This window comes from Oncorhynchus kisutch, linkage group LG1, assembly GCF_002021735.2.
Source record: "Oncorhynchus kisutch isolate 150728-3 linkage group LG1, Okis_V2, whole genome shotgun sequence".
In the NCBI taxonomy this organism is placed as follows: Eukaryota; Metazoa; Chordata; class Actinopteri; order Salmoniformes; family Salmonidae; genus Oncorhynchus; species Oncorhynchus kisutch.
In genome coordinates this window covers 42,631,995-42,703,499 of record NC_034174.2, presented here as the reverse complement: position 1 = coordinate 42,703,499, position 71,505 = coordinate 42,631,995, and the positions used below count along the sequence as shown (strand labels likewise).

At 43.5% G+C, this 71,505-nt stretch overlaps 4 protein-coding genes across 9 annotated transcripts in view; 2 read left to right on the top strand and 2 right to left on the bottom strand.

The window, feature by feature from the left end:
• Positions 1-3,196, bottom strand: part of camk1a (calcium/calmodulin-dependent protein kinase Ia) — a 62,521-nt gene extending 59,325 nt beyond the window's left edge. The window contains exon 1 of the mRNA XM_020486573.2: positions 3,006-3,196. The gene's annotated coding sequence lies outside the window, so the exon portion shown is untranslated. The remainder of the gene's footprint in view (positions 1-3,005) is intronic.
• Positions 3,197-14,770: 11,574 nt separating this feature from the next.
• LOC109893375 (protein polybromo-1-like) lies at positions 14,771-50,172 on the top strand. Of its 4 annotated transcripts, none has more exons than XM_020486587.2 (31): positions 14,771-15,062; positions 15,779-15,931; positions 18,710-18,807; positions 18,940-19,087; positions 22,410-22,559; positions 22,844-23,029; positions 23,360-23,458; positions 23,656-23,833; positions 23,994-24,210; positions 24,486-24,627; positions 26,774-26,871; positions 27,376-27,514; positions 27,836-27,973; positions 28,490-28,601; positions 30,276-30,483; positions 33,809-34,112; positions 34,386-34,522; positions 34,620-34,831; positions 34,999-35,181; positions 35,294-35,451; positions 37,278-37,520; positions 41,770-41,915; positions 42,232-42,389; positions 42,609-42,792; positions 42,999-43,209; positions 45,785-45,983; positions 46,296-46,436; positions 47,017-47,178; positions 48,544-48,608; positions 48,739-48,946; positions 49,175-50,172. In XM_020486587.2, exons 2-31 carry the CDS (start codon positions 15,797-15,799, stop codon positions 49,336-49,338), a joined length of 4,923 nt encoding a protein of 1,640 aa, XP_020342176.1. In that variant the 5' UTR covers positions 14,771-15,062; positions 15,779-15,796; the 3' UTR covers positions 49,339-50,172. The 4 variants fall into 4 exon arrangements, with proteins under 4 accessions (XP_020342176.1, XP_020342185.1, XP_020342191.1 ...); XM_020486596.2 differs by having other exon boundaries at positions 46,296-46,367; positions 49,175-49,344; XM_020486602.2 differs by lacking the exon at positions 47,017-47,178.
• A 7,266-nt stretch (positions 50,173-57,438) lies between these two features.
• LOC109893396 (double-stranded RNA-binding protein Staufen homolog 1-like) lies at positions 57,439-65,246 on the top strand. Of its 3 annotated transcripts, none has more exons than XM_020486621.2 (16): positions 57,439-57,649; positions 58,626-58,942; positions 59,036-59,157; positions 59,467-59,617; positions 59,845-60,001; positions 60,081-60,255; positions 60,763-60,855; positions 61,011-61,229; positions 61,507-61,650; positions 61,885-62,031; positions 62,207-62,285; positions 62,563-62,720; positions 63,239-63,406; positions 63,517-63,639; positions 63,867-63,961; positions 64,157-65,246. In XM_020486621.2, the coding sequence occupies exons 2-16, from the start codon at positions 58,747-58,749 to the stop codon at positions 64,251-64,253; spliced, it is 2,124 nt and encodes a 707-aa protein (XP_020342210.1). In that variant the 5' UTR covers positions 57,439-57,649; positions 58,626-58,746; the 3' UTR covers positions 64,254-65,246. The 3 variants fall into 3 exon arrangements, with proteins under 3 accessions (XP_020342210.1, XP_020342215.1, XP_031680905.1); XM_020486626.2 differs by having other exon boundaries at positions 57,451-57,649; positions 59,848-60,001; XM_031825045.1 differs by having other exon boundaries at positions 57,475-57,649; positions 58,626-59,157.
• Positions 65,247-66,562: 1,316 nt separating this feature from the next.
• Positions 66,563-69,679, bottom strand: LOC109870809 (retinol dehydrogenase 10-B; the record flags this gene model as incomplete). The annotated part of the gene is given in 4 exon segments (XM_074933828.1): positions 66,563-66,822; positions 67,044-67,170; positions 67,530-67,628; positions 69,281-69,679. Coding segments are annotated over 4 exon segments (780 nt in total), but the record flags the coding sequence as incomplete, so codon positions are not given.
• Between the last annotated feature and the right edge of the window lie 1,826 nt (positions 69,680-71,505).

Sequence of the window (71,505 nt, the reverse complement as noted above, 5' to 3'; positions counted from 1 at the left end):
AAAATGGTCCTCCTCAATCTACGTACAATACCCCATAATGACAATGTGAAAACAGGTTTTTAGACATTTTAGCAAATATACCAGGAATTAAAAACAGAAATACCTTATTTATATAAGTATTCAGAACCTTTGCAATGAGACTCGAAATTGAGCTCAGGTGCATCCTGTTTACATTGATCATCCTTGAGATGTTTCTACAACTTGATTGGAGTCCACCTGTGGTAAGTTCAATTGATTGTACATGATTTGGAAAGGCACACAGCTGTCGATATAAGGTCCCACAGTTGACAGTGCATGTTAGAGCAAAAACCAAGCCATGAGGTTGAAGGAATTAGCCGCAGGGCTCCATGACAGGATTATGTCGAGGCACAGATCTTGGGAAGGGTAGCAAACATTTCTGCAGCAATGAAGGTCCCCAAGAACAAAGCGGCCTCCATCATTTTTCAATGGAAGAAGTTTGGAACCACCAAGACTCTTCCTAGAGCTGGCCAAAATGAGCAATCAGGGGAGAAGGGCCTTGGTCAGGGAGGTGACCAAGAACCTGATGGTCACTGACAGAGCTCCTCTGTGGAGATGGGGGAAACTTCCAGAAGGACAACCATCTCTGCAGCATTCCACCAATCAGGCCTTTATGGTAAAGTGGCTAGACGGAAGCCACTCCTCAGTAAAAGGCACATGACAGCCAGCTTGGAGTTTGCTAAATGGCACCTGAAGGACTCAGACCATGAGAAACAAGATTCTCTGGTCTGATGAAACCTGAATGCCAAGCGTCACATCTGTAGGAAACCTGGCACCATCCCTACAGTGAAGCATGGTGGTGGCAGCATCATGCTGTGGGGATGGTTTTCAGCAGCATGGACTGGGAGACTAGTCAGGATAGAGGGAAAGATGAATGGAGAAAAGTATAGAGATCCTTGATGAAAACCTGCTCCAGAGCGTCAAGGACCTCAGACTGGGGCAAACGACCCTAAGCACACAGCCAAGACAAAGCAGTAGTGGCTTTGGGTCAAGTCTCTGAATGTCCTTGAGTGGCCCAGCCAGAGCCCACACTTGAACCCGATCTCATCTCTGGAGAAACCTGAAAAAAGCTGTGCAGTGAAGCTCCCCATCCAACCTGACAGAGCTTGAGAGGATCTGCAGAGAAGAATGGGAGAAACTCCCCAAATACAGGTGTGTCACGCTTGTAGTGTCATACCCAAGAACACTTGAGGCTGTAATCGCTGCCAAAGGTGCTTCAACAAAGTACTGATAAAGGGTCTGAATACTTATGTAAATTAGATATGTATTTTATTTTTAATACCTTTGCAACAAAAAAAAAACTGTTTTTGCTTTGTCATTATGGGGTATTGTGTGTCGATTGATGAGGGAAAAAAACATTCATACATTTTAGAATAAGGCTGTAACGTAACAGTCAAGGGGTCTGAATATTTTGAATGCACTGTATATGAACTGAACAAAAATATAAAACACAACATGCAACAATTTCACTTATCTTCAGATAATATTGTTCAACATCCAAGAGTCAACACTGGAATCTTTTGTTTTATTTATTTTACCTTTATTTAACCAGGCAAGTCAGTTAAGAACAAATTCTTATTTTCAATGACGGCCTAGGAACAGTGGGTTAACTGCCTGTTCAAGGGCAGAACGACAGATTTTGTACCTTGTCAGCTCGGGGATTTGAACTTGCAACCTTTCGGTTACTAGTCCAATGCTCTAACCACTAGGCTACACTGCTGATGGATGAAATCATTTTTTAAGTGCAGGAGACATTGGCAGGCAGTAGGCTCAAGTAGTCCCATCCACCATAATTAGGATGGGATGTTTAATTTCGTGAAGTGTATAACTAGGAGATTTAGCAGTACAGTTTTTATTAATTTCACACACTTTGACTGTAGATTGTAATGAGGTGAAAAGAAGTTGAATAAGGCAAAGGTCAAACATACTTGTTTAGGGAGATTTCTCTGGACCCTAACATCTGTTGTACACCTGCAACCTCTCCATAACTGTCTTTCATGCCAACCTATCGAGAACTGATGATGACCATTACCCTATTGGCAAAGTCCTAGCGTGTAGCACAGTGCAGTAGTCACATGGAAACGTGTGGCAGTCCTGGACATTATTGCTTTATGCATGAATAGTAGTATAGTATTGCATCTTTCAAAGAGTAGGGAAAGCCATAGGATTACAGCAGAATGTCACCATTAACACAGGAAATATGCAATATCTTGTTCCATAGCCTCAGTTCTTCTAGCTTTATTCGATTTCCAACAGTACAAGACTTGAAATGTAAGAAGAAATAGATCTGATATAGAAAATAATAGAATGGGGCTGCATTTACACAGGCAGACCAATTCTGCCCTTTTTTTCACTAATTGGTCTTTTGACCAACCTGATCAGCTCTGAAGAATATTGGATGTGAAAAAAATCGCATGTAAAAAAAAGCTCTGAAAAATAACTGATATGAAAGATCTGATGTAAATTAGTGAAACAAAGATCAGAATTGGACTTCCTGTGTAAACGCAGCCAAGTACTTACTTCAGTGTCAATTATGTGAGAAACTGGCAGGTTTTCATAGGCACGATTAGGCTATCAATGACAACGGTAGGCCTACAATAGCGAACAGGTTAAGAAATGTAAAATATTATCATATAGACTAATCTGTCAAACACAGGTAGCCTACAAGTATAGCGCACATCAATAGGCGATGGTTGGAATCAAAATACAAGGTGTATGGGTGTACATAAACATTCTGAATGTTCAAGGGTAGGCTATAGTCCAGCGAGAGTATAAAACGGCTATAGTCATAGATGGATATGCTTTGTAGGCTAAGGTAGTACGTAGAAGACATTGCAAAATCGAACATGCGCCAGTTGGATAGACAGGCTATAGAATAGTCTACTGCGACATTATTAGCCTACCCGAGGACACACAAAAAAAACGCTATGTGTAAAATGTGGTTAGCCTATGTTTTATTTTGCGTCCAAATTCAATGCAAATCTTACCTGAATGCGCAAAGCTCAAGAATCCCTTCTCCCTCTCAATGGGCTGTTTGGCTCTATGCGCAGCGCTATATCAGTTGAGGCTGCTGGTCTCGCGCCTGACGTCAAAGAAGGGTATTGGCTTCACAGCTCAGGAAATCAAACAGCCCTAAATCAACCACAGCTAAAAAGTAGCCTACTGGACTTACTTAACCATTGTGTGGTGTTCATGTTTTTGTTATCCACCCAATGTTCGCGGGTCTGTTTAACCCACAGCATTATTGGGTTTTTAAAACAATACAGCCATAACAATTTATGTAAAAATACTTAATACTTATATGTTGACTTATATCAATTACAAGCAATATAGACAGCATACATGGTTATTATTTTCCAGATCACATTTATCAATAAAATCACTATTCGTTTTTTAAAATATAAATAATAATTAAGACATGGGTGGAATAAATCATGTTAATATTGAACAAATATAAATGAAACAAGGTTTTCATCACTATTGATGTTTATTGCTTTGAACTGAACAAATTGGAAGGACACATTTTACATACAGTATTTTATGGAAACGATAAATGAGCCCTATTGAACACAAATTAATGCGGGTCTACACACCACATGAGGGACAGAGATTTACTATGTGTGTTGCAAATGTATTTCTTAGACTTTATGCATGTGCACTGTGTCTTCCTGTCCTTCTTGGGCCCACACACATCGCAGTGTGTCACGCCCTGGTCTTAGTATTTTGTGTTTTCTATATTTATTTGGTCTGGCCAGGGTGTGACATGGGTTTATTTTGTGTTGTGTTTATGGATGGGGGTTTTTCGTAGGTTTTGGGATTGTGGCTTAGTGGGGCGTTCTAGCAAAGTCTATGGTTGCCTGAGGCGGTTCTCAATCAGAGGCAGGTGATTCTCGTTGTCTCTGATTGGGAACCATATTTAGGCAGCCATATTCTTTGAGTGTTTTGTGGGTGATTGTTCCTGTCTTTGTGTTAGTTGTCACAAGAGAGGCTGTATAGGTTTTCACGTTCCGTTTGTTGTTTTTGTATTGTCGTGTTTATTTCGTCATTAAACATGTATCGTATTAATCACGCTGCATTTTGGTCCGACTCTCTTTTGAGGAGGAAAACCGTAACACGGTGCTTCTTCTTGTTGCTACAGGCTGCAATCTAGAATGATGAAAACACTTAGTTCAGGAATTTTACTAACATCTCACTCACATATATAGTTACAGCAGGCCAAGGTAGGAGAGTCAGACACACACACATGCAACAACATCACTCACACTTCCGGAGTTGTTGGTTCTGTGGGTCGGATGGATGGGCGGATGGGGCACCAGCATCCTCCTCCTGAATCCTCCTCACAATGGCTGCAGAAGCTGGTGTCCTTGGGATATGTTGCCTCCTCTGGATTTTAGGTCCTACCAATGCCTTGCCCAGATCCTTGAGAAAGAGCCGTCTCCTCTGGAGCTTCCTTCTGTTCCAATCTGGGTTCAACACCATCCAGATGACAAACGCGTTGCAGGGCGAGATGTCCAAGATGTTGAAGAATATTACAAGTGGCCAGCGTACGGTTCTTCTTTTGCAGCTGTAGCCAGTCACCAGCGTGTCTAAATTGTCCACCCCTCCTATTGTGACATTGTAATCCATTATGATTTCTGTTTTGTGATGTTCCTGGCCACAAATTTCCCCATCCCTATGCAGCGTACTCATGAGTACCACATTTTTGCCTTTCTTTGGCACATAGGACACTAGGGACGTGTCGGCCGTGAACATAAACTTAGAGGAATTGATAGGCCTGTTCCGTGTATTCAACAGCTGAGGTTGGAGCTCTGGCTTGTTTTTTTGTACTGTTCCTACCATCGTCAGCTTCCTGTTGAGGAGCTTCTGTCCCAGCTTCTGCAAAGTAAAAAAGTTATCGCATGTGATGTTGTGGCCACGTAGTCCCTCTGTCACGTCCAGGACAAACCGCATCCCTTGGTTCTTCTCTGGGGCTCCTATCTGGCTTCCCAGTATCCACTTGTAAGTTCCACACATATGATGAAGCAGCATCACAGGCAGCCCATATCTTGATTCCATATTTTGCGGGTTTAGATGCTATGTACTGCCTGAAGGGGCAGCAGCCCCTAAATGGCATAAGTTGCTCATCAACAGTAATGTTGGGCCCAGGGTTGTAAAACAGGGGAAGACGGTCCACCCACTGACCTGACTGCAGCTAGCTTGTCTCTCTGCCGCCGAGCTGGTCTGGTGTCTCGGTTATTGAAGAGGATAATCCTGGAAATAATGTGGAAGTTTTCCAAAGACATTGTTGCACAGAAAAGTTATCTGACCGTTTCTGCATCCCACAGGGATTCTGTGGATTCCCCATTGGATCTGAAAACACCAGCAAGAATAAGAACCCCAAAGTATGCATGTAAATGAGTTTGGTCCATCTCCTTCCAAAAACACACCTTTCCTCCAAATTAGTGCAGTCCAGAGTGTTTTTGTGAATGGTGTCTGGGATGAACAGTTCAAAAGAAGACTTTATGTCCTGTACGTGAGTATCAGCATCGGACATGGTATCATTCTTATCACATTGACAGCCATGCGGGGTGGCTCATTCCGTGGGCAATAAGACCATTCAATTTCACAATATTTTGACATTCATATTTCTCCTCCTTCAGGCTGCTGACGGGCTGTTCCTGGGGCTGGCTGCTGACTGGCTGGTCCTTGGTCTGGCTGAGGGTCAATCTCATCCTCTTCTTCCAACTCACTGCCGGACTCAGAATTGACGGAGACATGATCCTCATATTCTGAATATTCTTCATCTTCCAAAGTGGAAGATGCTCCTACCACACCTTTTCTCTCTGCAAACATTATTTCTAAGGACCTCTGAGCAGAGATTATTTTGACCATACTGATAATGTATTGTAATAACTCTGTGCAGGTTCCTGCAATACATTGTGTAGTTACACACTCTACAAAGGGTAAAGAGTGTGATAAAAGCAGGAGACAGCACCAAAAACCTGTCTGTATCCCTGCCTATTTTGAAACAGCAGGCCCAGGGAGGAGGAAGACAGAGTGAAGGCACACAGCAAACTTTTTTCATTTTTACTTGTTTTCACCTACACACACACACTTTTCCACACTTTTATTACCCCCAGGTCCAGTGGACCCAAACACCACATATGCAATATAAATGTGTATGTGTTCTTTTACATGTTCTTCACAGAAAATGAGCTAAGGCCAATGAGTCTCAGGTTGAAAAAAATATTCATTATATAATTTTTCTTTCAATATATATTGAAAATGGGTCCCAAAGACACAAACACCTCACAAGGGTTGAATCAATATAGCCTGGCACCAAGAGCCTGGCATGCAGGTTTTAAAGCTACCGGTAGTTTACCAAAAGTAGCGGAATCTTCTGTCATTTCATAATTAACAGGTATCTATGGTAACTTCGGTGATATACACTTGAATAACATTTATTTTATTATATAACAGGCCTGATATATAGGCTAGTATTACTTTTTTATATCCGTGTCCATGAGTTTCTAGTAGATATACCATATGGTTCAAAAGAAAATATCCTAACTAATGAAAAAAGCTCATCTAATCAACAGCAATGACATTTTTTTTCACAATTGCCACCAATAGTGGCACCAAAACATTTACAAAAGACATATAGACATAGTAAAAAAAAATGTATAAAAAAGATTTATAAAGGATATTTCATGATGAAACCCTCATTATACAGTGGGGAGAACAACTATTTGATGACCTGCAAAATCGGCAGTGTTTCCTACTTACAAAGCATGTAGAGGTCTGGAATTTTTATCATAGGTACACTTCAACTGTGAGAGACGGAATCTAAAAAAAAATCCAGAAAATCACATTGTATGATTTGTAAGTAATTTATTTGCATTTTATTGCATGACATAAGTATTTGATACATCAGAAAAGCATAACTTAATATTTGGTACAGAAACCTTTGTTTGCAATTACAGAGATCATACATTTCCTGTAGTTCTTGACCAGGTTTGCACACACTGCAGCAGGGATTTTGGCCCACTCCTCCATACAGACCTTCTCCAGATCCCTCAGGTTTCGGGGCTGTCGCTGGGAAATACTGACTTTCAGCTCCCTCCAAAGATGTTCTATTGGGTTCAGGTCTGGAGACTGGCTAGGCCACTCCAGGACCTTGAGGTACTTCTTACGGAGCCACTCCTTAGTTGCCCTGGCTGTGTGTTTCGGGTTGTTGTCATGCTGGAAAACCCAGCCACGACCCATCTTCAATGCTCTTACCGAGGGATGGAGGTTGTTGGCCAAGATCTCGCGATACATGGCCCCATCCATCCTCCCCTCAATACGGTGCAGTCATCCTGTCCCCTTTGCAGAAAAGCATCCCCAAAGAATTGTTTCCACCTCCATGCTTCACGGTTGGGATGGTGTTCTTGGGGTTGTACTCATCCTTCTTCTTCCTCCAAACACGGCGAATGGAGTTTAGACCAAAAAGCTATATTTTTGTCTCATCAGACCACATGACCTTCTCCCATTCCTCCTCTGGATCATCCAGATGGTCATTGGCAAACTTCAGATGGGCCTGGACATGCGCTGGCTTGAGCAGGGGGACCTTGCGTGCGCTGCAGGATTTTAATCCATGACGGCATAGTGTGTTACTAATGGTTTTCTTTGACGCTGTGGTCACAGCTCTCTTCAGGTCATTGACCAGGTCCTGCCGTGTAGTTCTGGGCTGATCCATCACCTTCCTCATGATCATTGATGCCCCATGAGGTGAGATCTTGCATGGAGCCCCAGACCGAGGGTGATTGACCGTCATCTTGAACTTCTTCCATTTTCTAATAATTGCGCCAACAGTTGTTGCCTTCTCACCAAGCTGCTTGCCTATTGTCCTGTAGCCCATCCCAGCCTTGTGCAGGTCTACAATTGTATCCCTGATGCCCTTACACCCTCTCTGGTCTTGGCCATTGTGGAGAGGTTGGAGTCTGTTTGATTGAGTGTGTGGACAGGTGTCTTTTATACAGGTAACAAGTTCAAACAGGTGCAGTTAATACAGGTAATGAGTGGAGAACAGGAGGGCTTCTTAAAGAAAAACTAACAGGTCTGTGAGAGCCGGAATTCTTACTGGTTGGTAGGTGATCAAATACTTATGTCATGCAATAAAATGCAAATGAATTACTTAAAAATCATAATATGTAATTTTCTGGATTTTTGTTTTAGATTCCGTCTCTCACAGTTGAAGTGTACCTATGATAAAAAATTACAGACCTTTACATGCTTTGTAAGTAGGAAAACCTGCAAAACCGGCAGTGTATCAAATACTTGTTCTCCCCACTGTATATATAAAGGATATTTAATTATGAAACCCTCATATTAAAAACAAATGGCCTTCACTAGGTTGATTGTTTATTTTTAAGAGAATGTTTTTACAGATTTGTCATTCTTATTTTTATTTTAAAAAATCATCTTATCTTACATGTGATAAGGCCACACAGAAGGCCATAGTAATTACAGACCCATGTGATAATCGGAAGTACCCAAAAAGGCCACTAGATATCATCTTATTAAATTCCCCAAAGAACTTGAATGCTACCAAAATTCTAGTAGTTTCCTGGTAAACATAGAATGTTTCCAGTAATGTGCCCTCTCTTTGCAACCCTACTGGAAAGAATTGTAGCCTAATTCTTAATGATAATAGCTTAACACACACCATGACGCTGTTATTATAAATTATTATTGAGGGTGCAATTCCAGAATCCACACAATTCCATTCCAATGAATGAAATACAATCATAATTGCATGAGATTTAATTTCAGAATGTTAAAACAAATTCATTTTGATTCTGAGAACTCTACATATGTAATTTGAGCCAGTTTGCTCCACCAGGAAAATAATCCTGCAGCAACAGATTTTACCGAGTTACAGTTCATATAAGGAAATCAATCCATTTAAATAAATTATTTAGTCCCTAATCCAGTGTTTCCCAACCCTGGTCCTCGAATACCCCCAACAGTACAGCTTTATTGTAACCCTGGACACGCACACCTGATTCAACTTGTCAACTCATCATCAAGCCCTCAATGAGTTGAATGAGGCATGTTTGTCAAGGGCTACAACACAAATGTGTACTATTGGGGGTACTCGAGGACTAGGGTTGGGAAACACTGCCCTAATCTATGGATTCCACATGACTGGGAATACAGATATCCAGTCAGTATCTGACCAACAGATGCAACAGAGCATCCCAAACTTGCTCAATGGGTGACATGTCCGATGTGTATGCAGGCCAAGGAAGAACTGGGACATTTTCAGCTATCAGGAATTGTGTACAGATCCTTGAGAGGTGAGACATGGTGCATTATCATACTGAAACATAAGGTGATGGCAGTGGATGAATGGCACAACAATGGGCCTCAGGAACTCGTCCACAGTATCTCTATGCAATAAAAATTCCATAGATAAAATGCAATTGTGTTCGTTGTCTGTAGCTTATGCCTACCCATACGATAACCCTACCACCACGGGGCACTCGGTTCACAACGTTGACATCAGCAAACCACTCGCCAACACAATGTCATACACGCCATCTGCCTAGTACAGTTGGGATTCATCTGTGAAGAGCACACTTCTCCAGTGTGCCAGTGTCCATTGAAGGTGAGCATTTGCCCCCTGAAGTCGGTTACAACGTGGTCTGTGGTTGTGAGGCCGATGCTGGAGGCAGCTTATGGTAGAGAAATTAGCATTCAATTAGCAGCTTATGGTAGAGAAATTAGCATTCAATTAGCAACAGCTATGGTGGACATTACTGTAGTCAGAATGCCAATTGCATGCACCCTCAACATGAGACAACTGTGGCATTGTGTTGTGTGACAAAACTGCACATTTCATCTCATGAAACATGGGACCAACACTTTACATGCGTAGCTATTTGTTCTTTATCAAAAAACAGAACAGACAGATGTTAGACAATTTACTTTCTCCAGTTTTCGATACTACTGTCCATTCTTGACATGCTGCTTGATTCGAACTCATCATCCACTTCCACCATGTTTCCCATTCACCGTTAGATAGAAACACTCAACCACCATAACAGGGATATTTTTACAGACATTTGATTTGTAAGTCCAATGTCACCTTCTTCTTTGATGAGGTGTAACAGCGGTTGGCAGCCAATAAATGTTGCATTACCGCCACCTACTAGACTGGAGTACAACTCCCTTATACTTTGCTTGAAATAAATGAACAAATATCCTACCATCTAACACAACACTCACAAAAAATGTAATAATAAATAAATAAATAAAAAATAACACCACCCTACTCCGCTATTTCAATCTATTTAGTCCTATCTCATGCCAACAACCTGAAAGGATGAGACCACCACTTAACACACCCTGTATCTCTTTTGATGTCATACTCTTTTGATGTCGCACACCCAAATACCCCTCTGCAGCTGCCACCACAACCTACACAAACGTATGTTCCATCCCTGCAGTATAGTTGATAACCATTGCTATACACGTTAAAAATCAAATTTTACTGAAACATATCACTTGTTGGCCTATCCCCCTGTACTGGTACAGATCTCCTACTCACAACACTCCTCTCAGGACCCCTCTCACTTGACCCATCTTCCTCTATTTTCTTCACTGCCTCAGCATATGACAACCTTTGCACTACTCCAACCCTGGAACCTCAACCTGCTTCTCTTGCATGGAACATTTCTGATCCCCAGCCTTAAGGGGACCTCGTAACATACCACGACTTTCCCCAATGCTACACATTCCTTTGTCTCATGGTCTTCCGCACACCCAGGAACCTCCCCCCTACACACTGTTGCCACATGCCCATAAGCTTGACACCTATAACAACGTAATGTATTCAGCACAAAAGCTCAGTGGAAACATATTTATTCAAACATCACTTTGTCAGGCAAAGAGTCAACAGAGTCTTCTGTTTCACCACTCACACCACCCTGTCTGTGTCGCACCAAACAACAAGCATCACAAACCCAAGGAATATTCCCCTTCAGTTGGTCAATTTTTACATTAACTGCTACCCTAGTAATCACTCCTTTCAATGGAACCCTTTTCTTGAGAGCAAAACAATCCAATCTAATTTATTTATATAGCCCTTCGTACATCAGCTGATATCTCAAAGTGCTGTACAGAAACCCAGCCTAAAACCCCAAACAGCAAGCAATGCAGGTGTAGAAGCACGGTGGCTAGGAAAAACTCCCTAGAAAGGCCAAAACCTAGGAAGAAACCTAGAGAGGAACCATGCTATGAGGGGTGGCCAGTCCTCTTCTGGCTGTGCCGGGTGGAGATTATAACAGATCATGGCCAAGATGTTCAAATGTTCATAAATGACCAGCATGGTCAAATAATAATAATCACAGGCAGAACAGTTGAAACTGGAGCAGCAGCACGGCCAGGTGGACTAGGGACAGCAAGGAGTCATCATGCCAGGTAGTCCTGAGGCTTGGTCCTAGGGCTCAGGTCCTCAGAGAGAGAGAATTAGAGAGAGCATACTTAAATTCACACAGGACACCGGATAAGACAGGAGAAGTACTCCAGATATAACAAACTGACCCTAGCCCCCCGACACAAACTACTGCAGTATAAATACTAGAGGCTGAGACAGGGGGGGTCAGGAGACACTGTGGCCCCATCCGATGATACCGCCGGACAGGGCCAAACAGGAAGGATATAACTCCACCCACTTTGCCAAAGCACAGCCCCCACACCACTAGAGGGATATCTTCAACCACCAACTTACCATCCTGAGACAAGGCCAGGTAGGGCCCACAAAGATCTCCGCCACGGCACAACCCAGGGGGGGGTGCCAACCCAGACAGGAAGATCACATCAGTGACTCAACCCACTCAAGTGACGGCATGAAAGAGCACCAGTAAGCCAGTGACTCAGCCCCTGTAATAGGGTTAGAGGCAGAGAATCCCATTGGAAAGAGGGGAACCGGCCAGGCAGAGACAGCAAGGGCGGTTCGTTGCTCCAGAGCCTTTCCGTTCATCTTCACACTCCTGACCCACTGAAGAGATGAGTCTTCAGTAAAGACTTAAAGGTTGAGACTGAGTTTGCGTCTCTCACATGGGTAGGCAGACCATTCCATAAAAATGGAGCTCTATAGGAGAAAGCCCTGCCTCCAGCTGTTTGCTTAGAAATTCTACCGACAATTAGGAGGCCTGCATCTTGTGACCGTAGCGTACGTGTAGGTATGTACGGCAGTAACAAATCAGAGAGATAGGTAGGAGAAAGCCCATGTAATGCTTTGTAGGTTAGCAGTAAAACATTGAAATCAGCCCTTGCCTTGACAGGAAGCCAGTGTAGGGAGGCTAGCACTGGAGTAATATGATCACATTTTTTGGTTCTAGTCAGGATTCTAGCAGCCGTATTTAGCACTAACTGAAGTTTATTTAGTGCTTTTTCCGGGTAGCCGGAAAGTAGAGCATTGCAGTAGTCTAACCTAGAAATAACAAAAGCATGGATACATTTTTCTGCATCATTTTTGGACAGAAAGTTCCTGATTTTTGCAATGTTACGTAGATGGAAAAAAGCTGTCCTTGAAACAGTCTTAATATGTTCGTCAAAAGAGAGATCAGGGTCCGAATTCACATTTCTTGCCCCTATTAGTTTAGCGAAGATCACCTTCTCCCTCTGACCAGCAGAAACACAAACAATTATCACAAGACCACTTTTGGTTAACTTCACCGATTCCACAGCACCCAACTCTGTTTTCATCCACACTGAAACCACAAACGGATCAGCCAAAAGGCAAGGGTCCACTTTAAAAAAAAAAAAAGGTCACTCCTGTCACAGGCTCATCTTTATCCTAACCCTTGGTGCAAGCCTCGGGCTCCGAGAAATTCATCACACCTACCACCTCCGATACTTCGCCTTCATTCTTCCTCCTGTCTTTAGTTCTCTGAGCGTACACTTTCTACCATTCAACTTGAACAAACCATTTCACTTTTCCCCGCCATTTTTAACATACTCAAGCTCACCCTCTTCCTCTCTCGCTCTTAGATCTCCTCCGCCTCTTTCTCCCTCCATTCTTCCTCGTATCCCAAGTGTGTGTGTATATATATATACACTGCTCAAAAAAATAAAGGGAACACTTAAACAACACAATGTAACTCCAAGTCAATCACACTTCTGTGAAATCAAACTGTCCACTTAGGAAGCAACACTGAATGACAATAAATTTCACATGCTGTTGTGCAAATGGAATAGACAACAGGTGGAAATTATAGGAAATTAGCAAGACACCCCCAATAAAGGAGTGGTTCTGCAGGTGGTGACCACAGACCACTTCTCAGTTCCTATGCTTCCTGGCTGATGTTTTGGTCACTTCTGAATGCTGGCGGTGCTTTCACTCTAGTGGTAGCATGAGACGGAGTCTACAACCCACACAAGTGACTCAGGTAGTGCAGCTCATCCAGGATGGCACATCAATGCGAGCTGTGGCAAGAAGGTTTGCTGTGTCTGTCAGCGTAGTGTCCAGAGCATGGAGGCGCTACCAGGAGACAGGCCAGTACATCAGGAGACGTGGAGGCCGTAGGAGGGCAACAACCCAGCAGCAGGACCGCTACCTCCGCCTTTGTGCAAGGAGGAGCAGGAGGAGCACTGCCAGAGCCCTGCAAAATGACCTCCAGCAGGCCACAAATGTGCATGTGTCTGCTCAAATGGTCAGAAACAGGCTCCATAAGGGTGGTATGAGGGCCCGACGTCCACAGGTGGGGGTTGTGCTTACAGCCCAACACTGTGCAGGATGTTTGGCATTTGCCAGAGAACACCAAGATTGGCAAATTCGCCACTGGCGCCCTGTGCTCTTCACAGATGAAAGCAGGTACACACTGAGAACATGTGACAGACGTGACAGAGTCTGGAGACGCCGTGGAGAACGTTCTGCTGCCTGCAACATCCTCCAGCATGACCGGTTTGGTGGTGGGTCAGTCATGGTGTGGGGTGGCATTTCTTTGGGGGGCCTCCATGTGCTCGCAGGAGGTAGCCTGACTGCCATTAGGTACCGAGATGAGATCCTCAGACCCCTTGTGAGACCATATGCTGGTGCGGTTGGCCCTGGGTTCCTCCTAATGCAAGACAATGCTAGACCTCATGTGGCTGGCGTGTGTCAGCAGTTCCTGCAAGAGGAAGGCATTGATGCTATGGACTGGCCCGCCCGTTCCCCAGACCTGAATCCAATTGAGCACATCTGGGAAATCATGTCTCGCTCCATCCACAGACTGTCCAGGAGTTGGCGGATGCTTTAGTCCAGGTCTGGGAGGAGATCCCTCAGGAGACCATCCGCCACCTCATCAGGAGCATGCCCAGGCGTTGTAGGGAGTTCATACAGGCACGTGGAGGTCACACACACTACTGAGCCTCATTTTGACTTGGATCAGCCTGTAGTGTGGTTTTCCACTTTCATTTTGAGTGTGACTCCAAATCCAGACCACCATGGGTTGATAAATTTGATTTCCATTGATAATTTTTGTGTGATTTTGTTGTCAGCACATTCAACTACGTAAAGAAAAAAGTATTTAATAAGAATATTTCATTAATTCAGATCTAGGATGTGTTATTTTAGTGTTCCCTTTATTTTTTTGAGCAGTGTATATACATGCTAATGCTGCACTTGTCCTGACATACATCGTGTTCTTCCCTTCTCAAGGGACGCCATTTAACCGGCTGTCACAATCTCCGAACAATCAGCACGAACGCGCTCGGGATGTAGCGCTCAACAGTGCATCCCACTTATAAAGCAGCTGATTCATATTGATGTTCCTCTTTATCAAAAGCTACCACGACGCTTTTCCATTTCAAACCAGCGCGCTCTTTCAACCACCACCCCCACAGTCTCGGCTTCATGCGTTTGATACCCTTTCAAGTCCCTGCCGCCTCCACTGTTTTCAAATGGATCGCAGCTTTATAGGGTCACATCCGGTCACAATATACTGCTACGGGGGAGGAGCTTGACTAGCTAACGTTTCGAATGAATTGACTTTTTAACGAAACAATTTTGCTCAGGGAAACATACTACAATTCAGGTAAACCGGGATTGCATTTTGCTTTCAATTTGTTTATCAAAGTAGCATTACAACTAGCTTGTTAGCAAGCTAGCTCTAGTTTTTACGGTTTAGCGAACGTTTACATTTTAGGCGCTCGCCTTTGCAAGTTTACTTAGTCATCTAGCTAGCTAACAACGTTACTGCTAACTGTATTTATCAGCAGCTTGTTAACTAGATAGCGAGATAAACTAGCTAATATTCTACGTCGAAGATCCCATTTTCCCATGTTTGATAACTAGCTGCTACCTAGCTAACGTTACCGGTAGACAGATAAAGTTAACACAGACGTGTTTAAATGCTTTTCAGAGTTAATCTCTCAATGTTTGTGTGGCTACCGTGTTATGTTGCTACGGTGGGGTTGTTTTGCTGCCATGCTGTGTTTTCGTCTTAGGTCTCTCTTTATGTAGCTAGTGTTGTGGTGTCTGTCTTGTCGTGATGTGTGTTTTGTCCTACTAGTGTACAGTACATTTTATTTTTAATCCCAGCCCTGCTCCCAGCGGGACTCTGTCTCTTTGTAGGCCGTCATTGTAAATCATAATATTTTCTTAATTGACTTGCCTAGTTAAATAAACAAATTATAATAAAATACTTAATTCTGTAACGTTACAGGTCTAGTCAGTGTTTTATAATATTATAAAAAATTGGATGGCTACTTAGCCAGCAAGCTAACGGTATTTGTGTGTGTTGTTGTGAAGGTACCATCAGTTATACCAATGAGTTCGAAAAGGAGAAGGGCCACCTCTCCATCCAGTAGTGTGAGCGGAGGGGACTTTGACGATGCCTCCTCCTCCACTCCTGGAAGCGGGCGAAAGAGGAGAAGACCCTCTAATGTCCCTACGGTAGATCCTGTGAGTTGAATTTCTTACTCTTCTAGCTCTGATGCAGTGACGATTTTAGCATGTAGATCTTGGTGGGGCAAACTCCCCACATTATTTTTATGCATGCCAGCAAAGCCACTAAACAATGCATTAATTGCACTATAACGGTGACAAACGGTGTCCACAAACTTTTAGGGCCTAAATAAAGCTGTCCCAACAGCAGATCTTTCTTTTCAGCACCATGGAGTGAATCCTTACCAACGCTACACCTAGCTATCAGCGGAGCCTTGTCTGGCAGCAAAATAGTTCATTCGGCCTCATTTACTGCCCTTAAAAAAACATAGCTGATATTGCTGACTTGCTTAAACAAATGTGGTTTCTACTGACAATTGAGATGTCCCCTTATGCCATAGTTTGCACGACGAGCGGAAAAGAGGCAATGCGTAATTTCGTTCTTACAGTATTCTCCCTGTACACGAAGTCAGAACTGTAGGATACATAAAGGGAGCATATAAGCAGACAATGAAAGCTCTTACAATATTCAGTGATTACATTTCTCTAAAACAGGCAATAGGCTACATGTGCACCACCAAGTCACAACAGTAGGCTAAGTTAAGAGAGGGAAAGGAACCAAATTAATTAGGGTGAGGCACATGAGCTACTGTCAGCTTACTACACAACACACACATAGTATTACTTTCTTAGCTACAGTATACATATCTCCCTGGCATATTACATCATTATGCAGCAGCATACAATACATTTATGGAATAACCTTGTTGTTCTGTGCTCAATTGAAGAGAAGGGGGTGCGGCGGCCCTTCTTGTGGGCAAATTTTGTCATCAAAGTGGGACATTCTCTGGATTTATGGTGCTTTCAAGACAACTGGGGACTCTGGGGGGGGGGCAAGGTTGAAACGTCAGTGATCTTCAGGTCGGAGCTCTACAAAGAGGCCCAAGTTCTCAACTAGGATTGTTCAAAACGTATTCTCCCAGTTGAAGCTATTTTTTTCCCCCCAGAGTTCCCAGTTGTCTTGAACTCACTGAAGTCTGAGATTTTCCAGTTGTTTTGAACATGGCAGATGTCATGCTGGATTGACACCACGCCCAATCTATTCAACCTTTTCTGGCCCATGGTGTTATATGTGAATGTTTGTCCGTTTAAGCTTGGAAAAGAGACCCGTAAACCCAGACTTGGACTACACACCCACTCCACTGAATAGCAGACTAGTGATTGCTTTGCACCGCTTGCAGTTAGCCACTGATTCCTTCCAAACCACTCATTGCTGAATTTGGGATTTCCAACTTGTTGTGTAATGTTCATGTCCGATGTCAGATGAGCACCGATATGTTTTATCTATCATTTCTCTTCATATGACAAGGATTGAAAAGGATTTGCCAGTAGATTGTCGACTTGATTCACGATGACTGCTTGTCCAGCTTGCTAGCTAAGATTTTGAAAGTATGATGTTGACATGATCAGTCCAATCAAAGCTACGGTAGATATTTATCTGTGACCAGTGACCTTGAGTCTTCTTGGATGCGCACTGCTAATGTCAATCTATGGCAGCACCGAGGGGCTTAAATCTTGCGGTGACGTAGTGTCCCAATGAGTGACAGAACACTGAGCCAATTACGACGCAACTAGAGAACATTACCAACCCCTGCGCTCTGTATTTTCTGCTGGCTGCCCCACCACTACAGAAAGCAGTGAGCAAGGCTGAAATGTGTGTATTTTGGAGATGCCTTACTCATGAAAGCAAAAAAGAGACCATGTTTGTATTTGTATTTATGAACTAAATCATTCAAAGAAAAGCTCATTTTTGGTCCATTTAAAATAACATCAAAATGATCTGAAATACAGTGTAGACATTGTTAATGTTGTAAATGACTATTGTAGCTGGAAACGGCAGATTTTTATGGAATATCTATATAGGAGTGCAGAGGCCCATTTTATGAGCAAACATCACTCCTGTGTTCCAATGGCACATTGTGCTAGCTAATCCAAGTTTATCATTTTAAAAGGCTAATTGATCATTAGAAAACCCTTTGCAATTATGTTTCCACAGATGAAAACTGTTGTGCTGATTAAAGAAGCAATACAACTGTCTAGATTAGTTGAGTATCTGGAGCATCAGCATTTGTGGGTTTGATTACAGGCTCAAAATGGCCAGAAACAAAGAACTTTCTTCTGAAACTCGTCAGTCTATTCTTGTTCTGAGAAATTAAGACAAAACCCAATTGAATTTGACAGACATCAGTAAACGTCTGCAAAAAAACTGAATCAAATTGTTACTAGCAGCACAGATAACATGTAAACAGTCTAACCAGCTCTGCTAGGGCGAGTAAAATAGTGACGCGTGAGGTGTTCTCTCATTTGTGTTTGGAAGAAGCTAGCCAGATAGTTAGTTAGCTTGGGCTCTTGACTACTGTTGTGAGGTCAGAATGCTCGGATCAACCCTGCTCCTCGGCCAGAGCATCCGGTGTGCGCTCTGAACGCTCCATGAGCGAAATGCACTGAATTTACGAATGGACAATCGAACAAAGCTCTTAATTTACGAACGCAGAGTGCAGTCTGACACTCCAGAGTGAATTTACAAATCCACCCTGACTATCCCTTTGATAAAGCTTGTGGTTATCTTTATCAACATCCTTGTTTTACTCTTGGTCAGGTTTGTCATGTTTTATTTGTGTGATCCAGTGAATCCAAGTTTCCCAAACACGGAATTGTCTACTGTAACCTGCTTTGACCCACATTTATTATTATTATTATTATTATGATCATCATATCATGTTTTCTGTTGAACAGATTGCTGTGTGCCACGAGGTGTACAACACTGTCAGGGACCACAAGGACGACCAGGGAAGACTGCTTTGTGAGCTGTTCATCAGGGTACCAAAGAGACGGTAAGGGTCATAACAAAAAATGTAGTCCCTCCCTTTCGCAACCCATTTTCTGATATTTGGTGCCAAATGACCATAGACGAAATGTAGAGGAAAAGCCCCCAGGTGTCTTATCTCTGCCTCTTCCTCCCTCAGGAAACAGCCAGACTACTATGAGGTGGTGTCCCAGCCCATAGACATGACCAAGATCCAGCAGAAGCTCAAGTCAGAGGACTACCAAGATGTGGAGCAGCTCACTGCTGATTTCCAGCTCATGTTCAACAACGCCAAGACCTACTATAAGGTGACACACACACTATGTGGATTGAAGTCTAAGCTGAAAATCGATTGAAAACTTGATTGTGCTGTACTTTGTGGTATTACACTTTGTGATAACAAACATTGTTAGTCTTTGACTAGTAGGAAACACATCCTTTAGACACAGCAGGTTATTCATGCTTTTATATCAGGGTTTCCGTTAAGATAATGTGGTACTGGACAACGTGACTCGGAAGATTCACATTTACTGGCCATTTTGAGAAATATACCGGACCCATATGCATTGGGTTCGTAACCCATTAGGGCGTCTACCTCCGGTGCTCGGAATGACAGAAATAACATTTACATTATGGTAATTCGTCTTAACAGAACATTCAACTTCTGTAATGAAGCAGACAATAAAACGTCACTTTCAAACGTTTGCCTAAATGCAATTCTAAACAGTGCACCTGATGCCAGCAGTATATGACCGAGATGAAAATCTCCTTAGAAAGAGGGTGACTCTAAAGATGCAACAACTAGGACGGGTTGCTAATATGACTAGGATTGTGCCTTTGGCTTCTGGACAACAAAAGAAAGTTGATATGAAAACCAATAGAACAGGGGAGAAATGGCATATGAGGACGTCTTTCATAGGCAGCGCAGGTGGCAAAAGGCCTAGTTGATTATTGAGTTGCGTCGGTCAGCGGAAAGCATATAAGTTATGTGAGAAGATTTAAAATATTGAGACATGAAGAAGGGGAGGGTAGACTATAGGTGCATCTTGTGCCTCAACTAGCCTACCTGGTTAAATAAAGGTGAAATAAATAAAAAATCTCCAGAATGCACTCAGCTGTCTCCTGACAATTATTTTGCTGTTTCATTGTGTGAATTGTTTATTTTTATCAATTCCCCATTACATGTGTCACGAGTAGTAAAATATACCGTTAATGCCCTTCATTTGGTTACATTAATTTCTGTTAATGAATTGTATTACTAATTAGGCCTATAGTAATTTACCATTCTCATTCTTGGGGTGGAAATGTGTTTTGCAGAGTTCACAACCTGCTACACTTGTGAGAAACAAGTTTAGGTTTATTTCATAACTATCATTTATGAGTTTAGCCATTTTTTTTTCATTGTCTTTGGTTTGGAGTGCTCCATGTGAGCAATGAGCGTGGGTCTGGTTTCTCTGTCTTGTTCATGTTGAGGGAGCAAGCACAGAAGTAGCCTACCTGCCCTGCTGCGCACATATGTAGGAAAGTGCCCATTTGGGGATGTTTTCAGCTTGTCTTAACTTACCACATCCACTACTAATAAACCAAGCTTCTCAGTAATTATTTTCTTCATCCCACACAGTAAGTCAAATGTTATTTTTTTATTAACTTTTTTACATCCATTGCGAATGATAGGTCTATTGTGAGGAACTATTAGGCTATTTGAAAAAAATCACCAGGCCACAGTGGAAAAGTCATAAAATATCATTTGCTTTTGCAAAAACAGCTGTCTGAGGGCTGTAATAGGCAGGTAGATACAATGTTGCAAGTTAGCTAGAAACCACTTCAGGCTGGATCCAGTTGATTGATTTGATACAATGTTGCACTTCACTAGCAATAATACCTCCAGTCAAGACAGATAGGAAAGGGAGGCAGACAGGCTGAGTAGAGAGATTAATGTGATTGAAAGGACTGGAATTTCCATTAGTATGTTTTATTTGTCAGCTTTATCTAATTTTACTTTGTGGACAATAAGTTATAGGCCACCAGATGCATTGGCCACCCCTGAGTTCCATGTGCTCATTTAGGCTATTTAGCCATCAATGATCACAGTGTATCAATGTGTCCATATGGCAGATGCTAGTGCTCTCGCATTAGTTGAGTTTGAACTTTTATATTTTTAGCAGTATAAATAAGATTTTTATGATTTAACATGATAATGATTTTGAGAAACAAAACGTTATTATTGAAATGAAGCTGTTCCACGGAAATGCGCGTATGAAACTCATAACTGGCACGCAGATCGGAAGAAGTGGTAGGATCAATTGTATGCTTCCCAAAACTTGAAACAAGTCTATAAAATAATTGCCTACACATTTCTTTGTTTGGATTTTCAAGCAAGGTAGGACATGCCTCATAAAATTAAGTAAAACATTCAGGTTTCAAAATATGTTTTCAAAATACATACTAGAGGTCGACCGATTAATTGGAATGGCCGATTAATTAGGGCCGATTTCAAGTTTTCATACCAATCGGTATATTTGGTCCCCGATTTGCCGTTTTTTAAAAAATATTATTTTTTATTTATTTAAAAAATATATATATATATTTAAATTTTATTATTATTATTATTTTATATTTATTTTTTAAATATAATTTTATTTGATTTATAAAAATAAAAAAAACATCTTTATTTAACCAGGCAAGTCAGTTAAGACCACATTCTTATTTTCAATGACGGCCTAGGAACGGTGGGTTAACTCCCTCGTTCAGGGGCAGAAAGACAGATTTTCACCTTGTCGGCTCGGGGGATCCAATCTTGCAACCTTACAGTTAACTAGTCCAACGCAATAACGACCTGCCTCTCTCTCATTGCACTCCACAAGGAGACTGCCTGTTACGCAAATGCAGTAAGCCAAGGTAAGTTGCTAGCTAGCATTAAACTTAATAAAGGAGCGAGGAGAGGGACGGAAGCTATACTGTTACACTGGCAAAACTAAAGTGCCTATAAGAACATCCAATAGTCAAAAGGTTAATGAAATACAAATGGTATAGAGGGAAATAGTCCTATAATAACTACAACCTAAAACCTCTTACCTGGGAATATTGAAGACTCATGTTAAAAGGAACCACCGGCTTTCATATGTTCTCATGTTCTGAGCAAGGAACTGAAACGTTAGCTTTCTTACATAGCACATATTGCACTTTTACGTTCTTCTCCAACACTTAGTTTTTGCATTATTTAAACCAAATTGAACTTTGAAATGTTTCATTATCTACTTGAGGATAAATTGATTTTATTGATGTATTATATTATGTTAAAATAAGTGTTAATTCAGTATTGTTGTAATTGTCATTATTACAAGTACATTTTAATTTTTTAAATAGGCCGATTAATCGGTATCTGCTTTTTTTGGTCCTCCAATAATCGGTATCGGCGTTGAAAAATCATAATCGGTCGACCTCTAATGTATACTGCCTCCAGCTAAAGTGGTGGGTGACGTGCTGATAGCCTGCCCACCGGTGGGGTTTTTCTCCCGGGTCAATTTGGCCGAAAACAATTTTATTTATCGGCCTTTTGTTTTTTGTTTTCTGGCCAACAGCCAGCAATTACCGGCTAACGGAAACTCTGTTTTATCTCTGACTTGTCAGGCTGATGGTGTGGAGTACCAAGAGGCCTGCAGGCTGTGGGAACTCTATGTCCACACCAGGAATGAGTTTGTTCAGCCAGGGGATGGTGATGAAGATGACGACGATGGTGAAGACATCCTAGATAATCGTGCTCTCTTCACTGAAGATGAGGTAAAGAATTAAGATCATCTGACAAATATATCTATATATCATGAGATCTTTAAGCTCCTTCCTGCTTTGTATGTCTATCTATCATGGACAATCTACATCATGTTAAGTCAACCACATATCTTTTATTCTCACCTCTTCTGTGTCTACAACATCTACCCTCAAGCTAAGTTTACTCATTGTTGACCAGCTCCGTAGACTTGCAACACTTGCAACTCAAGTTCCATAAGTACTGGATGTACGTGGGATCATAGCTTGTGGTTGTTACTGTATGTGCTGATCTACAGACCCCACCGAGCTGCCTGAAGGAGGTTTTGGAGCAGCTGCTAGATGCTGTAGTGTCATACACAGACCCCTCAGGAAGGGTCATCAGTGAGCTCTTCCAGAAGCTGCCTTCCAAAGTGCACTACCCAGACTACTATGCCGTTATCAAGGAGCCCCTTGATCTGAGAGCCATCACTCAGAGAATACAGGTATCCTATTCACCTGATGCATTGCAATTTGTGTATAATTGATTGACATCTAATTGGTTAAGCATATTAATACATAAACACATGAATATAGGCCAACTTGATATAATTTGTTATTTTGTGTAATCATATAAGATATCATATGTGTCCTGTGTAGCTCAGTTCGTAGAGCATGGCGCTTGCAGCACCAGGGTTGTGGGTTCGATTCCCATGGGGAACCGGTATGAAAATGTATACTTTCACTACTGTCGGTCACTCTGGATAAGAGCGCCTGCTAATTAACAAAAATGTAACTCTGTAACCTAACCATGATATTTTGTGAATCTTTGTCAGATTGGATACTACAAAAGTGTCACCGGCATGGCTAAGGATGTTGACCTTCTGGTGAAAAATGCAAAAACATACAATGAACCAGGATCTCAGGTTTTTAAGGTATATTTATCCTCCTATATGGCATAGGATATATTTTATACAGCATTTCCTTATTGGTATCTTATGTTCTTGTGAGTAGTTGTGCGGAAAGTCTAGTTTCAGTAGAGCCATGTTGTGCTCAAGATTTCCCTGCATGTCTACAACTTAGATGTTATAGAAAGCACACTAATCTCAATGCTTCCTTATTTGATGTCAAGGATGCTAACATCATCAAGAAGGTCTTCATCCAGAGAAAGACTGAGATAGACCATGCTGAGCCCACTAAGACCAGTGTCCGCATCAAGAACCGGAGGTCAGCCCAGGGAGACCGTTTCTCTGCCATCACCCTGGCTTTGCAGTACGGCTCAGAGAATGACGAGGACGCCCTGCTCTCTGGTGAGTTTGTCAACACAACAAACGCGCGCACACACTAACCAGATTTGAATTGTTGAGTCTTTGAGGCCAAGCCCTCTTCATAGCTTTATGTTGTTACGGTGTGGTTAAGTATGTGTGATTTTGTAAATGTGTGCACTTCTCTGTGTATCATGTGTTCCAGGCTCTGTGCATTATGACGAGGGCGAGTCTGAGGCGGAGTGCCTGAGCTCCAGTATGGACATGGGTAACCCAGTGTTCCAGCTGTATGAGGCTGTGAGGGGGGGCAGGAACAGCCAGGGACCGCTCCTTTCTGAACCCTTCCTCCAGCTGCCCTCCAGGAAAGAATACCCTGACTACTACCAGCAGATCAAACACCCCATCGCCCTGCAGCAGATCAGGTAGGAATAGGCTACTACAGTACATCGTCCTATAGGCACTGTACATGGAGAGTTGGTGTCCGTGTAGCTAACGTCAGTCAATGATGAAAAAGAGAATGTCCACTCACAGTGTTGCTGCTCCCAATGCAATTTTTTTGTTCGTTTTTCTTCTCTCCTTTTTTTGCGAGCAGCAAAACTCTATGGACCTTGTTTTTGTCCAGCTCCTGGTGCTATTTTGAATGTATGTCAAAACCCATCCATTCAGTGAATGATGAACTTCTTTGTCCCTGTCTCAGGGAGAAGATGAAGAATGGGGAGTATGAGAGTGTGGAGCAGATGGACTCTGACCTTACTCTGATGTTTGAGAACGCCAAGTGTTACAACGTGCCCACCTCAGGCATCTCCAAACGGGCCCTCCGGCTGCAGCAGATCCTGCTGGTCAGTAGAGGGACTTGAATCTTGTTTGCCCTTTGCTGTTGGTTTAGGAGGGGGCTCTCCAGCCCTGTTCCTGGGGACCTACCCTCTTGTAGAGTTTCACTCCAACCCCAGTTGTAACTAACCTGATCTAGTGCCTTGCAAAAGTATTCACCCCCCTTGGCCCCCTATTCACCCACCCTATTTTGTTGCATTACAACCTGTAATGTAAATGGATTTTTATTAGGATTTCATGTAATGGACATACACAAAATAGTCTAAATTGATGAAGTGAAATGGAAAAAAATGTGTTAAAAAATTCTACAAAATATAAAATGGAAAAGTGGTATGTGCGCATATATTCACCCCCTTTGCTATGAAGCCCCTAAATAAGATCTGGTGCAACCAATTACCTTCAGAAGTCACATAATTAGTTAGATTGCACAAGGCCCCAGAGTCTACAACACCACAAAGTGGCACTATGAAGACCAAGGAGCTCTCCAAACAGGTCAGGGTCAAAGTTGTGGAGAAATACAGATCAGGGTTGGGTTATAAAAAAAGGTTATAAAAAAATATCTGAAACTTTGAATACCCCATGGAGCACCATTTTAAATCCATTATTAAAAAAATGTAAAGAATATGACACCTGCCAAGAGAAGGCCGCCCACCAAAACTCACGGATCAGGCAATGAGGACGTTAATCAGAAAGGCAACAAAGAGACCCAAGATTACCTTGAAGGAGCTGCAAAGCTCCACAGCAGCGATTTAATTAACTGTCCATAGGACCACTTTAAGCCGTACACTCCACAGAGCTGGGCTTTACGGAAGAGTGGCAAGAAAAATAATAAGCAAACATGTTTGGTGTTTGCCAAAAGGCATGTGGGAGACTCTCCAAACATATGGAAGAAGGTAATCTGGTCAAATGAAACAAAAATTTTGTTTTTTTCCATCAAGGAAAACGCTATGTCTGGCGCAAACCCAACACCTCTCATCACCCTGAGAACACCATCCCAACAGTGAAGCATGGTGGTGGCAGCATCATGCTGTGGGGGTGTTTTTCATCGGCAGGGACTGAGAAACTGGTCAAAATTGAAGGGATGATGGATGTCTCTAAATACAGGGAAATTCTTGAGGGAAACCCGTTTCAGTCTTCCAGAGATTTGAGACAATGACCCTAAGCATACTGCTAAAGCAACACTCCAGTGGTTTAGGGGGAACATTTAAACGTATTGGAATGGCCTCGTCAAAGCCCAGACTTCAATCCAATTTCAATCTGTGGTATGACTTAAAGATTGCTGTACACCAGTGGAACCCATCCAATTTGAAGGAGCTAGAGCAGTTTTGCCTTGAAGAATGGGCAAAAATCCCAGTGGCTAGATGTGCCAGGCTTATAGAGACATACTCAAATAGACTTGCAGCTGTAATTGCTGCAAAAGGTGGCTCTATAAAGCATTGACTTTGGGGGGGCGAATAGTTATGCACGCGCAAGTTTTCCGTTTTTTGTCTTATTTCTTGTTTGTTTCACAATAAATAAATAAAATTCACGTCTTCAAAGTGGTAGGCATGTTGTGTAAATCAAATGATACAAACCCCCCCAAAATCTATTTTAATTCCAGGTTGCAGGGCAACAAAATTGGACAAATGCCAAGCGGGGTGAATACTTTCGTAAGCCACTGTATAGCTTATCGACCAGATAATTATTCGAATCAGGTGCGCTAGATTGGGGTTGAAGAGAGAACCTACAGGGCGGTAGCTCTCCAGGAACAAGGTTGGAGAGCCCTGGTTTAGGGTAAGAGCTGAATATATTAAACTAGTTCAGAGTTCACTGGTAGGATTTCTTTCTGGTGGTGGGTTGGGACTGGAACTGTAGGAATACAAGACATAAAAATGCTAATTCTGGTAGGGTTTCTATATAACAGTGGTGGCTGCTGAGGGGAGGGTGGCTCATAATAATGGCCAGAACGGAGCAAATGGAATGGCATCAAGCACATGGAAACCATGTTTTTGATACCATTCCACTTATTCCGCTACAGCCATTACCATGGGCCCGTCCTCCCCAATCAAGGTTCCACCAACCTCCTGTGCTGTATACAAAATAATTTAAGACCGAATGGTGAGTAGTACACTATTGTTATTGTTTTGAATGCAGTATGTAATGAATGTTTTGCAGCTTAAGAAGAGGGAGCTTTTGAGGAGAGGTGACGAAGAGGAACAGGAAAGCATTCTGTCCTCTGACACAGGAACTGGCAGTGCCACCAAGAGGAAAAGGTAGGACCACTTCTCTCGTTCTCTACATAGATGCTGATTGTTGCCATCTCACACCAAGTCAACCACCTATCGCTTTCATTCTCGATTTCTGTGTCTATCTACAACAGCTGCCCTCATGCTTATAAGTCACAGGAGGTTGGTGGCACCTTAATTGTGCAGGACGGGCTCATAGTAATGGCTGGAACAGAATGGACAGAATGGTATCGAATGCATCTAACACATGGTTTCCATGTGTTTACCATTCCATTGACGCCAATCCAGCCTATGTTATGAGCTGTCCTTCCCTCCGCAGCCTCCTGTGTTATAAGTTGAACCTTTGTCAAGCTAAGTAGATCTGCAACACTTGCACTCAAGTTGCCTACAGGAGGCCAGGTTTTTTTAATCAAATCTATAAAGCATTAATTCGCTATCCTGACAACTTGTGTTAGCTAATATTGCATTCATACATGTTTTATTTAATTTTAAAAAGTAACTTCACTAACCCAGGCTTCTCTTGCTCTGCAGCCATAAGAAGAACATGAAGAACCGTATGAAGGCACTGTATGCTGCAGTGACTGAAGCCAGAGAGCCAGGGACCAACCGGAGGCTCTGTGATCTGTTCATGGTCAAGCCCTCCAAGAAGGATTACGCAGACTACTACAAGGTAGATATGAGTTCAACACAAGGCTTTCACAATCCACTAGTTGGTGGTTGCTAGGGTCAATTAATCAACGTTTTTCTTTAAACGTACCAATCTTACTTTCCATGACAAAATGTAGTCCGGTGTATTGGACGTATCCTATTGCAGTGGAGAAACTCCACACATATTTTATATCCAAGCAGAATCTTGTTTATTTGAAACGCGTATCTCGGGTTCAGCAATGGAAAATATCTTGGAATTGTTATTTTTATTCCCCAATGTTGGAATCGATACAGATGCCGTGGATCGACTAATCTATGAACCTAACTCCTCCCTACTAATCAGGTGATCCTGGAGCCCATGGACCTTAAGACCATCGAGCACAACGTCCGCTCAAAGCGCTACGCCACCGAAGAAGCCCTGATGGACGACATGAGGCTGATGTTCCGCAATGCACGTCACTACAACGAGGAGGGATCTCAGGTAGGACCACAGCCAATCACTCACAGGGCCATGTCGCTGTGAACAGTGTGAAGCGAACCGGTGCACATGCGCAGATACTGTGTGAGAGTAAAGTGTTGTATCTCGCTCATTCAGTATCCTCAGCTATTCATTGATGATAGGCCCTGCTTTACTGAAGTTGAAAGACATTGTGAGATTATTACATTGCAAGATACAGCTTTTGATTGTCGTTAGGTAGGTCTAGTGCACGGTCTGACTGTCTACTAGGTGGCTGACCTGCCTGTACTGTGCCCCTCTCTCGCCATCACTCGCTAGCTTGCTATGACGACAGTGAGACCCAAAGAATTGCTGGCATTATGAATTCACGTGGAATTCTTTCTTCTTCTCCTTATAACAGAAAACCGATTTGAAAAAATAAAAATGTCAGTTTAAACATTTAGATCGTTATTTTTATTCCTTAATTAACACAACCCTGGGCTAAATTTACAACAAAAGGGAGGGTTGAGTGACATGTTCTGATGTTGTTTTGCTGTGAAGGTTTATAACGACGCTGGCATCCTGGAGAAGATAGTGAAGGACAAGAAGAAGGAGCTAGGAGCTTCTCCCGAGGAGGACACTGACAACATGGGATCTCCTAAGCTCAAACTAAGTGTGTTTGACTCTTCTCTATGGGCGTTTTAACATTACTTCCGAAAAATTCCAAGAAAACATACACCTTAGCCAAATACACTTAAACTCTGACATTTAATCCTAGTAAAGATTCCCTGTCTTAGGTCAGTTAGGATCACCACTTTATTTTAAGAATGTGAAATGTCAGAATAATAGGGGGGAAGAGTGATTTATTTCAGCATTTCTTTCTTTCATCACATTCCCAGTGGGACAGAAGTTTACATACACTCAATTAGTATTTGGTAGCATTGCCTTTAAATTGTTTAACTTGGGTCAAACGTTTCGGTAGCCTTCCACAAGCTTCCCACAATAAGTTGGGTGAATTTTGGCCCATTCCTTTTGACAGAGCTGGTGTAACCGAGTCGGGGTTTGTAGGCCTCCTTGCTCGCACATGCTTTTTCAGTTCTGCCCACAAATGTTTTTATAGGGTTGAGGTCAGAGCTTTGTGATGGCCACTCCAATACCTCAACTTTGTTGTCCTTAAGCCATTTTGCCACAACTTTGGAAGTATGCTTGGGGTCATTGTCCATTTGGAAGACCCGTTTGCAGCCAAGCTTTAACTTCCAGACTGATATTCTTGCTTCAATATATCTACATAATTTTCTTCCCTCATGAAACCATCTATTTTGTGAAGTGCACCAGTCCCTCCGGTAGCAAAGCACACCCACAACATGATGCTGCCACCCCATGCTTCACGGTTGGGATGGTGTTCTTCAGCTTGCAAGCCTCCCCCTTTTTCCTCCAAACATAACGATGGTCATTATGGCCAACTGTTCTATTTTTGTTTCATCAGACCAGAGGGCATTTCTCCAAAAAGTACGATCTTTTTCCCCATGTGCAGTTGCAAACCGTAGTCTGGCTTTTTTATGGCGGTTTTGGAGCAGTGGCTTCTTCCTTGCTGAGTGGCCTTTCAGGTTATATCGATATAAGATTTTTTACTGTGGATATAGATACTTTTGTACCTATTTCCTCCAGCATCTTCACAAGGTCCTTTGCTGTTGTTCTGGGATGAATTTGCACTTTTAGCACCAAAGTACATTCATCTCTAGGAGACAGAACACGTCTCCTGAGCGGTATGACGGCTGCGTGGTCCCATGGTGTTAATACTTGCGTACTATTGTTTGTACAGGGGAATGTGGTACCTTCAGGCATTTGGAAATTGCTCCCATGGATGAACCAGACTTGTTGAGGTCTACCATTTTCATTCCTGATGTCTTGGCTGATTTCTTTAGATTTTCCCATGACGCCAAGCAAAGAGGCACTGAGTATGAATGTAGGCCTTGAAATACATCTACAGGTACACCTCCAATTGACTCAAATTATGTCAATTAGCTTATCAGAAGCTTCTAAAGCCATGACATCATTTTCTGGAATCTTCCAAGCTGTTTAAAGGCCCAGTCAACTGAGTGTATGTCAACTTCTGACCCACTGGAATTGTGATACAGTGAATTATAAGTGAAATAATTTGCCTGTAAGCAATTGTTGGAAAAATGACTTGTGTCATGCACAAAGTAGATGTCCTAACCAACTTGCCAAAACTATAGTTTGTTAACAAGAAATTTGTGGAGTTTACATACCTAAGTGTATGTAAACTTCCCTCTTCAACTGTATATCTTGCTGTTTTGATAAAATTGTCACGGAATTCTCTCTGTAGGGAAGAGTGGTGTGTCTCCTAAGAAGTCCAATAAGTGCCTGACCCCCCTGCAGCAGCGCCTCAACGAGCTGTATGACGCTGTGAGGAACTACACAGACGCCAGGGGGCGACGTATCTCCACCATCTTCTTGCGCCTGCCCTCCCGTGCCGAGCTGCCTGACTACTACGCCACCATCAAGAGGCCCATCGACATGGAGCGCCTGCGCAGGTAAGCTAGAGGCTAACCTGTGTGTGTGTGTGTGTGTGTGTGGTAGTGAAGCGCTGGTTGACACACAACCCGCAGTTCCTGCGGTTATATCTGGGGGTTTAGGGTCATGTAATATTGTGTGGATAAAGGCTGGGTTGAATAAAGAGAAAACAATGCCTAACATTCATGGATGTTTTATCATTCTTGTGCAATTTATATTTCTAGGCTACATTGAGGTTTTTCTTTCATTATTTTAGGCTAACTGTACACGTGCCAAATAGTCAACAAATTATTTTGGGAACGGGCAAAAAAAAAAGCAAGCGTTAATCCACGGCGGCAAAAAGGACAATGTCCGAGTTTTATTCAATATGAGAAAAGCTGTGGAATGGAGAGTTGAAAATAGAGTGAAGGGAGGGCCAGAAATGTAATGTTTTGGAAAGATGTGGTAAAAGGATTATAGCAGTACAGTCTGTGTAATCGTGAGGGCTATATAAATACAACAGTCACAAGACTGGGACTTCAAATGAGCCTATGACACGTTAAGGGAACTGTAGCCTACTGTTCGGATGGGTTAAATGGAAAATGAAATCTGGACACTGACTCTGTCTATAACCTCTCACATAGCCTTAATATTATCTCCTGAAGAATTAAGCATTTCTTACAGTAAAATTAGGCTATACACCAAATGTAGGCTACATTTTGACTTGGGAACATGAGTTGAGAGAATCTTTCTTTCAGGATCTTGAGAGAATGCGAATGCACAGTTGGCACCACTACAGACCGTATCTATCTTTATCAGCGTTTTCACAGCTTACTATTTCTTTACAACCGGTCAAAATGATGTCATTTGGAAGTTTGAATCCCAGGAAAATATCTAATTTTTTTTTAAATTATTGCATTTTCTCCTCAGCCCCTAAACATCTTTAGCTCCGCGAAAGAAGCAGAGATGACAGAGAACTTTACCAATGTCAACTAGATTGAAGCATTCATTCTGTTGAAATATATATATATATATATATTTATTTTAAATTAAACTGTATTTAACCAGGTAGGCTAGTTGAGAACAAGTTCTCATTTACAACCTGGCCAAAATAAAGCAAAGCAGTGCGACACAAACAACAACAGTTACACATGGAATAAACAAACATGCAGTCAACAATACAATAGAAAAAGTCTATATACAGTATGCAAATGAGGTAGGAAAAGGGAGGTAAGGCAATACATGGGCATAGTGGCGAAATAATTACAATATAGCAAATAAACACTGGAGTGATTGATGTGCAGAAGATGAGTGTGCAAGTAGAGTATTATAGTGTAACATACAATGAGAGGAGAGAAGCTGAATGTATCTAATATAGACAAGTTGACTAAGAAATAGCCTACCAAAATGTCAGAAATGATAAGCGTGGTGGGTTATTAGCAATTGCAGGTGGGTGCGGGTGAACAAACAGCTGGCCCTTCCACCACTAGTGTGTGGCTTGCTAAAGGTTAGGTTGCTGGTTGGTTAGAGAGGTGGGCCAGGAACTAAGGTTGCCCTGTTTGAATCCTCGCCAGAGGTAGCCTGACTGCCATTAGGTACCGAGATGAGATCCTCAGACCCCTTGTGAGACCATATGCTGGTGCGGTTGGCCCTGGGTTCCTCCTAATGCAAGACAATGCTAGACCTCATGTGGCTGGAGTATGATTTGCCCTCCAAAAATGAATAATTAAATAAATACTACATAGGTTGTTGTAGCTCTATTTGAATGAAGTGAGATAAATGACGAGTCCATAAAGCAAACCATATTAAGTAAAGATGTACAAAAAATATATACACTGCTCAAAAAAAATAAAGGGAACACTTAAACAATCACTCTTCTGTGAAATCAAACTGTCCACTTAGGAAGCAACACTGATTGACAATAAATTTCACATGCTGTTGTGCAAATGGAATAGACAACAGGTGGAAATTATAGGAAATTAGCAAGACACCCCCAATAAAGGAGTGGTTCTGCAGGTGGTGACCACAGACCACTTCTCAGTTCCTATGCTTCCTGGCTGATGTTTTGGTCACTTTTGAATGCTGGCGGTGCTTTCACTCTAGTGGTAGCATGAGACGGAGTCTACAACCCACACAAGTGGCTCAGGTAGTGCAGCTCATCCAGGATGGCACATCAACGCGTGCTGTGGCAAGAAGGTTTGCTTTGTCTGTCAGCGTAGTGTCCAGAGCATGGAGGCGCTAACAGGAGACAGGCCAGTACATCAGGAGACGTGGAGGAGGCCGTAGGAGGGCAACAACCCAGCAGCAGGACCGCTACCTCCGCCTTTGTGCAAGGAGGAGCACTGCTAGAGCCCTGCAAAATGACCTCCAGCAGGCTACAAATGTGCATGTGTCTGCTCAAACGGTCAGAAACAGACACCATAAGGGTGGTATGAGGGCCCGGCGTCCACAGGGGGGGGTTGTGCTTACATCCCAACACCGTGCAGGACGTTTTGGCATTTGCCAGAAAACACCAAGATTGGCAAATTCGCCACTGGCGCTCTGTGCTCTTCACAGATGAAAGCAGGTTCACACTGAGCACATGTGACAGAGTCTGGAGATGCCGTGGAGAACGCTCTGCTGCCTGCAACATCCTCCAGCATGACCGGTTTGGCGGTGGGTCAGTCGTGGTGTGGGGTGGCAGAGGTAGCCTGACTGCCATTAGGTACCGAGATGAGATCCTCAGACCCCTTGTGAGACCATATGCTGGTGCGGTTGGCCCTGGGTTCCTCCTAATGCAAGACAATGCTAGACGTCATGTGGCTGGAGTGTGTCAGCAGTTCCTACATCATGTCTCGCTCCATCCACCGACGTGGCTGGAGGATGTTGCAGGCAGCAGAGCGTTCTCCACGGCATCTCCAGACTCTGTCACATGTGCTCAGTGTGAACCTGCTTTCATCTGTGAAGAGCACAGAGCGCCAGTGGCGAATTTGCCAATCTTGGTGTTTTCTTGCACCACAGACTGTCCAGGAGTTGGCGGATGCTTTAGTCCAGGTTTGGGAGGAGATCCCTCAGGAGACCATCCGCCACCTAATCAGGAGCATGCCCAGGCGTTGTAGGGAGGTCATACAGGCACGTGGAGGCCACACACACTACTGAGCCTCATTTTGACTTGTTTTAAGGACATTTCCATTGATAATTTTAGTGATTTTTTTATTTTTTTGTTGTCAGCACATTCAACTATGCAAAGAAAAAAGTATTTAATAAGAATATTTCATTCATTCAGATCTAGGATGTGTTATTTTAGTGTTCCCTTTATTTTTGTGAGCAGTGTATATTTCTCAGTTTCAATAGAAAATGCAATGATCTTATCTTCTTGTTCTCCAGCCACATGGCGGGAGGCCGCTACCAGGACGTGGATGCTCTGGTGGAAGACTTTGCAGTGATGTTCAACAACGCCTGTACCTACAATGAGCCAGAGTCCCTGATCTACCGTGACGCTCTGCTCCTCCACCGCGTGCTCCTGGATACCCGGCGGCTGCAGGAGGGAGGGGAGGAGGGCGGCGGCTCTCCCCCTGCTGTAGGGCCAGTGGTCATGGAACTGATCAGGAACCTGTTTGTGTCTGTGCTGGCGCACCAGGACGAGGAGGGGAGGTGTTACAGCGACTCACTGGCTGAGATCCCTGCCCAGGTAAGAGAAAGGAGATCGCCCATACTCTACCTGATGCTGCCGTATTCATAGTGTCTCAGGGTAGGAGTGCTGATCTAGGATCAGGTCCCCCACTGTCTATGTAATCTTTATTGTGATCTAAAAGGCAAAACCTATCATAATTCAGCACTCATATGGCCCTTGGTTATGCTCTTAAAAATAACTCATGTTTAAGATATCAGCAAAGTCATTCAGAGTTTTTAATAGCAACGGTTTTTCTGAACGACAAATAAAACTGTTAACTGACTTCAACAGGACCCGACCAGCCCGGAGAGCCCTCCGCTCAACTTCGACGTGATCCGGGCCAACATAGACCGAGGACGCTACCGCAGGCTGGACGTGTTCCAGGAGCACATGTTCAATGTGCTGGAGAAGGCCAGGCGCCTGCACAGGTACGTAGTCATTAGAAAGGCCTTTTGAATTACTCTCCAACCTTTTTTTAGTCTTGAACCACCCCCAGAACCCTCACCTTGCCCTGTCTCTTCCCAGGACGGACTCTGAGATCTTTGAGGATGCGGTGGAGCTGCAGCAGTTCTTTATAAAGATCCGGGATGAGCTGTGTAAGAACGGAGAGATCCTCCTCTCCCCTGCGCTCAGCTACACCTCCAAACACCAGCACAATGACGTGGAGCAGGAAAAGAGAGAGAAACTACCTAAGGAGATAGAGGAGGACAAATTGAAGAAGGAGGAGGAGAACAAAGGTGTGTTAGTGCGTGATGGCGTTGTGGCCGGGTATGCGTGTGTAGAATACGTGCATTTCTTCTGTGCTGGTGTGTGATTGCCAGTGCAGGTGATTGATGTGACATAGACTCTGAGTCTGAAGCATATACAATGTGAGAGGTATTATAATATTCTAATTTACTTCCAGAGGAGGGAGAGAAGGCTGAGGACCCAGCTGGGGGAGGTGCGGGGCCAGAGAGGACATACCGTCAGGACTGCAGCTTTGAGAACAGAACCTACCACGTGGGTGACTGTGTCTACGTGCAGCCAGCCGAGGCCAACCTCAAGCCTCACATCGTCTGCATCGAGCGCCTGTGGGAGGATGAAGCAGGTAACCAACTCAACACGCAGGTTTAGACATGCACGCTTTGAGACATACACACACTCTTACTGCTTTCTGATACTCCCTCCTGTTAGTAATGTGTGTGTGTGTGTGTGTGTAGGTGAGAAGTGGCTGTATGGCTGTTGGTTCTACAGGCCTAGTGAGACCTTTCATCTAGCCACACGCAAGTTCCTCAAGCAAGAGGTCTTCAAGAGTGACTACTTCAACAAAGTACCAGTCAGCAAGATACTGGCAAAATGCATGGTCATGTTTGTCAAGGTAAGGCCATCCTATATATCTGAACGGTTTTGATAATACACACCCCGGGACCATAGATGTATGCAATTCTATGCTCATCTATCGAATCATTATTTTAGCTGAACATTATAGCTACATGCATGCCCCGCCTACCTCAGGATCTGTCTTCTGTCTTCCATCTATTTCCTGTGTTTGAAGGGTGCTTTTATTTCTCTCCTGCAACTCATTCATGCTCTTACTTGTGCCTGTCGCTTTTTCACGTTAACGTTATGACTGCGGAGATGTTTATAATGACCTGTCAAACACACCCCAGTAATTGCTGAAATGGGCTCAATGGAATACATTCTTTCTGTTGCATCTTTAAGAACGCTAAAGCTTTGTCTGGAATGTAAAAGTGTCGAGACAGCAGGCCTACATTACATCACAAGAAAGAGAAGAAGTAACTTTATTTTAAATGGTCATTTTTTTTGTGGAATTGAAAAAAAGTGATCATTTCATGCAGTTGAAATGTGTATAAATGAGATGCTCTGAAATTAAAACAACTTCAGAAAATGAACATTCGGATTATACTGATATTATGTCTGATCTCGCAAACAATGTTAAGTGTATAGATGGGTGTAATCTAGAGCTAAGCGTGTTGATTTTTAATCTGAGGGTATCCTGCTATTGAATGCTATTTGTATCCTGCTGTTGAATTATGCAACAGAACGTGCTAACAGTCATTTATCAGGCAGTCGAGACAGAGCAAGTTTTTGGTGGTTGCAACCCTGTTCCATTGCGGTTGGAACACTCACTACCAAGTTACAAACTTCCTCTGGAAGCAATGTAGGCACAAGAACTGAGCTTCATGAAATGGGTTTCCGTAGCCGAGCAGCCACACACAAGCCTAAGATCACCAGGCACAATGCCAAGCATCGGCTGGACTGGTGTAAAGCTCGTTGCCATTGGAGTCTGTAGCAGTGGAAACATGTTCTCTGGAGTGATGAATCACTCTTCACCATCTGGCAGTCCGATGGATGAATCTGTGTTTGGCAAATGCCAGGAGAACGTTACTTGCTCCAATGCATAATGCCAACTGTACAGTTAGGTGGAGGAGGATTAATGGTCTGGAGCTGTCACTGACTGCCTGTTCACCCCGCTCTCATCCAGAAGGCCAGGTCAGTACAGGTGCATCAAAGCTGGGCCCGAGAGAAAAACAGCTTCTATCTCAAGGCCATCAGACTGTTAAACAGCCATCACTAACATTGAGTGGCTGTTGCCAACATACTGACTCAACTCTAGCCACTTCAATAATGGAAAAATTGATGTAATAAATGTATCACTAGCCACTTTAAACAATGCAACTAATGTTTACATACCCTACATTACTCATCTCATGTATGCAAATAGTGTTACCTATATTTTTTTTGTCTGATTCTCTATGGTTAAAAAAAAGATACTAATGCATTTTATTTTGGAAAGTGGTTCCTTGCATCATACAATGATGTAAACATGGTGTTACAGACTATTGTTTTTATTTTTGGACAAGTAACTTGGGCTTTCAGACAAGCAAAAAATCTGTCCTTGTCCTAAAAAAGTTAATTCCAAGCCCCGCCGTTGCTAAATATTGTGATGTCATTTTGTAATATGAGATACACTGCCTTGTATAAAGCGTCATCCCTCTCATTTTGACATGTACTAGTCCATATTGTTTGTGTTTTGAAATCGTCTACATTGTCTACTGTGCAGAACCACTGATCTACAAGTCACCTTGTATCCCAAATAACTACTCATTACCAAGATTAGTGATTCTTCCTCAAACTGATTCCCTCCAACACACTGACCAACTGTGTGCTCCCCCTCTACAGGATTACTTCAAGCTTCAGCCTGAGGGAGTAAGACCAGAGGACGTGTACGTCTGTGAGTCCCGTTACTCTGCCAGGAACAAGGCCTTCAAGAAAATCAAGATGTGGGCCGGGCCAGCCGGCGTGAGGTTTGTCCCTCGGGATGTGCCGTTGCCCGTTATCCGCGTGGCCTCCATGTATGCCAAACGTGATCAGGAGAAACTGTTGGCCGTGGCCGATAACGGCAGCCACAGCATCGTCGACAAGGTGAGAAGTCTGTGCACAGGAGGATATTAGCTCAGTTGGTATAGCATGGTGCTTATGCCAGGATAGTGGGTTTGATTCCCGGGACCACACTTATATAAATATGTTGCACACATGACTAAGTCGCTTTGGAGAAAAGCATCTGCTAAATGGCATATATTATTTTGTGCTGTCAAATGATTAAAATAATTTATCTACATTTTAGAATTTGTAACAATGTTGGCCCTGAAGAGATATATTTATGATTTTTTTTTTTTGCAGTGCATTAACAGGCATAATATGATTAGATTATAAGGGAAGAAACATAAAATAATCTGTATCAGACTTCCTTTCAATGAGAATGACGGATCTATAAGTTCCATTTCTATGTGAATTTGATCGGGATGCCCAAAAAGTTACATATTGCAGCTCTAACTTTGACAGCCCTAATTATTCTATTTTAGAGCATAAAATGCATTTGTCCTGTTTATTGGACATGTCCATCACAAATAAGACCATATTTACTGTACTTGTGAGAACACTTCATTGAGTACTTCTTTTAAGGTTTAATATTTTCCTGGTATTTTACAATTCAGTCTTCTCCCAGGTAACCCAGTATTTCCTGCCAAACCGGAAGTGTTATTCAAAAGCATTATAAAGCATATAAATATGTCTGGATTTGATTGGCGGTTTGATAAGCATGAACATTTTAACCTGACGCTACCTGAGCCCTACATGAACGACAATTAATGACCACAAGCCCAAATGATTGTGCCATTATCCAATACATCTATGATATAGGCTACTACACATTTATGCATGACAGAAAAACATTTTAAAAGGCCCATGATGTAGCTAGCTACTGTAGTTGTGGCCACTCACCTGTCTGTCTGCAACATGCTCTCGGGGCATTTTGTATTATTCTGTGCATAAATCTGAGACAACATTGGCAGTAGAATGGCTCATACTGAAGAGCTCAGTGACTTTCAACGTGGCACCATCATAGGATACCACCTTTCCAGCAAGCCAGTTCGCACTGTATATTCTCTCTTGGGTAAATAAATGAAACTAGCTCCAGTAGGCTAATGTTTTTAGTGTGAACTGCGTTACTGTACTGTATTATGCTGTATTATATGGACTGGAATTACACACATCGTTCAAACCATGATAAAGCTGAAGAGAACATGGGTTCTGGTGCAGCCCATGAGGCCTACAATGTTGCAAGCATAGGCTAGCGAATTAGATTTTAATTTTGAAATATAATACAGCCAATTTGTATAATTAGTAGGCTGACTCATATATCACTTCCATAACATGTCCCCTAATGTTATTAGACTACCTCCTTTTTATCACTCTGTTGTTGCTTCATTCCTTCCTCGCTTTCAACAGTTAAATGAAATAAGTCCTCATTATAATGACATCCTAGAATATTGGACTAGAATTAGATGAAGGCTTTTACTTCTCTTCACGAAGATTGAATGGGTCTGAATGAATAACTGCTACAGCCTATCGCTATTGCACGTTCACGCTTCTTTTAAACTACCTGTGAGTTCTATTGGCTGCTGTATTTAACATTCAGCAAATAAAGAGCTTACGTTCCTATTGGAATAGTGTATTGGTATTAGAAATGTTTTAAAAATGATGTCCAGCAAGCTATTCTAGTCTACCTTTTCCTGCATGGGACTCAGAGCTAAGGAGCATTTTTATTTAAGGAGAGACAAGCGGAGCACAGGTACTTGCGTATTGCGCAAGTAACAGAGGCTGTAAGTTAGAAGCATATTATGCATAACCCATCATTAATTAGCTAAATATAAGGCTTATACTGCATTGAATTGATTATCTTAAAGAGGTTGGCTAGGAGGATAGATGCTTTTGTTCATGTAGTGTATGTGGGCTCGTCGAACATCTCATTCCAAAATTGATATAACAGCCTCCACTCTTCTGGGAAGGCTTTCCACTAGATGTTGGAACATTGCTGCTATAACAGCCTCTACTCTTCTGGGAAGGCTTTCCACTAGATGTTGGAACATTGCTGCTATAACAGCCTCTACTCTTCTGGGAAGGCTTTCCACTAGATGTTGGAACATTGCTGCTATAACAGCCTCTACTCTTCTGGGAAGGCTTTCCACTAGATGTTGGAACATTGCTGCTATAACAGCCTCTACTCTTCTGGGAAGGCTTTCCACTAGATGTTGGAACATTGCTGCTATAACAGCCTCTACTCTTCTGGGAAGGCTTTCCACTAGATGTTGGAACATTGCTGCTATAACAGCCTCTACTCTTCTGGGAAGGCTTTCCACTAGATGTTGGAACATTGCTGCTATAACAGCCTCCACTCTTCTGGGAAGGCTTTCCACTAGATGTTGGAACATTGCTGCTATAACAGCCTCCACTCTTCTGGGAAGGCTTTCCACTAGATGTTGGAACATTGCTGCTATAACAGCCTCCACTCTTCTGGGAAGGCTTTCCACTAGATGTTGGAACATTGCTGCTGGGACTTGCTTCCATTCAGCCACAAGAGCATTAGTGAGGTCGGGCACTGATGTAGGCCAATTAGGCCTAGCTTGTAATCGGAAATCCAATTTATCCCAAAGTTGTTCGATGGGGTTAAGGTCAGTGCTCTTTCCACACCGATCTCGACAAAAAATGTCTGTATGGACCTCACTTTGTGCACGGGGCGTTGTGATGCTGAAACAGGTAAGGGCCTTCCCCAAACTGTTGCCACAAAGTTGGAAGCACAGAATCGTCTAGAATATCATTGTATGCTGTAGCATTAATATTTCCCTTCACTGGAATTAAGGGGCCTAACCCGAAACATGAAAAATAGCCCCAGACCATTATTCCTCTTTCACCAAACTGTACAGTTGGCACTATGCATTGGGGCAGGAATCGTTCTCCTGTCATTTGCCTAACCCAGATTCGTTAATCGGACTGCCAGATGGTGAAGCGTGATTCATCAATCCAGGGAACGTGTTTCCACTGCTCCATAGAACTGCAGGCGACGCTTGGCATTGCACATGGTGATCTTAGGCTTGTGTGCGGTTGTTCGGCCATGGAAACCCATTTCATGAAGCTCCCCCCGAGTTATTGTGTTGACGTTGCTTCTAGAGGCAGTTTGAACTTGGTAGTGTGTGTTACAACAGGACAGATGATTTTTACGCGCTTCAGCTCTCGGTGGTCCTGTTCTATGAGCTTGTGTGGCCTACCACTTCATGGCTGAACCGTTGTTGCTCCTAGACTTTTCCACTTCACAATAACAGCACTTACAGTTGACCGGGGCAGCTCTAGCGGGCAGAAATTTGACGAACTGAACTGTTGGAAAGGTTTCACGTTGAAAGTCACTGAGCTCTTCAGTACGGGCCATTCTGCTGCCAATGTTTGTCTATGGAGAGTTCATTGCTATCTGCTATTATACACCTGTCAGCAACGGGTGTGGCTGAAAGAGCCTAATCCACTAATTTGAAGGGGTGTCCACATACACTATATATAGATGCACTATATGAGAGAGAGATCTCTAGGATGCAATTTGAATGCGAGAGAATGCTCGCGCGTGCAATGATATTCGAGTGATAGGCTGTTTTTAAGACTCAGCAACTGCAATTTTAAAAAATGTATCTTTACAATTTAAAAAAAACAGTGACTCCCGAAAGCCAGATAGAGAGTGGTAAATTTAGACGCGCATTCGGTCTTTATATTACTGTAGCATAGGCTATGCTGCAGCAAATGTAGGCCTACCTGTCACAAGAAAAAGGTTACCATGATGGGTCTACGTACATTGCGAACTGACTACATACTGAGATGGACTGTCTGTCCCCATCCTGATTCATCATACAGGCTGTAGAGAAGCCAGATTTAGACATTGCATATCATTTAACAGTTCCATATCACTCCATGCTGTTCATGTCGGTCATTTATTATTATAATTTACCGGTTTCTCACAGTTATTTATCCCGGGAAAAGGGAGTTATTTTGGGAGGTTAATTTTGATAACCGGATTCGAACCATTCATCCTTATTTCTTATCTATAATTTCATCGTAAACAACACTGAAACATTGGAATGTATTAACGTACCCGTTCCATATTGTTGAGCCGAACTGAACAAAGCAAGCTGTGTTGGTTACGCACCATAGTTGCTGGAGCGGTGTTGGAAAGGACGCCGTGAAAGGAAAATATCTTGGGTCGGCACAATACGGGTTTGGGTTGACACGATAGTGTAAAAAAGTGTACTGGGTTTACTGAGTGTGTGCTCTCATACTATGTGACTGTGTGTAGGAGCTTGAGGATGTCCCGGTAGAGATGAGTGGAGGGGAGCCAGGCTGTCAGTACTACGACCAGCTCCACTACAACAACATGTGGCTGAAGGTGGGAGACTGTGTCTACGTCCAGTCACATGGGCTCGTTAAACCCCGTGTCGGCAGGTACGTCAAACACACCTCGTGGTATTTGGTTTCTCTTCAGAACTCTCTTGTAATGTGTTGATGGTGTCGGTGGCTCTTTCTCTTTCCTCGATTACTCTCATCCTATCGCCTCTTTCTCAAAAATGCATTGGAGAACATGGTCCGAGGGGAGGGACCTGTGACCTTACTCCTCCAATGCAGTTGAGGAGATAAGAAATCACAGAAATGTGGATTGAGATAAACCCTTTGTGTTTTGAGTATGGAGATGTGGTGTATGTCTGTGAATGTGGCCATTAGGAAGCCAACAGGGCTATTTTAATGGATTGAACTGTAACAGGATAGAGAAGCTGTGGGTGCGCGACGGCGTAGCATTTTTCTTCGGACCCATCTTCATACACCCAGAGGAGACGGGACACGAGCCCACCAGGATGTTCTACAAGAGAGAGGTGTTCCTCAGCAATGTGGAGGAGGCCTGCCCCATGACCTGTGTCATAGGTACCTTACTACTTTGCTAGGCTTCTGCACTGCCTTCCGCATCCTCTCTACACTCAACATACATTCATTATAGTTGTTTCCAATATCAAACCTTTGCTAGACTAGTTTCAGACATTCAAACCGTTTCAGACATCAAGTACCCCCTGGAATACTAGGTTCAATAGCGGTATAATTGGCCCTATAATTAACCATCACTCTCTCCATCCCTCCGTCCTGCAGGTAAATGTGTGGTGTCGTCCTTTAAGGACTACCTGTCATGTCGGCCCACTGAGGTGTCTGAGGAGGACGTGTTTCTGTGTGAGAGCCGTTACATTGAGAGTGAGAAGCAGATGAAGAAGTTTAAGGGCCTGAAGCGCTTCTCCCTCCACGCTAAGGTGGTGGACGACGAGGTCTACTACTTCAGGTGGGAGTGACTCACAAGCCCTATCCCCTTCCTCCTTGGATTGGACTGGTGTGTGTGTATACAGGCTAAGGAATCTTCTCTGCTTACTTCAGGGAGAACAAGGGAAGAGAATTGGACTGTAGCCAAAGACTTGGTTAAATAGATAGCACTTGTGATTTTCTTGTTTAGCTTGTATCAACCCTCTTCTCTGATTGGTCCATATCCAGGAAGTTGATAGTGCCACAGAAGGAGCCGTCTCCTCTGCTGAATAAGAAGATTGAGGAGCTGGAGCTGAAACTGGCAGACATGGATGAGGGGGATGAGGATCTGGATGACCTGGAGGATGAGGACGAGGCTCCAGAGACCCCCTCCATGCCCACCATTCAGACCCCTCTGGCAAGCGATTTGGACATCATGCCTTATACCCCTCCTCCCCAGGTCTTACAAACACCCACACGCACTGAATGCCCAACTGTTGTACCCTTCCCTACACATACACACCTCTCCTCGCCCCAAATATCTTATCCCTTCCTCATATACAGCCATTCACACATCCTTGGCCAGTGTCTTACTTTTGTCCAAGCATCCAGTTCGTATGCCTACTCCCACCTAACCCCTCCATTCAGCCAGTCATGCATCACACACTATGCATATTTTACACCCATTACCATCATTACCCCAAGATCTTAAAACTTCTACTAAGCTAACATATGGAATTGTTTTAAGATGGTGATACAAAGGATAATTTACCTATTTGATTTAGATTTAAGTCCCCTTTAGGTGTGTATGTATGTATGTATGTATGTATAGTAACAGTCAAAAGTTTGGACACACATACTCATTCAAGTGTTTTTCTTTATTTTTACTATTTTCTACATTGTAGAATAATAGTTTAGACATCAAAACTAAGAAACATAGGGAATCATGTAGTAACCAAAAAATGTAATATTCAAAGTAGCCACCCTTTGCCTTGATGACAGCTGTGCGTACTCTTGCCATTCTCTCAACCAGCTTCATGAGGAATGTTTTTCCAACAGTCTTGAAGGAGTTCCCACATATGCTGAGCACTTGTTGGCTGCTTTTCCTTCACTCTGCAGTCCAACTAATCCCAAACCATCTCAAATAGGGTGATTGTGGAGGCCAGGTCATCTGATGCAGCACCCCATCACTCTCCTTCTTTGTCAAATAACCCTTAAACAGCCTGGAGGTGTGTTTTGGGTCATTGTCCTGTTTGGGGAAAATATTATAGTTCCACTAAGCGCAAACCAGATGGGTGGCGTATTGCTGCTGTGGTAGCCATGCTGGTTAAGTGTGCCTTGAATTGTAAATAAATCACTCCTCCATGCTTCACGGTGGGAACCACACATGCGGAGATCATCCGTTCACCTACTCCGCGTCTCACAAAGACACAAAAATCTCAGGTTTGGACTCATCAGACCAGAGGACAGCTTTCCAACGGACTAATGTCCATCGCTCGTGTTTTTTGGCCCAAGCAAGTTTATTCTTCTTATTGGTGTCCTTTAGTAGCAATTCGACCATGAAGACCTGTTAATTGAAATGCATTCCAGGTGACTACCTCATGAAGCTCGTTGAGAGAATGACAAGAGTGTGCAAAGCTGTCATCAAGACAATGGGTGGCTACTTTGAGGAATTTCAAATATAAAATATTTAATTTGTTTAGCACTTCTTTTGGTTACTACATGATTTCATGTGTTATTTCATAGTTTTGATGTCTTCATTATTATTCTACAATGTATAAATAGTAAAAAATAAAGAAAAACCCTTGTAGGTGTGTCCAAACTTTTGACTGGTACTGTAAGTATTCAGACCCTTTGCTATGTGACTTGAAATTGAGCTCAGGGGCATCCTGTTTCTATTGATCATTCTTGAGATGTTTCCTCAACTTGATTGAAGTCAACCTGTGGTACATTCAATTGATTGGACATGATTTGGAAAGGCGCACACACCTCTCTATAGAACGTCCCAGTCAGAGCCAAAACCAAGCCTTGAGGTCAAAGGAATTGTCCTTAGAGCTCTGAGACAGGATTGTGTCGAGGCACAGATCTGGGGAAGGGTCCCAAAACACTTCTGCAGCAGTGAAGGTCCCCAATAACACAGTGGCCTCCACCGTTCTTGAATGGATGAAGTTTGGAACCACCAAGACTATTCCTAGAGCTGGCCGCCCGGCCAAGCTGCACTATCAGGGGAGAAGGGCCTTGGTGATGAAGAGCCTTGGTTTCCAAGAACCCAATGGTCACTGACATAGTTTCTCTGTGGAGATGGTTGTCCTTCCATCTCTGCAGCACTCCACCAATCACGCCTTTATGGTAGAGTGGCCAGACGGAAGCCACTCCTCATTAAAAGGCACATGACAGCCCGATCTGCAGAGAAGAATGGGAAACACTCCCCAAATACAGGTGTGCCAAGCTTGTAGCGTCATACCCAAGAAGACTCGAGGCTGTAATTGCTGCCAATGGTGCTTCAACAAAGTGCTGAGTAAAGGGTCTGAATACTTATGTAAATGTATTTTTTTTAAATATATATACATTTGCAAAAATGTATAAAAACCTGTTTTTGCTTTGTCATCATGGGGTACTGTGTGTAGATTGAGGGAAAATAACCATTTTAATAAATTTTGTTATGGCTGTAACGTAACAAAATGTGGGAAATGTCAAGGGGTCTGAATACTTTCCGAATGCACTGTATATAGCTATCTCTGTCTATCTTTTGGACACTACAGATGTTTTCGTGAGAAAGATTTTCAGGATGTCTCCTAGTCTAACAAACACCTCTGTAGCTCTGCCACCTTTCACCGCAGATACGGAAGGCCAACATTGACAGATGCGGTGGATTGAGACGCAGCCCATGCAATAAAAAAACCCACATCTTTAGCTTTATACAGATGGATGTTATGGGGTGTATGTATTATGCTAATTTGGTTTATGCAGGGGTGTGACTAATTAACATGGGTGTTACTGTTCATTGACTGGTCTACCCCCTGTTTCTCTCACAGTCCACTCCCAAGGCGAAGGGCGTTTCTAAGAAGGAAGGAGCCAAGAGGAAGGTCAACATGAGTGGTTATATCCTATTCAGCAGTGAGATGCGTTCGGTCATCAAGACCCGCCACCCTGATTTCTCCTTCGGGGAGCTCAGCCGTCTGGTGGGCACAGAGTGGAGGAACCTGGAGGCTCCCAAGAAAGTAGAGTATGAAGGTAGGAAGGCCAGGGAAGCATGCTAGTACTGAGACATCTCTATGGAGACTTTGTTTCACCAGTGGGATTCATACACCGGTTGAGATCTGCAATCAGATTGGTGATGACAATAACCAGGTTTCCATCCTACCTTTTCATGCGAGTAAAGTACATGTTGGATAAAAAAAAATGTCACGTTATTTCTAAATGTCGACAAAACAAAATACGCTAGTCCATATCCCTAGCCAAGCATCTGACAAACTTGGAGTGTTATGTCCCTTCAGTTTTAGCGTTGTGAATGAATCCAAGTCTGCGTATTGTTGTTTGTTCCAGAGCGGGCAGCCAGGGTGGTGGAGCGGCAGGAGAAGGAGAGGGCAGCCCAGCAGCAAGCATCCCCGAGAGCAGGTACCCCAGTAGGGTCCATGATGGGGGTGGTGCCTTCGCCTAGCCACATGGGAATGATGCCTGGTCCAGGTAACCCCTTCCTCACAGAGACCGACATCCCAAATCAACCACTAGCCCCTAAGCACCCAGATCTACAGTGCCTAAAGGGTAGTGGCTAGGGGAGATTTGGGATTCAGGGAGATGGCACCATTGCTTGGGACTTAGCAGCTACCTGGGAAATAATGAAGCTGGACTGCTAAAACAATTCAACCTTAATTTATTTACCCTCCTCCCCTATCCAGAAATTGCCCATTCAAAATTGTCCAGTGGCTTTCAACTGCATCCTCATTATAGGCTGATTGTTTTTGTCTCTGTTGCTGCTAATTTTAATTTAGTATTTCATCCCTGTTTTATATTTTGTTTTGCATCAAATACATTGAATCAGAGTTTGCATGATCCAAATCAACTGCATGACCAGAAATAGTATTTGTATTATTTTAAACTCTTCTTTACAGTAACATCCATTCTTGTTTTACTTACTAGCTTGTTTAACTTAATATTTTATCATTCATTAATATGTAGTGCATGTCTTTTGGATAGTCAGTTGCATGTCACTTATGCATGGGTATCGTTGTTGTTGTCATTCCCGGCCCCGCCTCCTCCTCCTAAGGCATGATGGGAGCTTACGGCCCCCCCTACGGCATGCCCATGCAGGGCCCCCATGAGGGCTTGCTGGGTATGGGCCCAATGCCACCTCACCATATGGGCCCGATGCCCCCCCAACACCTCCAGCCAGGTATGCCTGGGTACCACCCTGGCATGCCCTATCCGGGTAAGGACCCCACCCACCTTCCACTCCAGGCCAAGGCCACACCTGTCCTGGTCAGTCAGTAGCTTCCAGTCAGTCATGTCTTGGTCTCTCCTGCTGGAGGGGTTTACCTGGTCCACAGACAGGCTGTGCTGTGGTGGCCCACTGACCATTCAGGCTGCCAAGCCTGGTCTCTGTCTGTCTGTTCCAAGATGGGAAAATATATACCTGAGTTGGCGAGGTCCAGGTTGCAGAACAAAACACTTTGAAAAGTAAAGAAGTTAGCTGGACATTCTATTGCTCTGCATCAGAGCTACAGTGCCTATCGAAAGTCTACAAATTAATTGTAATTTTTTGTCATCGATCGACACCTAATACTCCATAATATCAAAGTGATAAGAAAATGATATAAAGGAATACACTTTGGCCTAAGTGCAAAGCAACCACAACACATCACTAAGTAAATGCTTCCTTATTTTCAAGCATGGTGGTGGCTACATCATGGTATTGGTATGCTTGGGGAGTTTTTCAGAGTGAAAATAAACTGGATGGAGCTAAGCACAGGCAAAGTCCTAAATGAAAACCAGCTTCAGTCTGCTTTACACCAGACACTGGGAGAGGAATTCACCTTTCAGCTGGACAGTAACCTACAACACAAAGCCAAAGCTTTCACTGGAGTTGCTTACCAAGAACACTGAATGTTCCTGAGTGTCCAAGTCACAGTTTTGACCTAATTCTCCTTGAAAATCTGTGGCAAGACTTGAAAATGGCTGTCTAGCCATGATCCCCAACACCTTGACAGAGCTTGAATAATTTTTTAATTAATAATTTGCAAGTGTGCAAAACTCTTATGAGACTTAGCCAAGAAGACTCACAGCTGTAATTGCTGCCAAAGGTGTTTCAAACATGTATTGACTTGTGGGGTGAACACTTATCTAATCAAGGTGTTTTATTTTTTATTTATTTAAAAAAAAAATCTCACTTTGACTGAGTATTTTGTGTAGATCATTGACAAAAAATGACACTTAAATCCATTTTAATCCCACTTTGTAACACAATAAAATGTGAAGAAATCCAAGGGGGGTTTGTAGACTTTCTGTAGGCACTAGTGGGTAGCGACCTTCTCTACAGGGGTTCCACCGTCCTTTACCTCTCCTCTACACATTCGCACAGTATTACTCTGTTCCATCTGCTCGCATATCTCGGAATCCATGGTCAGCTCAATTAACACATGAACAAACATGTAATGCATGTGGAGCTATATGACTAGAAATAAAGAAGCGCACACATTTATTCTACAGCATGCATTCTATGCACATCCACCATGTTATACATCCTACACTAACAATGCATGTTGTTGTGTGTGGAAACTCATTGCTTTTGTGATAGGTATGATGGGTCCTGGTATGAATGGCATGCAAGGAAGTCCCGGAGGCCACTACTACATGCAACAGGTAAAAGCCTAACTTATTACTAAGAACTACCAATGAGCAACTGCACTCATTAGTTCCATACACGGTATATTGTACCCAAATGCAGTGGAAAAGCAGTGCTCTTATTATGTTTTCCTGTATCTCCCTTCAGCCTGGGATGTTTAGCCCAGGGCAGCAGGCTCCTCCACCCTACCCAGGCCAGCTAGGCCAGCCCTCTCACCTCCAGCCCATGACTCCCATGTTTGTGGCTCCACCGCCCAAGACACAGAGGGTGCTTCACTCTGAGGCCTACCTCAAGTACATCGAGGGCTTGAACGCAGAGACCGACACAGTCAGCAAGTGGGACCAATCTCTCAAAGGTATATTTCTAATCACAAATGTGCTGTTCTTCTCTATGCACCTGTACTGCAGCATACTGAATTAACTCCAATGAATTGAGCGCAACACTTTCCTTCTCCCTCTACTCCCATGTATTATTGGTCTCTTGAATAGCTGTCCTCTTAGGTGTCCTTTATTGCTGAGTTTCTACACTTCTGTTTGTGGGTGTGTGTTCTGAGCAAAATGTGTAAAGTCTGTCATTTCCACAGCGCGTCGGAGAGATGCCCACCTGTCCAAAGACCAGGAGAGCAGGCTCCCTTCCCATTGGCTGAAGAGCAAGGGAGCCCACAAGACGATGGCAGATGCACTGTGGCGCCTGCGGGACCTGATGCTTCGAGACTCACTGAACATACGGCAGGCGTACAACATGTAAAAAAAACTCAAACTACTGGCCGTGTTCCTGGCTGACTTCATTGCATACACCTGCCAGATCTCACAATGCCTGGATAGGTGTTTAACATATTAGCTAACCACATCTTTCCCACGCAACAGACAGCAAGTGGTCCACTAATACAGGACTAGTAAAGGCCCAGTACACTACTTTTGTGGAGAGAAAAAATATATATATATATTTGCTGTGATTTATTTTGGGGGATTTCTCAGGGGTGCTGCAGCACCCTCCGCACCCATACTTCACGCGGCTATGCAACCACTGGGCTTGTTTGGGTCCTGTGTGGCTTTTGGTAGAGTATGGTGCTTGCAACGCCAAGGTTATGGGTTCGAATCCCACGGGTGATCAGTATGAAAAAGTACAATTATGCACTCACTACTGTAAGTTGCTCTGGATAAGAGCATCTGCTAAATGACTAAAATGTAAATGTGAAATGTTTGACAGTGCAGGCGACTGCTGACTGACTGATCTACTATTGACCTTGCATCGTAAATAATGAGTCATTATTACTTGTACATCATTCGGTCACAATTTACCCATGATACATCACGTTTTTGATGCTCTCAAACACAGCTATTGTCTCTCTCTCACTGTCCTCGTGAATGGACAGACACAGGAAGAAAAATATGGTTATAGAGAAGCAATATTTTATAGTGAATCAATCATGGATTTTATATTTTTGAGCATAATAATCTTAGGTTTGTGTGTGTGATTTTTCTCTTTTGTATCATGGTTGTGAAGATTTGTCAATGTAAGTTAAAGTTCTTTGCAGCTTATGGTCATTCACTGACAAAATAAATTTGCTGAGGACAATTATGGTGGTTTCGTTTGATTTGTTTGTTTGATCAATCCATGCACCATTATGTTTATTATGAGAGATATCCCACAAGGAGATTAGTGATGAGCATTATCATTTGACTCCATTCACATATAAGACACTTATCATTTGACTCCCAACACCTCTTTGTTCAAAATGCTTAAAAATGTACCTAGCACCATGACATTTAAAAAAATCTAATGTAAAGCCCAAAAAGTAGACGACCATTATGTCACATCGTCTTACGTTCAAATAAATGTTTACCTGGCCAAGTTATTAGATCGCCTGCAAAAGAAGGAAATTAGTAATTTTGTAATTTATTTTCAGATAATCCGTTGTTTTGAATCTCCAAAAATAGTAACAATATGCAAATCAGCGAGCCAAACCTACGTCTCTTTAGCCGATGCGATTCGGTTCCCAACGTTCACCTAAAAGAGCCATTAGTTTGCAAATGACCCATCACTAATGGAGAATCGCATATTGTAGTTGTGGCCACTCATTTCTGTCTGTCTGCAACATGGCAACATGCTTTCAGAGCATTTCGTATTATTCTGTACGTAAATCCAAGGCACAACATTGACAGTAGAATGGCCTGTACTGAAGAGCTCAGTGACTTTCAACGTGGCACCATCATAATGCGCTACCTTTCCAACAAGTCAGTTTGTCAAATTGCTGCCCTGCTAGAGCTGCCCCAGTCATCAACAACTCGGTTGCAACACTCACTACCGAGTTCCAAACTGCCTCTGGAAGCAACATCAGCACAATAATTGTTCGCCGGGAGCTTCACGAAATGGGTTTCCATGACCGAGCAGCCACACACAAGCCTAAAATCACCATTTGCAATGCCAAGCGTCGGCTGGAATGGTGTAAATCTCTTCGCCATTGGCCTCTGAAGCAGTGGAATTGTGTTCTCTGCAATGATGTAACACTGAAACATGCATGAGAGCTTCAGCTGTTCCGGACGACTGTGTGATCACGCTCTCCACAGCCGATGTGAGTAAGACCTTTAAACAGGTCAACATTCAAAAGGCCACAGAGCCAGACGGATTACCAGGACGTGTACTTTGAGCATGCACCGACCAACTGGCAAGTGTCTAAACTGACATTTTCATCTCTCCCTGTCGGAGTCTATAACACCATGTTTCAAGCAGACCACCATACTCCCAGTGCCCAAGAACACTAAGATAACCTGCCAAAACAACTACCGACATGTAGCACTCACGTCTGTAGCCATGTAATGCTTTGAAAGGCAGGTCATAGCTCACATAAACACCATTATCCCAGAAACCCTAGACCCACTCTAATTTTCATACCACCCCAACCGATCCACAGATGATGCAATATATTGCACTCAACACTGCCCTTTCAGACCTGGACAAAAGGAACACCTATGTGAGAAATTCTATTCATTGACAGCAGCTTAGCGTTCAACACTATAGTGCCCTCAAAGCTCATCATAAGCTTAGGACCCTGAGATTAAACACCTCCCTCTGCAACTAGATCATGGACTGCCTGATGGTCTGCCCCCAGGTGGTAAGGGTAGGTAACAACACATCTGTCACGCTGATCCTCAACACCGGGGCCCCTTGGGTGCATGCTCAGTCCCCTCCTGTACGCCCTGTTCACTCATGACTGCATGACCAGGCACGACTCCAACACCATCATTAAGTTTGCTGATGACACAACAGTGGTAGGCCTGATCACCAACAATGATGAGACAGCCAATAGGGAGGAGGTCAGAGACCTGACCGTGTGGTGCAAGGACAACAACCTCTCCCTCCAACGTGATCAAGACAAAGGAGATGATTGTGGACTACAGGAAAAGGAGGACTGAACACCTCCATTCTCATCGACGGGGCTGTAGTGGAGCAGGTTGAGAGCTTCAAGTTCCTTAGCGTCCACATCACCAACAAACTAACATGGTCCAAGCACACCAAAACAGTCGTGAAGAGGGCATAACAAAACCTATTCCCCCTCAGAACACTGAAAAGTCTTGGCATGGGTCCTCAGATCCTCAAAATGTTTTACAGCTGCCCCATCGAGAGCATCCTGACGGGTTGCATCACTGCCTGGTATGGCAACTGCTCGGCCTCCAACCGCAAGGCACTAAAGAGGGTAGTGCGTACGGCCCAGTACATCACCGAGGCCAAGCTTCCTGCCATCCAGGACCTCTATACCAGGTGGTGTCAGAGGAAGGCCCTAAAAATTGTCAAAGACTCCAGCCACCCTAGTCATAGACTGTTCTCTCTGCTACAGCACGGCAAGCGGTACCGGAGTGCCAAGTCTAGGTCCAAGATGCTTCTAAACAGCTTCTACCCACAAGCCATAAGACTCCTGAACAGCTAATCAAATGGCTACCCAGACTATTTGCATTGACCCCCCTATACGCTGCTGCTGCTTCTCTTATTTTATTATTTATCCATAGTCACTTTAATAACTCTACCTACATGTACATATTACCTAGACGCCTGTGCCCCAGCACAATGTACCGGTACACCCTGTATATAGCCCCGCTATTGTTATTTACTGCTGCTCTTAATTATTTGTTATTCTTATCTCTTACTTTAAAAAATATTTTTTTTTCTTAACTGCATTGTTGGTTAGGGGCTTGTAAGTAAGCATTTCACTGTAAGGTGAAATACACCTGTTGTATTCGGCGCATGTGACAAATAAAATTTGATTTGAAGTATTTGGTTTTAAATGTAGTTAACCTCTACAGGATCGGTGCCTCACCCACCCCCGGCTGGACGGTTGAGCTAACGTAGGCTAATGTGATTAGTGTGAGGTTGTAAGTAACAAGAAAATTTCCCAGGACATAGACATATCTGATATTGGCAGAAAGATTACATTCTTGTTAATCTATCTGCACTGTCCAATATACAGTAGCTATTACAGTGAAAGAATACCATGCTATTGTTTGAGAGTGAACAGTTATGAACTTGAAATTGTATTAATCAACCAATTAGGCACATTTGGGCAGTCTTGATACAAAAACAGACATGCAATGGTTCATTGGATCAGTCTAAAACGTTGCACATCCCCTGCTGCCATCTAGTGGCCTGGGCTGGAATAATAAATTATGGTCTTTCTCACATTTTAAATATGGTACAAAAAACAAACCAAAATGTGTTTTTTTTGTATTTCTTTGTATTATCTTTTATCAGATCTAATGTGTTATATTCAGGATTCAAATTTCTGTTTGAAAAAGCTAGCCTTTGCTTTCCTAACTGCCTGTGTATATTGGTTCCCAACTTCCCTGAAAAGTTGCATATCATGGGTGCTACTCGATGCTAATGCAGAACGCCACAGGATGTTTTTGTGCTGGTCAAGGGCAATCAGGTCTGGAGTGAACCATGGGCTATATTTGTTCCTGGATGTATTTTTATTTTTTTTGTGTTTATTTCACCTTAATTTAACCAGGTAGGCAAGTTGAAAACAAGTTCTCATTTACAATTGCGACCTGGCCAAGATAAAGCAAAGCAGTTCGACACATACAACGACACAGAGTTACACATGGAGTAAAACAAACATACAGTCAATAATACAGTATAAACAAGTCTATATACGATGTGAGCAAATGAGGTGAGATAAGGGAGGTAAAGGCAAAAAAAGGCCATTGTGGCAAAGTAAATACAATATAGCAAGTAAAACACTGGAATGGTAGATTTGCAGTGGAAGAATGTGCAAAGTAGAAATAAAAATAATGGGGTGCAAAGGAGCAAAATAAATAAAATAAATACAGTAGGGAAAGAGGTAGTTGTTTGGGCTAAATTATAGGTGGGCTATGTACAGGTGCAGTAATCTGTGAGCTGCTCTGACAGTTGCTGCTTAAAGCTAGTGAGGGAGATGTGTTTCCAGTTTCAGAGATTTTTGTAGTTCGTTCCAGTCATTGGCAGCAGAGAACTGGAAGGAGAGGCGGCCAAAGAAAGAATTGGTTTTGGGGGTGACCAGAGAGCTATACCTGCTGGAGCGCGTGCTACAGGTGGGTGATGCTATGGTGACCAGCGAGCTGAGATAAGGGGGGACTTTACCTAGCAGGGTCTTGTAGATGACATGGAGCCAGCGGGTTTGGCGACGAGTATGAAGCGAGGGCCAGTCAACGAGAGCGTACAGGTCGCAATGGTGGGTAGTATATGGGGCTTTGGTGACAAAACGGATTGCACTGTGATAGACTGCATCCAATTTGTTGAGTAGGGTGTTGGAAGCTATTCTGTAAATGACATCGCCGAAGTCGAGGATTGATAGGATGGTCAGTTTTACAAGGGTATGTTAGGCAGCATGAGTGAAGGATGCTTTGTTGCAAAATAGGAAGCCAATTCTAAATTTAACTTTGGATTGGAGATGTTTGATGGGGGTCTGGAAGGAGAGTTTACAGTCTAACCAGACACCTAGGTATTTGTAGTTGTCCTCGTATTCTAAGTCAGAGCCGTCCAGAGTAGTGATGTTGGACAGGCGGGTAGGTGCAGGAAGCGATCGGTTGAAGAGCATGCATTTAGTTTTACTTGTATTTAAGAGCAATTGGAGGCCACGGAAGGAGAGTTGTATGGCATTGAAGCTTGCCTGGAGGGTGGTTAATACAGTGTCCAAAGAAGGGCCAGAAGTATACAGAATGGTGTCGTCTGCGTAGAGGTGGATCAGAGACTCACCAGCAGCAAGAGCGACATCATTGATGTATACAGAGAAGAGAGTCGGTCCAAGAATTGAACCCTGTGGCACCCGCATAGAGACTGCCAGAGGTCCGGACAGCAGACCCTCAGATTTGACACACTGAACTCTATCAGAGAAGTAGTTGGTGAACCAGGCGAGGCAATCATTTGAGAAACCAAGGCTGTCGAGTCTGCCGATGAGGATGTGGTGATTAACAGAGTCGAAAGCCTTGGCCAGATCAATGAATACGGCTGCACAGTAATGTTTCTTATCGATGGCGGTTAAGATATCGTTTAGGACCTTGAGCGTGGCTGAGGTACACCCATGACCAGCTCTGAAACCAGATTGCATAGCAGAGAAGGTATGGTGAGATTCGAAATGGTCGGTAATCTATTTATTGACTTGGCTTTCGAAGACCTTAGAAAGGCAGGGTAGGATAGATATAGGTCTGTAGCAGTTTGGGTCAAGAGTGTCCCCCCCTTTGAAGAGGGGGGTGACCGCAGCTGCTTTCCAATCTTTGGGAATCTCAGACGACACGAAAGAGAGGTTGAACAGGCTTGTAATAGGGGTGGCAACAATTTCAGCAGATCATTTTAGAAAGAAGGGGTTCAGATTGTCTAGCCCGGCTGATTTGTAGGGGTCCAGATTTTGCAGCTCTTTCAGAACATCAGCTGACTGGATTTGGGAGAAGGAGAAATGGGGAAAGCTTGGGCGAGTTGCTGTGGGGGGTGCAGTGCTGTTGACCAGGGTAGGAGTAGCCAGGTGGAAAGCATGGCCAGCCGTAGAAAAATGCTTATTGAAATTCTCAATTATAGTGGATTTATCAGTGGTGACAGTATTTCCTATCTTCAGTGCAGTGGGCAGCTGGGAGGAGGTGTTCTTATTCTCCATGGACTTTACAGTGTCCCAGAACTTTTTTGAGTTAGTGTTGCATTTTTGAATGGGACATGCTTATTTAAGATGGTGAGGAAAGCACTCTGAAAGAATAACCAGCCATCCTTTACTGGCGGAATGAGGTCAATATCTTTCCAGGATACCCGGGCCAGGTCGATTAGAAAGGCCTGCTCGCTGAAGTGTTTTAGGGAGCGCTTGACTGTGATGAGAGGTGGTCGTTTGACCGCGGACCCATTACGGACGCAGGCAATGAGGCAGTGATCGCTGAGATCAGAGGTGTATTTAGAGGGCATTTTTGTCAGGATGATATCCATGAGGTTTCCCGAGTTTACGGATTTGGGATTGTACCTGAGGGCATCTAGTTTAGATTGTAGGATGGTCGGGGTGTTAAGCATATCCCAGTTTAGGTCACAGTACAAACTCTGAAGATAAATGGGGGGCAATTAATTCACATATGATGTCCAGGGCGCAGCTGGGGTATGTAACAAGCGGCAATAGTGAGAGACTTGTTTCTGGAAAGGTGGATTTTTAAAGTAGAAGCTCGAACTGTTTGGGCACAGACCTGGCTAGCATGACAGAACTCTGCAGGCTGTCTCTGCAGTCGATTGCAACTCCACCCCCTTTGGCAGTTCTATCTTGGCGGAAAATGATATAGTTGGGGATGGACATTTCAGAATTTTTGGTGGCCTTCCTAAGCCAGGATTCAGACACGGCTAGGACATTGGGGTTGGCAGAGTGTGCTAAAGCAACGGGGGGGAAAAACTTAGGGGGGAGGCTTCTGATGTTAACATGCATTAAACCAAGGCTTTTATGGTTACAGAATTTAACAAATGATAGCGCCTGGGGAATAGAAGTGGAACTAGGGGCTACAGGGCCTGGGTTAACCTCTACAACACCAGAGGAACAGAGGAGGAGTAGGATAAGGGTACGGCTAAAGGCTATCAGAACTGGTTGTCTAGTGCATTGGGGACAGAGAATAAAATGAGCAGATTTCTGGGCGTGGTAGAATCGATTCAAGGCATAATTTACAGACAAGGGTAGCCAGGAGCACACTCCAACACTCAGACATAATTTTCAAGCAAAGCATGTGTTTTTAGTGAGTCCGCAAGATCAGAGACAGAGATGTCCTGGGATGTTGTCTTGATAAGTGCATGAATTGGACCATTTTCCTGTCAAAATGTAACCAGTGCTTTTGGGTGTCACTGAAAATGTATGGAGTAAAAAGTACATGATTTTCTTTAGTTATGTAGTGAAGAAAAAGTTGGCACAAATATAAATAGTAAAGTAAAAATAACACAAAAAACGACTTAAGTAGTACTTTGAAGTATTTTTACTTCAGTACTTTACACCACTGCTAAAAAGTGTTTGCAAAGTTGATAACGTTATCCATGATGGGATTCGAAGACGCATCCTATCGGTTTGCTAGACGTTCGCTTTATACACCCCACCTATCAATACAACCTACTTCCATTTTATTTTATGTAATGTGGCATACTAATTTGAGAGTCCCGGATTGATGTTTACCATGTTACATCTAATCTGAGACCAGTCTACAACACCATGTAGTCTTCTTTACTAAATGTTCCAGAGCCTTTGGAGCTATGTGTGTGCTCGTCTGTAGCAAGATATGCACTCAAATGTCTACTAGGAAATATATTATATGATCATTCATTCATTCGTTAGCTACAAAGTAGCCCACTTTCCAAGCATACTTCCTCTTAGCTGAACGATGTCATTTCCCGGAAGAGACAGCTAAGATTGGGCCATTCTCTTTAGTGTTTGCCTTGTATGCCTTTCCCCCCACCACTTCACTACCAACATTTTGATCCAAAATCACACGGGAAACCCTACACAGTTGGAGCAAAAACAAACCAATACAACACTAAAGTAACGTATCCAATGGAGTAACCAAAAACTGGACAGAAAGATAACGAGGTGAGGTTTTATTAGATGCCTCTTGACTAGCTAACTTTAGCTAGTTTGCTTAGCTAGCGTCTCGAGCTACCTGACTCGACATCCATGATCCATCAATTCCTGCAGGAGTTCGATAAGCGAATTGCTTCAGATTTATGCCGGATTCATACCCTTTTATTGCGCAATATATAGCTAATGAATGTTTTAGAAAAATATTTAAAATGCTAATAAACGTGACATGAGTGTCAAATGTGTTGACGTCGACCAGATAATTAGATTGTTAGCTAGCCAGATACTTTGGCTAGGCTAACTAACTAGCTACCGCCGGTACTTGGACTTGACAAGCGTGCAAACAAACGGCACAACTGCAATAACTTGTCTAGCAAGACCGGATCAATCAATGACACTTGACAACGTTTTGCAGAAACAAAAAATACATCTAACGTTAGTATGTAAGGTTCGTATATGAAATTAAATGAACTAGTTCAGCTGGATAGCCAGACAGCTAGTTGGCTGGCTAGCTAAGTAGCTAGCAGAACACACCTTACAAAGATCATCCAAACGACTTTCTCTTATAAACGTGTCCTCTCAGCAAGTTGGGCATTAAGTTCTACTGTCTGTAGAGAATTGTTGATTGTCACAACAGCCAGATGATGTCTAAGTTACTAGTTATTGTATTGCAGGGAAACAGATTAAATAGTTTACGGTTTATTGGATTTATTGCGGCCCATTCATTCTAGTTTTATGATGCAAAATTACAGCACCCGTATGACATTTCCATGTATGGTTGTTATTAGGTGTTACAAATGAATGAATCTGTATTGTTGTTGCTGTCAGTGCTGGATCTACAAAGGCAGCTGAAGGCCAGTTGTGCAAGGCACTGACTGTTTTTTGTTGTTGTGGTCATGCAAATGTGGCACCATCTTGTAACCTTAAATTGCAGGGAACAAGCTACCCCTCTAAGTCTAAGCCATTGTCTTTGTTATCCTCTTTTCAGGCGGAGCTTTGCAGTCATTTACCTCAATCAAATAAACCTTAAACATCTATCGCTGCAGTACTGAAGAGTTCCCACCTCGACTTAACCTACCGCCTGACTCCACCAAACCCAACTGGCCAGTATGTCCCAGTTCCAGTGTCCGGGTAATCTTATGTCGAGCCCTGCTGCCAGCCCCATGCAGCAGCTGTCTCAGCCCCAGCCAGGGTACAGTATCCCCTGTGCCTCGGGCCCCCTGCCCTCCGAGAGCGCCAGTCACCCGCTCCTGAGCTCAGCCCTGCCCTCGGGCTCAGCCACTCCATTCAGCCCCATCTCCACAGGTCTGTCGGTGTGCGTGCATTGTGTGTGTGCTCCAAAGCTTTCTTTCTGTGCCTCTCTCAATGGACAATCTAATTTTGTTAATTTGTTTTTAGTATCTAACATGGCAAACCCTAAAGAGAAGACCCCCATGTGTCTGGTGAATGAGTTAGCCCGTTTCAATAAGATCCAGCCTGAGTATAAGCTGCTCTGTGAGCAAGGACCAGCTCATTCCAAGGTAACTCAACAACCCAACCACTGACACTCACTAGCAAACATGGGTCATGTTCATTAGGCTACACTCACTGTAGCAAAGGGTTTTGCAACTGAAAACAAAAGTACATGTTTCTTGTTGGACATGTTTAATTTCAGATAGTACCTTGTAATTTGTGGCCTTTTTCTGCCTACTGGACATGACCCTAGGAGATCAGTAATCACTGTGCTTTTTAATGTCTACCTCCCTGCTCTTAAATACTAGTTAATTTCAATAACAGATATATCCCTCTCTCTACTTCTATCTGTTCTGTCTCTTTCCTTCCTCCCCCAGATCTTCTCAGTGCGGTTATCACTGGGGGATCAGCACTGGGAGGCAGAGGGGACCAGTATAAAGAAGGCCCAGCACTCTGCAGCTGCCACAGCCTTGGCCCAGACAACACTGCCCAAACCTAGCATGAGGAACAACCCCCGCAACAACACAGGCAAGAACCCAGCACACCTGGCCCTGTGTGTGTGCTTATTTCTGAGAGGCTCTCAGGTCATCAGTTGCTGTATCATGAAAGTGTCATGATTGGGGAAACATTGATAGTCAGTGGCGTTAAGTAGTCTACATTCAAAAGAGTTTGATCACCAGGTGTATTAAAGTTTTGGTCCCTATTGTTCTGTAATGTTTGTTTTCTGTTTTTTCTGTGTGTGTGTCCTACCACAGTAGATTGCATGACACACACGGTGGAGCTGAATGCCTTCTGTATGAAGCTAGGGGTGAAGCCTATGTACAAGCCCATAGACCCCTACCCTGGGATGAGACCATCCAACTTCAACTACAACATCAGGGCCCCGGGGCCTTACCAACGCTCCATGCAACAGTATGTCCACTCTGGGGTGGGGGGTGTCATCTCAGTAAAAGCTATACCTGAGCGTATCCTGTCTTCTCTGTGTGGTCAGGTACTACTACCCGTTTCCACCGGTGGGGCCGGTGTTGTACCACATGGAGCTGAACATCGGGGGCCAGCAGTTTCACGGGAAGGGGCGCACGCGGCAGCTTGCCAAACATGACGCCGCTGCCAAGGCACTGAAGACTCTACAGAAAGAGCCCATACTGCTGCAGCAGCTGCCTGAGGTCAGAGCTGCCTGGGGTCAGAGTTGCCTGGGGTCAGAGTTGCCTGGGGTCAGAGCGGCCTGGGGTCAGAGCGGCCTGGGGTCAGAGCGGCCTGGGGTCAGAGCGGCCTGGGGTCAGAACGGCCTGGGGTCAGAGAGGCCTGGGGTCAGAGCTGCCTGGGGTCAGAGCGGCCTAGGGTCAGCACTAGGGTTGGAATATTCTGGTAACTTTTCCAAAGTTCCAGGGTTTTTCCAGAAATCCTGGTTGGAAGAGTCCCATTTCTAGGATTCCTTCCTTGCTTATTCCCTTCTGATTTCGTGAATCCTCCAACAGGAATTTTTGGGAAAAGTTGGGTGGAACTTTGGGAAAATGTACAGTATTTTACCCATAAGGCAACACCTGCTATATGGATCACTACACCTGTCTGCTTCACAACGTGAAGGAAGGGCACATATGTGACTCAATAATGCCACACAAAGCAACTCCGCTGTAAGACAAATGTTTTGACACAAACTTTGTTGATTTCAGACGAATGGAGAAGACACAGAGAACTTCAATAAATCAGAAATCAGCCAGGTGTTTGAGATCGCACTGAAGAGGAACATGCCTGTCAACTTTGAGGTAGTTAGGCTATAGTCCTGCATTGGCTTAAGTCATTTAGATTGATCAAGTCCAGTTTGAACAAATCATTTGTCCTCTCAATGACCTACCTTTCCATTGATACGCCTATTTCTAATTTGTTTTGTCTTTAACGTCGTTCCTCCTCCGACCCACAGGTTCTGAAGGAGGCAGGCCCGCCTCACATGAAGAGCTTCATGGTGTGTGTGGCGGTGGGCGAGTTCTGTGGCGAGGGCGAGGGCAAGAGTAAGAAGATCGCTAAGAAGCTGGCAGCTACAGCCGTGCTGGAGGAACTGAGGAGACTGCCCCAGCTGTCCCCCAGCGTGGAGAAGATTCAGCCAGCACGCATTAAGAAGAAAACCAAGTCCATTATTAAGGTGAAAGGACCAGGGGGATTAGGTCAGGGAGTGTAGAGAGCAGTAAAGCATCTTTGTTATCCCAGATGGTAAATTTGCTAGCTAACAGTGAGTAAAGGTACTGTACGTCATAAAAAAAAAAGAACAAGTGCTTCTAAGATATTCATTTTTAAAGGGACGTGCAACAGGAGTGAAAGGAGGGGTGATGAGGAAAGCTTTTGTAGAGTTGGAAAATTGTTTTTAAGGAATCTTTGTTCTTGTGTGTAATGCGAAATATCCCCCCCCCCCCCCCCCCCAGCTGCAGACCAGTCCAGAGTATGGGCAGGGCATGAACCCCATCAGCAGGCTGGCTCAGATCCAGCAGGCTAAGAAAGAGAAGGAGCCAGAGTACAGCATGATGACGGAGAGGGGGCTGCCTAGACGCAGGGAGTTCGTCATGCAGGTAAAACAGGAGGCTCAAATAGCCTAGCCTGCTCTTGACCAAATCAACCCCACAGTGCCTATTCTCTAGGCCTAGAACACTTGTGGAGGTCTGAGGGGATTGGACAGGTGTGAACAAATATGGCAAACAAGACACCCATCCTATCAGAGGGCAATTTAGCGCCATATTGCGTATGTCTATCTAGGCTTGGGGGCCAATTTTTATTTTCATTCTGACCTGTTTTGTGGTCATCAGGTGACTGTGTGTGGCCATTGTGCGGAGGGCTTAGGCCCCAGTAAGAAGGTAGCGAAGAGGAACGCAGCAGAGAAGATGCTTGAGCTTCTAGGTTTCAAAGTGCCTCCGCCTCAGCCCCACAAACCTGCGCTCAAAACGGACGAAAAGGTACAGTATGTCCCCAAGAGCCACCGGAGGCATACCAGCCAGGCAACTGGTTTAGTTAGACCCTACTCATGTGCTCATCTAGCCAGCAGTACACAGCAGAGTAGTTTGTGTTGACTTGAATGACCGTTGAGCAGCCAACTGACGTGTGCTTTTTCTGTTGATCATGTAACCCAAGGTCCTGCAGAAGAAAAATGGAGACGGGAGGAAAGTGACCTTCTTCGAGCCGGGCTCTGTAGAAGAGAGCCAGTCGCTGGGTGAGTTGTTCAGGGGCAGGGTTGGAACTACACATGCTTTGATATGTTCTCATATTTATGTAGTAGACTTTGCTTTTGGATTTGACTTACTTGACTTAAACCCTTTTGTCTCTTTATGGAGCATAGGTCATTCACAATCTTCTTCCAGCGGGCTTGGTGTTGTGCGGGACGACAGATTTAGGATTTTTTTTTAAATCAGGGAAGCTTTTACATGGGTGTTCCATTCTCCTTCCCAGTGTTTTACATGTCTGTCTCTCTGTCGCCCCCTATCTCTCAGGCTCCAAGGCAGAGAACTACCGCCAGCCCTACCTCAGCCACCAGCAGCTCCCAGCAGGCATCCTGCCCATGGTGGCAGAGGTGGCCCAGGCTATAGGGGCCAGCCCCAGTCTGGGGCACCAGAACAAGGGTTACGGCCCCCGGACCAACCCTGCCAAGGTGTGTGTGTCAGTGTCTAGTGTGCGTTTTAGTTATCGACGTTATCCTTGATGTTATTTTAGTTCGGTTTCCTTTGTATATATATTTTTAGTCCTTTGATATTCTGTTTTATGTAAACGTGTCTTGGTATAAAGATACGCAGTATGCAAATAAACATTATTATTGTTAAAGCTGCAGTATAACTTTTTGGGCAACCTGACCAAATTCACATATAAATTAGTTATAGATCTGTCATTCTTATTAACAGCAAGTGTAAAAAGCAATAGATCTGTTCTATGTTCTCTTTTTCTCTATGTCCTGTTAAGTTTAGTTTTTGCGTCTTTTACTTTTGGCTTCAAACAGCTGAAAATACAATGTTTTTGGTTATTTAAAATATATTTCACAGCAGTTTTGATGGTACAATGATTCTCTACACTTGCTTGTTTTGAAAGTAGTAGGCATACTATTAGAATTTTAGCAAGCAGGAAATGGTGGAGAGATCTCTGCTTATCGCACCTTTTTAATGTTATTATATTAAGGCCACCCTGACGGCCATGATCGCCAACGAGCTGCTGTACGGTGGTACCTCCCTGACCGCCGATACCATCCTGAAGAGTCAGAACAGTATGGCTCATCTAGTACCTCACGGACCCCTGACCAGACCCTCCGAACAGCTCAGCTACCTAGCCAACGTACAAGGTCTACAGGTAAACAGACGCAGAGGCGTGCAAGCATGTGCGGACAAACGCACTCAGACACAAATTTTTATTAATGTATTTTGGAGTGTTCGTATTAAAACCCCTTTTTATCTTTGCAGGTGGATTACAAAGACTTCCCCAAAAACAACAAGAATGAATTTGTATCGCTGATCAACTGCTCCTCCCAGCCGCCTCTTATCAGCCATGGCATTGGCAAGGACGTGGAGTCCTGTCACGACATGGTGAGATGCTCTGATGGTTAGACCAGAATCTTGTCCATTAGGACACACCGTAGCTAAACATTTTCATAGATTGGGGGGGTCATATTGGACATGTTCAGAATATACTTCCCTTTTTCACTTGTACCCTCTGAACACGACCCGGATGCTTTAAATCAGATATATATTGGCACAAGCACTAGGGAAATTATGATATAGGCTATATCTAATGTTCCAATCCGGGTCCACAGGCGGCCTTGAGTATCCTGAAATTACTGTCAGAGCTGGACCAGCAGCAGCACCAGCAGCAGACCAATGACAGGACAGGGAGCGGACCAACCTCTGGGTAAGAACACGCGTCTGATGGGTCAGATGTGGACCAGTACGAGAACACTATTACGGTTGAATAATAAAAAAAATTCATAGGGTTGCAAATCTGGAAACCTTTAAAAAGTTTTTCAGAAATCCTTGTTTCCCTCCAACCGGAGAATTTGGTCTGTATGACTTGGTAATGCTGATCTTTCTTGTGTTGCTTCTGTAGGTGTGGCAAACAGGACATGGACGGCTGCGACTCTCTCATCCTCAAACAGGCTAACTCAAGCAACTTGGGACAACAGACTCTGGATGGCACTGTGTAGACAGACGCACACCATTGGTTGTTTGCAAGAAGCACTAAAAGAAAACTCTGACACTGTGTTGTGATAGGCTGTTTTAGAATTCTACAGGAAGCTCAGGGCAACTGTAGGCTCTAAAGCATCACTAGTGTTTATATTAAATGTTCTGAAATGTTAACAGTTAAACAAGATTAATAGAAGAAATTGTTTTAATTTAATTTCCTCCTTCTTAATGTTGTTTAATTGTACACATTTATGATTTTGTTTTGTTGCTTAGTAGAAAAATGTAGCTGCATCGTATCCGATATAATGGCAGTCCGCTCTGTTGAGATGGAATGGGATAATGTTAACTGTGAAAAGAAGCTTTGTTTTTGAGTAGAAGCGTTTTCTCTCTTTTTTTCCCCTTTAATGTTAACAACTTTCTTTCTCTCATTTTTAAATGTTTTATTGTTCTTTAACCCGGGGCCTGGAATTCTTGGCGGGTTGTTCACAAACATGGCTTCAAAAACATTTTTGAAATATTTCAAATATTTTCAGCGTTTGCTTTAGTCTGACTGGCGTGCCAGATGGACTGGTTTGCAGTTTTGCCACTATTCCATTGGTTCCATTGTGCCAGGCAAGCTCAATCAATCCCAGCTAAAGTATTTGTAATGATTTCAAATGGCTTTTGAACCCAGGTCTACAATAGTTGTTACAATAGTGTTTACTTGTGAAGTATGTTACCCCATAGAAGGATAGGATGCAGCTAGCAAACCACTGTTGATTTTCCTAGAGTGCTTTATAACAACAACCACCACAAGTGAACAGTGCTTATTTACATTACCATGTAGGACTGGGAAGGTTTTGAGACTAATTGTAGCGTTTGTGCGTGTGATGTTGTCTATCCCCACTGAAAGATGGCGGGGCAGTATAAGTCTGTGTTGATCCCCCCCCCCCCCCCCCCCTCGGTGTCAAACCACCTCTCTGCTCCCCATGGAATGTAAGTAAAACTTGTGTGCTGTAAAGCACAAAACCATCCGTTTTTATTTTGTATTTTTTTTGGTTCATCTTGTGCACATGTGTTCCAAGAGAAAATGGTATGAGGATAGAGGAAGGTACATACTTTTGTTTGTTGTACTCTCTCGACAGACGTGTGTGTTTCTGGTAAAGCATGTCTAGCCCAATAGGGCTGTGATGTCAGTGACGGAAAAACAAACCCAGTCACTCAGTATTTTTACTGTGACAGCAGTGGATGTTTAAGCCAAACAAACGGCTGACTTATTATTATTGACCTGTCAAACACATGGTACAACCACCCTGTCCTGCAAGACTTCATTGCTGGCCAATGACCATTACTTCCATTCCATCACATGCAATCAGAGGACCACCAACCACAGGTGTCACACATATAACCTTTTCACACTATTGTGCAGACTCAAGACATACTGTGCTGGCTCAGATGTTTTCTTTTCACATTGTCCTCCGGGGTTGCTTAAAGCGAGCTGAACAGGACCGATGGCGCCAGCCTGCTTTTAAACCAGTCAAGGGGAATGGTTGGCGATGCCCTTAAACCACCTGGGAATAACTAAGTGTTACAAAAGCAGACTGACCTTATGTTGGGCCATACTCACAGGAAGGCCAACTGTCACAGTATTACAGTTAGGGTCGGCTGAATAGTTTGGGAGAAGAAAGTGTGGCCATTTTATTTCCCCATTATATAGTTGTTATCCCATTAAGTATTTGTCTATATCCACTCAAGGTTTGTTCCCCGGACACAGTTTAAGCTTCTTCCTGGAATTAAAAAAACATGCTTAATGGAGAATTTTAGTCCAGGACTAGGCTTAATATGTGTGTGAAACTGGCCCTTAGATTTCATCTGTAGAGACTGAATTGAAAGGGAGAGTTAGTTAGCGGCAATCAGGGTAGGTCCTCCATTGGTCAGCTTGTTCTTCTTGCTCTTAATGAAGGGGTACATGCATTTGTCTGACCCCATGAACCGATAGGTCACCATGGCAACAGTGCAGGAAGAGGAAGTGTGCAGTATCATGCCACACTACGTTTGATGTGAAGTTGGTAACATGAGCGCACTCTCGCTTTATTAGCTTTATTAGCTCTGCCTTATATGACAAAAACTTCAAATGAAATCTCAAATGAAAAAACACTGAAATGGTGGCACTCCAAAATCAAAAAAGAAAAACACGTCACCTCATTTCAGCTTTGTATTTTGGGGCTGGCAGGCTAACGTGTTTCGGCAGTTATGCCTTCATCAGAGCACCTGAGCGTGCTGCTGGTGAAAAATCAGCTTTCGGCTCTGGGGATCAATCAATGGTCCGACCAACTGAATTACGACCTGGCCCAGAAGAGGTTGTGGAGAGACAGATGTCGAGACACTGCACCGCTCCAAGGAGCTGTCGAAGTGAGTGGGTGATCAATAAAGTTTATTCAATCAATATGTGTACTCACACTCGGGAGATGACAGGCAGGTAGGTGAGGCGTGGGATGCAGACCAGGGGCTGGTCGATCAGGATGGCGTTCATGGCCTGCTCCACACAGTACTCAGGCTCCAGCGGTGCCAGGAACAGTACTACCTCATCCCTGAGGGATGTAGCAGAGAGCTTAGAGTTTTACAGCATCACATTGTTAAATGTACAACTACAACATTCTGAAACATACTGTAGTAAGCCTATGTTCAGTGTCAAATGATGAACCACTACTGTGTACTATTGTATGAAGTAGGCTTACACCTGCAATGTCAGTCTGATTAACCCAGAACAAAGTAGCCCTTATTCCCTCTTTAGTGCCACCCTTTCTCCAGCCCATACTTTCTCTCACCGGATCTTTCGGTGTCTACAATATGGGGACACACAAGAGTGGTCTTGACTCCATCAAATTCCTCAGTCAGCAACTTGTGGGCCAGGGACTCGTGGAAGCCCACCGCCGCAAACTTACTGGCGCAATAATCCTGGTTAGAACAGAAACACCACTGAGATGTCAGGGCCCATGTTCATTAAGTCTCAGAGGAAGAGTGCTGATCTAGGATCAGGTCCATCCTGTCCATGTAATCTTGTTCAGTATGATCTAAAAAGTTGCATATCAGGGACTCGACTCTGAGATGCTGTGTGAATATGGGGTCCAGAACACATTTAGAACATCACAGTAGGCTACGTTACAGAGGCTAAGATACTCTACACTTTACCATAGGCTACCCTTTTACCTACAATATGTCACTACACCGTACTAACTGTAGTAATACCATTCTTAGGTAAATAATATTTATGGTAATAATATTCTCTCTTAGGTGATGTGTCCTCCCTGGTTCACCTCCACACAGATAGTGCTGAAGAGACCCGGGACGCTTGCGACAGTGATGATGTGTCCATGGTTCTGCTCTTTCATCTGGGGAATGAAGGCCTTTGTCATCTGTGACACACACATATAGGCAGGTCCAAACACATGCACGCAAGGACAAACATGGACAGACATGTACACACTAGCGGTTCTGGGGGGGGGGGGGGGGGGGGGGGGCAGTGCCCCTGTGACAACAATTTTGGGCCCCCTTGTGGCCCCCCTAAATGTGGGGTATGAAATCATTTTCACATAACACATTTTTGCTATCGTTATTTTTTATTTTTTTTTTCACATACGTTATTAGACAGAAAAAACAACATGGTATTTTGCCTGCTATGCCTGCAATGCAGTGAAGAAAACAATATGACAACAATAACGTCTAATGTAACTGGCCCCTCTAACAGTACAACTGGCCCCCAGTTGAAATGGTCTAGAACCGCCACTGCTTGTACACACACAGACAGGCAGGCACACACAGGCACGCAAGAACACACAGAGAGACAAACACACGCAGGCATGCAGGGACACAACCAGATGGACGAACACACACACACAAACAAAGAGACTGTTATTCGATGAACACAATTACTGACTATCGGGAGTCGCAATAATGAGATTAATATCGAAATAGTCCATGAACATTTTGAATGAGCAAAATGAGGCAGTATTATTGTACTGCAGTTCTGATTGGAGTTCTGCCTCGCTAAGCTTCTTAAAAAAGTTGCTTAATGTGAAGCAGGCTTACTGTTCCCCACTGTAAGAGGATCAGGGAGGGAATCCCCTAGCCATTTAATTGGCTGTGTGTGTGTGTCACATTAATAGGGTCACTGTATGGGGTGTTGTCGCTCAGCTAAGGGGATAAGAACTTATTAAAGTTGTACATTTCACATGTGTCATGTGGCGCATTAAGAACAATAAACTGCACTGTATACGTGTATAGCTGAGGTATAGGGAGGGATAAAACGGACGCACACAGGGATAACACGGCTTGAAATGTCTCTTTCGCAATGCAAAGATTTAAGAGTAAACCTAAACCCTTCATATTTTCAGAGTTATAGTCTGTTTTCACATACCAGTAGGTTTGTCTTCTTCATGTTACCCATATAGCCCTTGTAACACAATGGCTGCATTTGCACAGGCAGCCCAATTCGGACATTTTCCCAATTAGTGGAAAAATATCTGAAATATCTGATTGGTCAAAAGACCAATTAGTGGAAAAATATCAGAATTGGGTTGCCTGTGTAAATGCAGTCTGTAGGATCCTGCTCTGAGAAACATTTGTACATAAAACCTATTACTATTACTAACCTATAACTAACTTGACATTGCATATCAAACTTGTGCAAAATGATGCTATTTGCTGGTGATGGGAGCTTGTATATTTATAGATTCCAATAATCTGTCTGATTATCATCAATAACATTCAATCATGGAAACCTCAAGCCCACATCCTAAAGCCTGACTGATAACAGAACAATATGGTACTATATAGACAGAATTTAACTTTCATCATCCCTACAGTGTGTTACGATGTACAGTATGTCAAATGTCAAACTGAGTAGCTGGCCAGCAAACACCAGATTTGGTTCTGGGTTCTGAGACTACAGTTGGATGATAGCCGCATGCCACCCTCTCCCTAAACCAGCTGATAAGAGTCCCAAGGCCCCGTTCTATAAAGTGTTATCTGGCCCACAGAGTAACAACGGTAGCAGCAGCAGTCTTACCCAGAAGAGGGCGTGACAGTTGACCTTCATGGTCCTCTCCACCAGCTAATCCTGACAGTCCATCAGCCGTTCTCTGGCAACCACCCCGGCGTTGTTCACCAGCATGGTGACATTACGGCCCAGGTCCGTCCACACCTCGTCCGCCGTGCGGTACACCTCCACCCGGTTGGTCACGTCCACCCTGTAGGGCTGCGCCTTGCCCCCCGCCTCCCTCACTAACCTGACAGTCTCCTCGTTGTCGTTAGCGTCGACGTCCCATAGCACCACCTCTGCCCCGTGTTTGGTGAACTCCAGGGCGAAGACACGTCCCAATGCGCCCCCTGACCCTGTGATGAGGACAAGCTCAGCCGTCGATGGGTATAGTGAGCGGCCGGAAGACGATCCGCACGGATCCACGCAGGATAAAGTAGATCACATCCCGGAGCATCATCTGGAGGTACATCAGAAAGATGATCTTCTCTGGTGGTCCTGGGGGTTTGATGTCCTTACTGTACAGAGTTGTGTGTTATGTTCAAGTATGAAAGCAGCTAGCTAAGGTCTGTTGTGCTCAGATGCAAGGACTTTGTTCTGAACTGTCTCGTTAAATAAAAGGTAGAAAATAAAAGTGTATCTGAGAGTCTACGGAGTATTCTAACTGAGAACGCTAAAGGTGCAGACAGCCAAACTGGCGCATGTTACCCTCCCTCTGCTCTACTCTGTGACTCCGGCATGCTTTCTCACTTTATTTAACCATTCCTTCAGGATTAGGTTAAAAGGAATTATAAATTGGGTGATTCGAGCCCTGAATGCTGATTGGCTGAGAGCCGTGGTAAATCAGACGGTACACCACGGGTTAGACAAAATAGTTATTTTTACTTCTCTAATTACATTGGTAACCAGTTTATAATAGCAATAAGGCACCTCAGGGGTTTGTGGTATATGGCCAATATACAACAGCTAAAGGCTGTATATTCAGCAATCTGCGATGGGTCGTGCATATGAACAGCCCTTTGCTGTGGTATATTGGCAATATACCACACCCCCCGGGCCTTATTGCGTAAATACCTCCTTGAGCCCCCTATAAAAAAACATGTTTGTTGAGAGGGACACCATGTACTGCATATTAATTATTACTTTAGAAAATTGGGCTGAGGAATTCTCAGCCCAATTTTCTTATGTACAAATAAGAAACACGTTTATTTCACCAGGCAGTTAAGAACATTTTTTTTTTTTTATGACGGTACCAACACTATTGATTTTGTCAATAAGAAATAATACAAATAGATATCTGCCATTATGTCTAATAGTTTTATGATGCTTACAGTATCAACATGCACATACACTTTCAACCCCATTTGACCCTATCGTCACACACACTTGCAAGATATGACAGCAAATGGCAGGCTTACTGGACTCGTTCAAGGTTATAGATAAAAAAAATATTCTCAACTTATTCTCAACTATTTCTCTTCTCACGGTGTTGAGTACTGCAGTATTAGTGTTGAGTACTGTAGTATTAGTGTTGAGTACTGTAGTCACTAGCCAGAAAGTATGAAATGTGAAATGTGTCATAAGAAGATTATGCGTACATGAACTGTAAACCTTATCATAGATGCTTACATCCTGTCTGCTTACATATGTTTCTAGAAAGTTCCTGCATTGTTTAGGTGAACACTACCTCCCTTGTTTAACCTTAAATCTCCTAAGCATCTAACATGAAGTTAAGGTTACAGACACGCATCGACTGACTGAACAAATGGAAATACAAAACACAAACGCAAGCACGTGAATCAGGGTTGGGCAATCTGAATGTAAAGACTGAAGGCTATTTAAGGTAATTACTTTGCAGAGGGTTATGGGAGGGGCACCAGCCTGGCGGACACGACCCACATGACTACACAGTGAAGAGTAAGAGCTGGTGTCAGCCAGACTATTCATCAAGGTGTGGTTGAACAAAAGCGAAGGATCATGTCTGAAGTAAACACCTTGAACGACAACTGGCTGGCCCAGTCAGAGAAATAATCATTAACAGACACGGGCCTTCACTTACAGTACTGGAACCAGGTCAACTTTATATGAAACTACAGATTGGCTGGTGTGGCCTGACATCTGTTGGGATAGACTTGAAAACGATGCAAATAACTTATCAAAGCCTCCATTTTCCATAGGTCTAAATCTTGGCTTGTAAATCAGGTGATTTGAATCCAAGGCTCAGGCTGCCTTGTTGGCAGGTAGTGCTGCCTGAT

What these genes read in the sequence shown, in the direction of transcription:
- LOC109893375 (XM_020486587.2), top strand. Translation starts at nt 15,797, where the DNA reads ATGAGTTCGAAAAGGAGAAGGGCCACCTCTCCATCCAGTAGTGTGAGC. An exon ending in GAAGGAGGAGGAGAACAAAG is followed by an intron (nt 34,832 to 34,998) that starts GTGTGTTAGTGC and finishes ATTTACTTCCAG; the next exon opens with AGGAGGGAGAGAAGGCTGAG. An exon ending in CCCCATGACCTGTGTCATAG is followed by an intron (nt 42,390 to 42,608) that starts GTACCTTACTAC and finishes TCCGTCCTGCAG; the next exon opens with GTAAATGTGTGGTGTCGTCC.
- LOC109893396 (XM_031825045.1), top strand. Translation starts at nt 58,747, where the DNA reads ATGTCCCAGTTCCAGTGTCCGGGTAATCTTATGTCGAGCCCTGCTGCC. An exon ending in CAACCCCCGCAACAACACAG is followed by an intron (nt 59,618 to 59,844) that starts GCAAGAACCCAG and finishes GTCCTACCACAG; the next exon opens with TAGATTGCATGACACACACG. An exon ending in TGGAGTCCTGTCACGACATG is followed by an intron (nt 63,640 to 63,866) that starts GTGAGATGCTCT and finishes CCGGGTCCACAG; the next exon opens with GCGGCCTTGAGTATCCTGAA.